General features: G+C 34.1%; 1 protein-coding gene across 1 annotated transcript; it reads right to left on the reverse strand.

Annotated features, from left to right (window-relative positions):
• Positions 1–988: 988 nt before the first annotated feature.
• LOC144420012 (uncharacterized) lies at positions 989–32,877 on the reverse strand. The gene is made up of 10 exons (XM_078110316.1): positions 32,725–32,877; positions 13,448–13,546; positions 12,508–12,622; positions 11,691–11,760; positions 10,907–10,989; positions 9,565–9,729; positions 7,076–7,861; positions 4,359–4,450; positions 4,062–4,155; positions 989–3,397 (listed from the first exon to the last, which is right to left on the reverse strand). Exons 1-9 carry the CDS (start codon positions 32,875–32,877, stop codon positions 4,111–4,113), a joined length of 1,608 nt encoding a protein of 535 aa, XP_077966442.1. The 3' UTR covers positions 989–3,397; positions 4,062–4,110.
• Between the last annotated feature and the right edge of the window lie 32,021 nt (positions 32,878–64,898).

The following is a 64,898-nucleotide window of genomic DNA, read 5'->3' on the forward strand; positions in this document are numbered from 1 at the left end:
TATAAGTTATTTCGTAAACATGAGTTTGAAAAGAAAACTGAAGAAGGCCTTTGCAGGTTTTAGTAAGTTTTTACATGTTTTAGCTTGATAAATGCCAAATAGTGATGAACGTGTTTGCACAATAAAATGTTTGATTTGTATTGCACTGTTTACCTATATTCTTGGCATTATTGTGGCCCGCGAACAATGCAAAAATAATTTTGTGGCCCCCGGAGCCGGCAACCTTGGACCACCCTGCTCTATACAGTACAAACAATGAGACTGATTTGAAAAGCAGATTTGTATGAAAATAACCACTCATAATGGGTGTTTTATCCACAATGTCATACTCAAAAATCCCAATCAAAAAACAAAAATTAGAAACAATAACGACTCGACTAGTCTGTATCTCGACTAGATTGCTTTCAATAATGAGCTGTAGCATCAGGTTTGAGACATTGCACATAAACTGCAAATTTAGCTTTATAAAATTATCCATCTAAGAAAGTTGTTCTCAAAGTTACTATGCCTACGGACCCCTTATACCTTTCTGGGGCAATTGCGGACCCCCATAATTTCCAACCTAAAACACAATACAGAACATAGCATATAGCTATTTGGAAAACATTCGCATCGGCTGCCACTCCTCAAATTGCAACACAAATTGTGTTACTGATTTATTGCAACTAAATGATGCCTATTAACCTTAGTGTGATCGCTGAAATGCGGTCATGAAACAAAGACATGATGCAAATATTTTATTTTAATGACGTCATCACACAGAAAAGATAAATACGAATTTCATAAAGACCACATAAATTTTTTAACAATCTTTAGCCGTAGAAAATTTTTTAGCAATTGATCCTGTAGTTAAATAAAGGCTATTTTTTCCCTACAAGAATAAGAAAAATACTAAGATATCCATAAGGCCCTTCCGTTTCGTGTCCAATAAGAACAGCGCCAAGAACAACGTTAGTCTATAACGCCAAAACTAACAGCTGTTCAGACACACCCTCCCTACCCAATTATAAACATAATATGACATTGGTTAATTATCGGAAACCCTTTGATTCAATATAGTTTAATAATGAAGTAATTCAATAAAATAAAAACAAGAATTATTTTTGTTCAGCAAAAGAATTGAAACAAAAGCTAATAGGCTACTCCATGAGCTCTGCCTGTGAGTACTTTAAGTCTCACACCAATCAGTATTCACTGGCATGTAATTTTACACTATAATGTCTTATGGTCTCAGTAGGTTTTGGGGCTTCAGTGGACCCTCATATATAATGTCTTATGGTCTCAGTAGGTTTTGGGGCTTCAGTGGACCCTCATATTTCCACTCATATATCAGCCTCCTTAATTTCTGAGCTTATTTCTGATTTTTTTTTTAGTTGTTTTTAATTTTTTTTCTATAATATAAAATTTAGGGAATACATGAATTTTTCTTATTTTTTATTACTGTTTTTTATTTTTTTTTTGCTATTTTTTATTTTTTTTAAACATGAAAATTTTTTTTTGCTATTTTATGACTCTTTTTAATTTTTTTTTACGTTTTAAAACATAGGAAAACACACAAGGTTATATAGAAAACCTATATACATTAGGGAGGATTGAGGATTGGATAAGTTGAAATATTTAACCAATTTTTATTTTCATTCCAATACAGCAAGATTAGGTACAGTGCTGTCAATCATGATAAACAAGAAATGTACAGTACATAAAAATTTAAAAAGCAGATGTATACAAAGGAAATGGAAATTTACAATAAGCTTTGCATGTCATTGGGATATTTTTGTGGCATTTTTTTACCAGTGAAAGTCCGTTTTGTGTCCAATAATAGAAGTGGAATTCAAAGAACCAACTGACATGATAGCACCAAGAACAACGTTAGCCTATACCGCCAAAACTAAAGGCTGTTGAAAACTTGGGATTTTTTTTTTGTTATTTTTCAATTTTCATTTTTTTATATTACAAAATTTAGGGAACACATCAATTTTTTTTATTTTTACTACTGTTTTTTATTTTTTTTTGATATTTTATATTTTTTAAACATAAAATTTTTTTTTTGGCTATTTTTTTTTTCACTTGGAGAAACACACGTAATTATAGAGAAAACCTAGGTACAGCAGTTGTCAATCATGATAAACAAAAAATGTACAGTGCATGAAAATTTAAAAAGCTGATGTTTACAAAACAAAAAATGGAAATTTACAATAAGCATTGTATGTCATTGTAACATGTATCACCGTTATAATATAACTAGAATTTATCATTGATATCTCTTGTTAATTTACATAGATTAGGAGCAAAGTTACACTGAGCTCCAGTAGAGTCCTCAGGTACAGATTTTTAGAAAATAATCGCAGTATCTAAAATTCATATGAATGTTCTAAAATATACACAGGAATAATAGATATCAGTAGTTCACAATAATTGAAAAACATAAGAGCAAAAGGTAATAATGCATTTCACAACAAAAATTAATAAAAATTTAACAATAGCTATTTAAAACGAGTTACGATTAGGTTAATAACATGAAAACTTTTTTTACTTATAGTTTTTATTGATTTTTTTGTTTTTTTATATTTTAAAAATATAATCAAATGTGAGGTTACAAAGAAAGTCTATAGACAACAAGAAGGACTAAGGGCGATTCAAATACAGCAAGATTATGTACAGTAGTTGTCATTCATGAAAAATTAAAAAGTCTCAAAATCTGAAGTAAATAATGAAAATGACATGCCATAAAAATTACAATTACATAAAAATTTCTGAATCTAGTCAATATAAAACCAATGTATGGAAAAGCTTAAAGTGAGTTTGTTGTGGCTCACTAAAAATAGTACATAAAATCTGAAGCATTAATGCAGCACTCAATCTAATTTTTAAATTCATCAGATAACAAGGACTCGTTTGAAACAAATGAAAATACATGCAAAAGGATTTAATGGAATTTTATAAAATGCTGTAATTATTAAATATTGGCCGCTCCAGAATTTTTCGTACCAATGTGGGGATTAAGTGAGGCAAAGTAAAGCAAAGGGAAAATGATCTGGTACAGAAACATCGGTTGCCCAAATGTTGTAATGGCTGCCAAAACACTCGTTCTACAAAGATTATCGTTGTGAGCTTATAGGGTCAAATCTACTCTCAACATTTCAGTCAACATTTCACATAAAAAAGGTTTGAATTTTAAATTCAAATATTACTGAAAAATTTGACCATTTAGGGAACAGTGTTTTTAAGAGTTAATTAATTATTCGGCATTCAGTCCAAAGTTGTTGGAGTAATCAAAAGTTGAACACGACTCTCTTTAGTTTATGCGACATCTGTCCCCTAGCAATATCGTTCGAATGTGTTCAGTCTAGAACACTTTTCATATTTTGAAGGAATTTTCAGCAAAGATCATCGGAATCTAAAAAAAATTGTTCATTTAGATGAAGCTGAAAACTTGATATCTTGATTGCATAAATGGTGCTCAGTAAAGAAATATTACAACAATTTTCTATGTGTTGTTTGCATAAGGCATTAGAAAAGCAAGTATCACAAATATTGTTTATCAAAAATGAAATTGAGGGAAAACCTGGCTAATTTCCTGCAAACACAATAAAATTTTAAGAGTCATTGATCGTCCACAAATATTGTGTTCCTTAAGCACACTAGTACAATATAGTTCAGGGGTTACGCAAGTTCCTATTCATTAGAGAACCCCCCTCCCCCTCCCCCCGACCACATCCTCATGACATTATAAACACCCACCCTAATTTTGGAGTATGACAGACTTTAATTCCTAACTTAAATATAATTGTACTTGAATATCCAGAAAATAGTTTTACAGCTAATACAAAATCTCTAAAAATGAAAACTCTGGGGGCGCACTTCTCACAATACAGTATACACAGCGAAAATAGAAATTAAGAAAATATGAATCATGCAAAAAAAAATGTGTCATTGTTTTATCTAAAATGACTCCAAGAATTATTTCAGGAATTATTTATATCAAATACCTTTAGTATGATTTGAGAAACAGTAATTTGGGAAGGCTGAAAAAATGCTTATAGCGGTGGCATTTCCCCTACCGTTATCAGTTTCATGTTGTAGTGGTTCATTCAATTGTTGTTATCTTCCTTAGTTTCCACCTACTGCACCAGGTTCTCCTTGTTCATTTTGACCCTTAAAATAATATGTCATATTTACTATGTGACATAGACTACTATCCTTATTGACAGTATTATAAAGTGCAGAATATTATCAATTAACTTTAAGGATATAATATTGCATATGGAATGGTGGTCCCAATATCTCATAGTTAATATGGGGTTTGCTACCAGCATAAAATATAACTGTTCAGCTGTCTGAAATAGTAAAAATCTCACCATTTGCTGATTGTTCTGATTTCCTCTCTCTGGTAGATGCAGATTCCCAATATTTGCTCCAGCAAAGTTGATAGGTGGAGGTCCTCTGCGTTCTATGAATATAGAAATAGGAAGTTGTTCAATATTTGGTCTGAGTATAATTAAACTGAAGATGGTCTTAAGCAGGGATGGCCAATTCGAATAAAGTATTCGAATGTATTCGAATATCTCGTCATTCGAATATCGGAATTCACGTTCATAAGAATATCGGATATTTGTGTGACGTCACACATTTTCGACGCCGCTTTCAAGACGTTTCCGTTGAATGAAAACATTCTCGATAGAAACTTGTGATTGTTTTCATCACTCATCAGCGTAACGTGTTATTTAGGCCCGCAAACGCCTTTACGATTGTGTTATTTTCTCTAAAACGAAAATTTTCCACAAATTTGTTCCACGATAACCATAACATTTATTACATTTTTGTACGCGCACGGAATTGTGAATCTGGTAAATACGTTCATCGGCGGCGAGTTTCTAAAGACAACGCAACTTTTTGATTGAAGAGCGGCAATTTAAAATACTGAAAATAAAACCGTAAGCAACATAAGTTTTATTGAGGCCCGCGAAAATTTAAAAAACGCTTTTCCAGGCAGTGAAAATCGCAAAATTTCGTGTGCACACATTATGTTTGGTCGGCGTTTAGAAACATATCGTCACTAATTGAGGGCGGGATTTGCCTGATTATCCATTACTTTAATATGCCGTCAAATATTTTCGGGTTAACACGATACAAGGTTTGAAACGCGACTTTTTCCCTGGTTGTGCGGATGTATATAATATAATTAATCTAAAGCATATTCAATCAATTTTATTGTGATGAAATAAATTTTACTCTTAGCATTTCGATCGAGCGGAGTCACTGTTAACAAGTACATCTAAATATTTGCCGAATTCGCAAAATTCGGATAAAAACAATATTTAATCGGACAGTTTACCTCACGTTTTTATTTTTATGGCCGCGGATTGCAATGGTATATAAGAGTGGTGAGGATTTTATTTTGTCGACGCAACCGCAGGTTAAATTGAAGACAATTAAATTAATAAGAGAAAGATATTTTAAATATGCCCGTGTTGGTCACGAATTCATCACTTTGCACAACAGAAAAATATATATTCGTTGTTATATTATTTGTTGTAAAAGTCGACTCTTTTAACAGGTGGCATAATCGCGGCGATGAATATGTTCTTTTAATTTACTGCTAAACTTTATATGTATATTCTTTGTATGAAATTAATTATTCTCTACACTTAACAGGATTTTATATAATTATTTGAGATTTTTCTAACGGCGATAACGAGTTGGCAAGATTGCAAAAATACATTTTAAAATTAAATACATCAAGCAGTTTTCTTGTAATTTTAGCTCACAGATTGCCGTGGACCGAATAGAAATGTTTTTTTTTGATTAAGAAGAAGCAACCGCGAAAGATATTTTAGAATCTTGTATTTGTCATGGATTGAATATTTTACGTAACAGAATGATAAGACGGCCCTTTCAACGAGCGCGGAATCGCGGTGGGTGTTACAGGCGGCAATGAGAATTTCCGATTTCGAAAATCCTGGCTGCGCGCTGGCAGTGGTGGTCATCTATTCTCTACTAATTTATTTCTAACTCCAAACACAACAATATGTTACACATAATAACAATATGGTTCACATAAATTTATATACAAATATACTGGTAGGTAGTAGAATACTCTAGGCTTAAATATTAGAATTTTTAAAGGCAATTATCTGAATACAAGTAGTATTTTTGTCAAGAGACTCGACTATTATCGTAATATCATGGTACCAATGATAGAAAGCGTCAGACAACTCCTTGGCTATCTTTTCGTATGGTCATTTGTACAAAGTGAATAAATTTAATAAACCGACTGTGTCACAAGTTGCTATTATTTTTTATTAATAGCTATAAACTATCAATAACTTTGTGTACATATACTGTTGGTCTGTGGCTTCATTCTGATATTTCTATTGAAGCCTAATTGATTTCCTAATTTACTGGGTTTTAATCAACTAAAACAAAAATGTGTTATTTTTGATTTTAGAATGTATTCGGAATTCCAGATTCGAAAACATTATTTTAGAATGTATTCGGAATAGTTTAGTATTCGGAAATGGCCATCCCTGGTCTTAAGGTGAATAGTTCTGAAGATAATGCTTGTGATTTTAAGAATATTAAACAAAAATTCGTAAAAATAAACTTCCACTTTACATCCTACAAGGGGTTACCTTTTACTCAGCTTAAAGTTAAACAACCATTTACTGTCAGGTCATGGCACTTCTGTGATCTAAACTATCGTATGTTATCACTTTAACACAAATAAACACCATCAATCTTTTAATTGTGTTTATACCCTATCTCTGTTAGTTGACTCTGATAACGATAGTATTTAACGATTAACTAATGTTGTTGATTTTTAATATTGTAAGACAAGTTCTAAATGTGGGCACATAATTTATTCTTCTAAATTGGATTGATATTTTGCGATACAAACAAAACTCGGCAACCACTGGCATATATCATTCGTTCATTTTTTTGAGAATGTTACTATTTCATTTTGTTTTTGTATTTTGTGTATGTTTTCTAAGAAAACTCATGTACCATCGTTTCATATTAGTACAATGTATGGTAAAACTATGTGAGGCGAGCGCAAGAGCCTTGAATTACTAACCTTCCAATGGGAAATCAAAATTACGATTGCAAATTTCCGGTTCGTTACCATCCTTATCCATCTCGTATCTGATGTTACGTTGGGGATATTCGTCGAGGACAGGGAAAAGATTAACCGTGTATACATTTCTTTGCTTTCTCAGAAATTTTTTGTCTACCAGGAAAGTATGGCCATCAGGAAAATCGAGATGTAAATTTTCTGGTCCGCGGTCAATTCGAAGTTTCATGTGAACTCTGTCTCCAATTTGTAACAGGATCTGAGGGAGATGAAAAGGAGCAAGTTGTGCACCCAGGTCTTTATAATAATGTCTGACAGTGTTCTGAACAGTCTCACCACATGTAAAAAATGCAAAATGAAATTGGTTTTTGTTTAAAATATAAAGACGATGTTCCATAAGAAGCTCCTGTGTTCCAAATAGCAACCACTTGATGAAGGCCATAACTGGGCTGAACTCTCTGCATCGAAATTCTATGCTGTTATCCTCTGCGATTCGATCAGGGTTAATTATGTCCCAGTCAGTTTTACTTGAGAAATGTAATATGTCAATTTTGTCTTTCTCTAGACCGACACACCATGACTGGATTTGCACGATCGCATCTTTGAGGAATTCCGAATCTGCACTGATATCGATAACTGGTGTGATACCAATGTATTCTTTGGGGCATAGTGAATTGTCAATTCCAACGGACATCCAGACTTTTGTTTGTTTGTTAAAAGTTCCACTAGGAAACGTGACTTTGCATTCGTTCAGTATCATGTAGCCGTCGGCAACTTCAACGTTTACCACTAAAAAAATAGAGTTGTTTTATAATACGACAAAAAGTAAATTTTAACAGGTGGTTCCAAAGTTATCTAAAGAACCCTTCCAATGTCATTAGGAGTTCCATATTTATCCCGGGGAAAGGGACAAGACGTTTCAATCGCATGGCAAACACGGCCCTTGTTCGATCACCAGTCCATGTCGGCTATGAGAATAGTTAGCCAGTAATTTGTTTTAGATGCATAAAGCCCATTAGGGAAAGAATGTCATTGCCTACAAAATGAGAGGATTGCTAATTACTGAAATTAAATGCAAAAAGTAGCTGAGCAGGAAATGAACCTTGACATAAATCACAGCAGGCTCAGCTCTAATTTCACTGTCATTTGAACATTTAGCGCAAAGAAGGCAAAATACAGAAAAGGCTTGCTAGCACTGGGAATGCGACATAATATTTGTTAACATAAGTTATGAGAGCAATTCCCTGTGTATTGAGTTAGAATTTTCAATTGTTTTTTTCCCAGGTCAATCAGGTATGGAACAACGTATCCACATTCATAAATAGAAATATGATTTGGTTCCATAAATTTGGACTGCTTGTATGACCAGAGCACAATATATTTTCATTAATTACATTCAAAGGAAGAGGATGGTGTTTCGGAGCCAGTAAAATAGTGGTTTCTGCATAAATTTTTTTTGAGTACTCTCGAAGCATGACCAAGATGGCGGACACCGTAATGTAGTATGTGTACCAGGTTAGGATTAGGCCATAATTTCAGGTACAAATACTGCAGGAGTCACTTGGTTAGTCGCCGAACTCAATATGTGTACCAGGTCAGGATTAGGCTATAATTCCAGGTACAAATACTACGGTAGTCACTTGGCTAGTCCCCGAACTCAATATGTGTACCATGTTAGGATTAGGTCATAATTCCAGGTACAAATACTGCAGGAGTCACTTGGCTAGAACCCGAACTCAATATGTGTACCAGGTTAAGATCAGGCCATAATTTCAGGTACAAATACTGTGGGAGTCACTTGGCTAGTCCCAGAACTCAGTATGTGTACCAGGTTAGGATTAGGCTATAATTCCAGGTACAAATACTGCAGGTGTCACTTGACTTGACCCCGAACTCAATATGTGTACCAGGTTAGGATTGGGCCATAATTCCAGGTACAAATACTGTGGGAGTCACTTGGCTAGTCCCCAGACTCATAATAGAAATAAAAAAAAGAAAATTGTCTAATAAAAATATGGCCTAACCCTAACCTGGTACACATACAACGTTCCGGTGTATCTTGGTTCACATACTTCGGGGGTGCCATTATTCCACATAACAGTTTGACATAGTGCAGTCGACCGTCAGTCAACAAATCTTGAACTACCACAAATGGTAGATTTTTTGCTATTCCAAATACTTGCCCAAAATTTTTTTTGAGTCCTAAGTAAAGTTGCTATGGCTGTTATTCGAGTTCGAATGAGTGAGTTACTCGAGTCCCCCTAACATTGCTACCAAGGCCCACAGAAGACCGATCAATATGTTATTGAAACAACATTGTCTAACCCAAATTGCACCAATAAGTGAATTTCAGAATGAAAATGCTTGATATTTTATAGCAATGATGATGGGCCGCCACCATGCAGATACACTCACCGACTATTTATTAAAACAACGAACAGGTTGAATTATGAGGCTGCTACTTCACTTAATAATAAATGACCATAACTTACATTTGATAACATTCTTTGATTGTGTTTTGATGCCAGAGTTTCCCAATTCATCTTTGGCCCAGACTTGGAAACGATATTTTTTACCAAGTTTAGGTGACTTCATTCTATACTGAGGAACTTCTGTAGTGTGAGTCTCTCCAAGTTTCACATCGTCACAGAAGATTTCTATGTTGTATAGAACGTTTCTGTCAGATACTTCATTCCAAGTCAAGAGAATGTCGGATCCACTTCTTTGAGACGAAACATTTTCAATTTGCGGCAAAGCTAAAAATAAATATTTCGACTTAGCATACTTCAATAAAAAACATTTTCAATATAAGCTGTGAACTTGAAATTATTTCTGCGCAATTCATACAAAATTAAAAACAAAATCGAATATAAAATAGTAGTGAGTAGCAATTCAGATATTTTTGAATCAATAAAGCAGGCTTACAAAAAACAACTGTGAATGACTTTTTCAAGCCAAAGCGAAATACAAAGATTCATATGCAACTAATAGGAAATCTAAGACTCAGTTAGCGATATATGCTAAAAGCAGGATAAAACGTTTTCATTGGAATTGGAGCTGAAGTGGTATTTTCAAATTCAAAGTCAGGAGTAGAAGTTGGAGTCTTTAATTATCTGGGTAATACGGTAATTTTAGACTTTTATGAATTTTTTACTGAAACTTAAAAACATGAGGTGGCCCAATCGTTCCTAACAGTGTATTAAAAAGGCATGCACACGGCAATCAATTATAATTAAAATTTGATTTCCTTGTAGTTTGGAGCTGGAGTTGATATCCTCTCAAACCTGGAGTGGGTTATATTTGTCCAGTTTGGCAGTCGATTTGCCAAACCTTACTATTTGTGTGAAAATTTGCAATTTGGATGAAGACAGATTCTATTATATCAGGTGTGTGCAACAGGTACCTCGTGGGCCATAAACAGTTCAATCAAGATATTCAGTGTGGCCCTTGTCAGCATTCAAATTCCCCTCCTCCCCCGACCCCCCCCCCCCCCCCCCCCCCAACAATATCCCAATCCGACTGTTTATGTTGACAGTTCTGACAAAGCTAATCTTAACAAACTATGCGAGAACTTGAAGTTTCCAATGTCCCACTAAACTGTTACATAAATGGGATTCTTTATTGTGGGAATTTTTCAATTCTTTATGTTTATGGAAAAGCTAAATTTTTTGTCTGGCCTAGCTAGATGTCTGAAGTTGGTTATATGGCCCACCGGAAAAAATGTTGCACACCCCCTGTATTATTCCAACATCTCAATGGTTCAGCACTTCCTCATAATCACAAGCATTTAACTCAGCCCAACGCCATCAGATTCTAATAAAACGGCTGACTTACTATGCTGAGTTGGCTTTGTAAGTTGTTCAGTTACTTCTTTATCTGATTGTTCTGCTTCTTCTTCAGACAGTGGAAGTTCACTTCTGAAGACAAAAATGGAGAATGCAAATGTAGTATTTTGATTCATTGGTTATAATAACAGCCCCTATTAAATTAACAGAATTGTGTTACACATAGCTGAAATATGATTGAATTTTTACATATTGTAATTATTATAAATGTTTTATTATTTCTCACTTTTAATGATGTGTATATGAAGATATATGCTTATCAACAAGCAAAGCTGAGCAATTTGTTAATTTGACATCAGATTTTAATGACTCATACGAATTTTGTTTGAAATGGCCACAAGTGCAATCTCCTATCTCTGCAAAGCTGGGTTTTCAGCAAATGTGTCAATCAAAACAAAATACCTGTTACGTTTGGACATAGAGAGAGAAATGCATGTGCATAACAAGTATAACATCGCACTTTGAAAAGATGTGTTCAGAGCAACTGCCGCACACCTCTCATTAGATAAATAAGTGTGAATGTTTTTTAATGGCATTCCCTTTTCTTGAGGCGCACATATTGACAACTTTAAAAAGCATAAAATGCACGATCACAAAATTCAGTTTTATCCAAAGGCAGCAAGTTCCATGTACGTGTACGGCGATTTTTTCCCTGATAATTTAGCGCCGTACGAACATAAAGTTTGGGAACCGCTGCACTAGGCCATCACTATCCTTGACAATTGAATTATAGGTCAGCATTATATATCATACAAAATACTGTTATATCTAACCTGGGGCTTCCTACTTCTTGTAAAGTCTCCACATTTTCTCCAGTATTCTCAAAACTGTCATCTGGTAATCCTGAGAAAAAATAAAAAATAATTATCAAAAAATTATAGTATTTAGGAATCTGTTTTGAGCTATTTAACATCGTATATCAGAAATTATGATAGAATTCCATATTTTACCCGGGAAAGAAAAATAAATCAATAATGCGGCTTATACAGTGAACCATGTCCTCTCATCCGGTTACCAATGCATGATTGGGTATAGGATTAATTAGTTACTTATTTGTTTCAGATGCATGAACTTGATGATGAAGGAAGCTCAATCAACCAGTGGGTACATGAACCACTATTTGACGACATGAAATTCAGCAAACCTCTCGCACTTAATTATCCCCAAGATCTGAAACTGCGAACCGAGCAAGATAATCAGATTGGTATGCCAAGCAACCATCCATAACGATGCTCCGCAACCAAATTCAACAACTTGGAAACAATTAATTTATATTTTTCCATGAAATTAATTTTAATATGCTAGATTTATATTCAATCTTAACACACTGAAAATTTTGTTCGATAATTCCATATTTATAATAAACGATAAAAATATAAAAATCTGTTTAAAGAATCACAATATATAACATATTGCAAGACAGTGTTGAATGATATGCCAGATTCAGCAGCAATGAAAGTATATTTATTTAACATTAAATCCTCAAAAAAATGAAAAATACTTGATGACCATAACTAAAATACTTGATGACCATTACGTACTCATTATACTATAGCACCACTCAATTTAAACAACATATTTATAACTTACCAAATTCAGCTTTTGAAGTTGTGGTCGGAAGTTGTTTAGAAAAAAAATTAGTTGTAGCATCTGCTGACTTCCTTTGACTTTTGAGTGTACTACTAAAAAACTGAATTTCTAGTTCCTGTAATAAATAAAACAAAGTTTTTATACAAGATCAGCACTAAGAATGCAGAACAATAATCAAACAGACAATGGTATCTGATAATTCCAGTGCTAAAATTTGATGCATTTTCCCATAAAACCATACTATATAAAAGTGCTGCTCATTTTATTAAGAATTCTTCCATTTATTGAGAAACTTTCAAAATTTGCATATTTTATCTTATCTTTGATAACTCACTAAACAGACAGTCTAGTGACTTGGTAGTTCATTGAAATAAGAATTATTGTGAAAAATTAGTAAATTCATTTCAAATTTAGACTTTTGTTTGGCGAAACAGAAACACAAATGAATCTTGATACAAAACCTTGATATTATAAAATTTTTTTTTTAGTTTCATTTGATAAAAAAATTAAAATAAATAATCAATGCAGTAGAGTAAGATAGATGAATGATAAATTTTGGGAAATAAAAAAATGTACTATGAAATTGTTCTTTTTATCAAAACACAAATAAACATGATTAAAAAATAGCAAATATTGAATATGTACAACACAATCACATTGACTGCGATGACATTATATTTTAACGACTCCTTTAAAGAATCGAAACGACACCAATGGAAATAACATACCGGTACACTTCGATGAAACTTTAAAGTGTTCAGTTCAGCGTGAACAATTTAGACTTGCAGTTTATTTCAGTTTTTACGCAAATCGTTGATTTTATGTCTGTCCCATATTTTATATTTAGAATATCTCAGAAAGAATTTCAAACCTCAGATCCAATTTCATTCAATTGATTCTGCAATATTTCTTTATCTTCATCTGCCATTTTCCATCCTACCAAATCCAACTTCTTTGTAACATTAGGAAGCAGATTTGCAACTGCAACAATATCTTCATGGTTTGCAGTTCGATTTTCATTCAGATACAACTGATCAATCTGTTAAAATAAACAAATACAAAGAACAATCAGACGAGGATAAAATATATAACAGTCATATTCATCATAGTTTTGCCAAACCCATATTATTCATATTACACAGAAATGCATTGTAACATTAAATACAGCCTGGTGCTAGAAGTTGGGAGTTTTCATCAAGGGAGAAACAATAGTTATCAAAATTCAATGTTTTCGTTGTGTAGCATTTTTTGTGGTGAAATCAATTGTAATTCATAAATCGCTAAAATTTGCAATCATCAAACAAAATTGTGAAATAATTGTTAACTCAGTGCAACAGAGTCAAAATTGAAATTTCAAAAACAGACAAGCTCTTGTGGCATTAAATACCTAGCCAGGTGCCAGAAGTCAAAGGTTGTTTTGGAAGGTAATTTATTGATTCTGTACTAAAGACTAAAAGTTTGTCACAAGGTTTGTTGGGAAAAGGCATGCTTAATTTATATCCCAAAGGCCTAATTGGTCTGTCTCATTGGAATTTACTAAAATACAATGGGACATACAAACATTCATGATATCAGAATTAATCCTTCCATTGTAAATGTCAAAAGATTTATAGCGTTAATAGTGCTTCAATCAGTGTGACGTACATATACAGCTTAGAATAAAATAGAATGGGAATCGCATGTCAGTGAGGAGAACGTTTAAGTACGGTCTAGTAAATCCAGAGGCACTAGACAATGTAAAAATAGAGACTACAAGCACCATTAAGCGTGGTAACCATGACAACTGCTCAACCGGGGCACTGGCAGCTGATTAGATTAGGTACGGGTTTGAGTTTTCAAGGATGCATAAGGTAGGATTTGCGAAGTGCAGGCGTGTATAAAGAGTTAACTCATTAATTTACCCATTTGATAAGAAGAGATTATGAAACATGAACCTCGTACTGTCATTGTGCTTGAGTAAAAGTTGAGCACCATAACTCTGTGTGAAATTATTAAGATTAATGATTTTAATCAGTGAATTGAATATTCAACGAAATGCGGGTAACTATAAAGACTATAATATGAAACAGATATTCAGGGGTTCCGCAACAAGCAGTCAATGAAATGTTTAACAACAATTGTTTCATGTTTAACAACATGAAATATGTCCATGCAATGGTACCAATTAGCAGAGAAATACACCATAAAAATAAATATAGAATGAGATTTAAAACATCACAAATCACATAGAACGACTATTCCAGGTACTAAAGACTCAATAGTTATGAATTTGGTCAATTGTTCAGCTGAAAATGGCAAAAAAATGGAATACCAACACGACATTAACTGGGAGATGTGGCAACAGCAGATTGGTAAGAGGAGAGCATGAGTTTTTTATATTTTGCTATTCGGAAATTCGGTTTTCTATTCGGAAATTTGCGTGGCATCATCTGGTAACTATCTAATTATAATAACACATATAAAAATTTCTAATAGTTCATTGATAATTATAATATTTATTTTTTTGCATCTTATAGGCCTACCGTTTTTTAATATTAAGTTTGACGACGGTGATACATCATAAAATGCTGACCTAACTCTGAATGGCCTTGGGGTTGTAGGTCAAAATAATTGCATTTAATGAAGTGGTAGCAATTGGCATTAATACACAACATAGTGAAATTCATATTCAAATTTGACAAACTTGGTAAAAATCCGCATTTAGAAAGTTGACCCACCCTTGTAACTTTAAATATAGCCTGGTGCCAGAAGTTGGAAGTTTTTATCAAGTGAGGATAAATAGATATCAAAATTCAATGTTTCAGTCAAGTGACAATTTTTTTGGTCAAACCGATTGTATTTCATATCATCAGAAAAGAAGGGCAATTTCGCGTATTTCACACAATCACAGAACAAGACTCAACAGAACCGAATTGGTCAGAAGAATTGGTTATTATGTTTTTCAACCAAACTTTGTATAAACAAGTAGGCCTGAAAACTAGTCTTAAAAATGATAAACTTAGAATTGTAGAGGTTTTTCATAAATTCCACCATGCAATCCAATTTTGGGTTATGAAAGTGTAAAACTATAACATATTGAAAAATCAAAATTTCCTCAACCCTTGTTAAAATGTTTATTATGTCATTATTATTGTGTTATACCTCTGTGTTTCCCAAGGATGATTTGAAAGCTTGTAGTTGATCTGATGACAGGTTACAATTGCGAAGGCCCAAGTATTCAACACAGGATTGATTGGAAAGTATTTGTCCAACTGATGATAAACCTTTAACTCCCATGTTTTTGTTTCCACTCAGCCACAACCTCTGGATCTATAAAGAGACAAGAATAATTTATAAACCATGAAATCTATAAATGATTCTCTACTGAGTGAGAAATAAAAAATTATGAACTTCTCAAACTGAAAGTAGTTTTCGATACAAAATATACCATTAATATTTCATAAAAAATACCGTTGAATTTAAAAACAAAATCTGAAATACAAAATTAGACATATCAGAATTAAAATCTGTAAATTCGGAATAGTTGAATCCCATGTTAACAACTGCATGAGAACGAATGATTGAGCAATTATGAAATCCTTAAAACTTATAGAACAGAACAAAAATATTGTTATGGTATTAAAACAGTCATACTTGCATGTATGAATTTCAAAAGTCATAAATGTTTTGACCTGCCTTTGCTCACTATGAGATAACAAAATTCCTGAAAAGTTTGGGATTTGCGAAATTTCTCGCAGTCTTTGCAAGGAAGTGCGCTTATAGTAAACAAAGAAAAATTTTAAGCTCATACTATAGCTTAAAATACAAAATATTTGAAAATCAAGTTTTGTTTTTTCACTTTAATACAAAAATCACCATTGGATGAAATAGCGATCGGGTCGTTGCTGCAAGCCATGTCAATTGGACAAAAACTAAGCTAATTCTGTGAAGTTTCATTGAAAATATTTCTAAAAACTTTTTAGTTCCTGATCAAGCATATTCATTGTGTACAGCGGTTTTCTATTCGGAAATTTGGGTGGCTCCATCTGGTAACCATCTGATTATTTTTACACATATAAAAATTTCTATAAATGGTTCTTTACTGAGTGAGAAATAAAAAAAAACAAGCCGGTAGGCACCCAGGATCTCAGCTGATAGTTGGGGCCCGCACTTAGCTACTTACTGCCATCCATAGAAACTTGAGGATCTTTAACTGTGGCGCGATTAACTAAGTGAGCGGGTTGGTTAAAAAGTCCAATTCATTTTGAACGCTGCGCGTTTTGTAGACATACTTACGTGACTGATATGCGGTGACTAAAAATTGGAGAAAATCATGTTCATTAAAATCCCTAAGGCTTCTCCAGTTTATGGAGTATCGAGACCAAAGACGACTTATTGGAAAGCGTATTTTACTGTGCAGAAGGTAGCGTTCTTGAAATTTCAAATTCCGACTTAGTTAACAATTGAACGGCGATAAGTTGGGAAAAAAATGGAAATTTCTCAACGATCGGCGCGTTATTCGTCGTTGTCATGGAAACGAAACCTCCATCCGGACTTTCTATGGAACACACAATACTAGGGTGACATGATAACCCACGTGAGAAATTTCATCCCGATTGGTCCAGACAGATACACAGACAGAACGAATGATAATAAGAGGGTCTCCTAGAGTGGAGATCCATTATGAACATTTACAAACTGAAAGTGGTTTTTCGTGGAATTTCTAGGTTTTGATTCACGATATTCTAGTAATATTCTAGACCAGGGTGGTCCAAACCCAGGCCCGCGGGCCAGATGGTAATCAAAAATCGCATTTGGTGTTGTTTCCTCATAGAACTAACCAGAAAAATCTTTTAGCATGCCACTGAATTGAACAGTGTTCTTGGGCGACTAGCAAAGTTGAATGATGTGCTTGGCAGTCTAAATTGTTATCTGGATTTCTATATTTTTGGTCACGAATATATGCTAACAATTTTGGTATCATAGAAAACTAAAAATCGAATTAGCTTGGTTGGCTATGTCTGATAACTAATATTAATGTCATGGCCTTACAATATAATTCATGCCGGGTGTTTTTTGCAGCCCGCCTGAACAGTATCACAAAAAATGCTGCCTATATGTCAGAACATTTAGTAGTTACCCTCCTGTACCTCACATTTGGTAATCAATCAATCTGCAGTTATTTATTTGTACGCTATTTTGCAAACTGACAATTCAAACATATTTTTAACTGAATGTGTTGGGGGGGGGGGGAGGGACCGGGGGGTACCACAATGCTTGCTTGATATATCGGCAAGTTTTGTCGGTGACAAAAGAATATTTTGAAACCACATTTTAGAATCTTGTGAGCAATGAGCTTTTCCAAAGTTAAGATTTTGCTTAAAAAATCCTTTGGCTGTTCAAAAGCACTTACATTTGCGGAAACACTTTTACTGTTATGGAGAGTTTGAAATCTTACACTAAACGTAGATATAGAAAGCCTTTTGCTGGTTTTAGTAAGTTTTTTGGTGGTTTTTGCATAATTTAGCTTAATAAATGACAAATACTGATCAACGTGGCTAATCAATTTTGTGGCCCCTGGAGCCGACAACCTTGGACCACTCTGTTCTAGACCTTACCATTGAATTTGAAAAAATAAATCAAACTACAAAAGTAGACATATCAGAATCGATATATATTGGGTGAGCCACTCAAACACTGAGGATTCTGACCCATGTTGTCAAATAGATCGAAAGCTTGAGCTTTATGAAATCCTTAATACTCACAAAGCAGAAAACTAACATTAAAATATTACTATGATATTAACACTACCTATTTCAAATTATTATTACAAGGAGCTAATGGAATGCTGCTTCAATAGAGTAAAGTATCATGGCCCCTGTTTCATGCAGGAGTGACCTTAGAGTTGTATCTGGCTCTTATTCTGTTAACCGGGAATATTAAACTTGGAAAATGTATTTTCTCTCGTCATGTACGATGTTAATGTCTTCATTTCTCACCATTCTTTTGTATATATGTAATATAATTTTGGCGCTAGTGGGAACATAGCAAATAGAAAGGCCTGCTGCCATTTGTATGAAATAGGCAGAACAGCCCTGGACAGGTATCTGGCAGATAGCAGTTACATCATCAAGAAAACATGGTAAAAAATATCTAGGACTTCTACATTGTGAGACGAGGCCAATCTTTAGCACATAAATTAGGGTTTAGAATTAGGATTGACATATTTATCCCAGGGGAGAGGAAAGCCAATAAGATTGCTTAATCATCATATGGCGAACCACGGTCTCTCGTTCGGTTATCATTTAGTTAGCCAGTTTTCAGATGCATGGACTTGATGGTGGAGAAAGCCGTAACCGACCAGTGTGTGCATGAACCACCTTATGGTGGCGAGGAGTCCAGTCATCCTCTCATACGTAATCAACCCTGCATGGGATTCGAAAGTGCGAACCCATGCATGGTAATCAGAGGTGCGGTGGCAAGCATATTCCTAACTCTTAGCAGAATTTGCCACACTGCCGAGCCATGCGCAACACCGCTGAGAGTTTCTCCATATTACCGCCCAACAAGTAGGGACAGAATAAGTAAAAGAAATTTCTGTTCTTTAGTTGAACACCAATGCTCGCCATAGTTTTATATGCTTAGAACCAGATCATGTTCGTTTCATTTCACTACACATACAAATTTGTAGGTAAGTGGTTGCCAAAGGGGCATATCTGCTGTAAATTTACAGGATATATATGCATACTTGCTATTTTGCAATTGATGATAATTTTCTGGTGTTACATATATATTTTCAAACAACTTCATTGATTGTAGGAATCATGTTAATCCAAGATTAAGTAAAATTACATATCACACAAGGGAAAAGAGTATGTTAACCAAGATGGCTGACACTGGAACGTAGAACGAGTAGCAGGTTAGGGTTAGGCCATAATTTCAGGTACAAATACTACAGCAGTCACTAGGCTAGTCCCCGAATTCTCAATAAAACTGAAATAAGTAAAATTGGAATAAATTTATGGCCTAACCCTAACCTGGTACACATGCTACGTTCCGATGCACATACTACAGGAGCGCTAAAATTCTGCTCTATGGTGTTTTCGGTTACCATTCCATGTCGGGTATGGGATTAGTTAGCCATTTTCAGGTGCATGGACTTGATGGTGGAGAAAGCTGTAACCGATCAGTGGGTACATGAACCACCCTATGGTGGCGAGGAGTCCAGTCATCCTCTCATACTTAATCAACCCCGCATGTGATTCGAAAGTGCGAACCCATGCATGGTTATCAGAGGTGCGGTGGAAAGCATATTCCTGACTCTTAGCAGAATTTGCCACACTGCCCAGCCATGCGCCACACCGCTGAGAGTTTCTCCATATTACCGCCCAACAAGTCGGGACAGAATAAGTAAAATAAATTTCTGTTCTTTAGTTGAACACCCATGCTCGCCATAATTTTATATGCTTAGAACAAGATCACGTTCGTTCCATTGGACTACACATACAAATTTTTATGTAAATGGTTGGCAAAGGGGCATATCTGCTGTAAATTTACAGAATATATATATATATATGCATACTGGCTATTTTGCAATTGATGATAATTTTCTGCTGTTACATATATATTTTTCAACAACTTCATTAATTGTAGGAATCATGTTAATTTAAGATAAAGTAAAATTATATATCACTCACGAACAAACAATGCCTCGTTTTACTTTAATCAAATCACGGTATTGCGGTCAAAACTATTTTATTCTGTGCACTATCACCTCAACGCAATTATCACCACAAGTTTTTATTTGTCTTTACAGCATCTTATGCTTTCATAGCGCTGATAAAAATGCTTATCTCCGTTATTATTGAGATATTTACCTTACTCATCATCAATCATATCGTAATTATTGATAAACAATTGCACAAGATTCAGAATCAAGAATATTAAAAATGCATGGTTTATTAATGAAGAATTGCCAACTGTGGCAGCATCAATAAAATAAACTTTTTCCCTAAGAAAACATCAAATTTATTCTTCGACTGATGAAAACCTCAGTACAATACAAATGTGTAATTGTGGTTTGTAATAAAGAAAGAGGGCATACATGTTTTGTTTTCTGGCTTGAAACATCCTTGAAACGAATTTATCCATCGCCTAAAGATGATTACATTACATTTGGCTGCTCAAAAGGAGAGAAGTGTTATATGTTTATTTAAGGAATCTAAGGAATACAAATATCGGTGCATTGAAAATAAAAATGAATTTTATTGAAGTTATTTGTGACAAGTAATAGTTTTATATTTTATACAAATTTATTCGATGCTACACGTGAGCTTGTCTTTGTGTATATAAACGATTATAATGTCTGATATCAGCGAGACGCAAATGGCTTTCAAAATTAATTTTCACGATTTCTATTGCTTCATTTCTAAACGTTGGCAAATAGAAACATTTTTCAGGATATGGGTAATATTTCGTGACTTATATCAAATTTATTTGGGAACCACTTTTATAATCAAATGCGGGCATATGAGAAATTGTTTATATACATAAAATAAAATACAAAACGGATTAATATTTTGCGTCACATCAAAAAATTGGGATATACATGCATATATAATTTGTTTATTGTCTATAATCATGTCATATTTCGTGACTGACATTTTACGGTAATTTTGTTCTCGCTATATCTCATGTACATTCCTGTTTGTGCCATATTTCATATTAAAATTATATGGTAGCGTTATGTAGGGCAATGCGAAAATGCAACATTAGAGAGATTGATGTTACCTCCGTCACTCTACAGCAATATTTTTTTGCGCGAACGACATTTTTGTGAAAAAATTCACTTCACAAAAACAATGCGTGGAACAGTTAGCTGAATTATCAAACATTCAGCGAGTAAAAGACTGGATATTTCATGCAAGAGACAAAAACAAAATACCTTGGCAAGTTAGGTGGCCCATACCTCTCTACTTTCCCTTAGCATATATAATCCATAAATAAAAAATTGTGATATCATTGTTAACTGGGAGCTACGGGGTCAAAATTAAAATTTCAAAAAGAGACAACTAGACAGGTTCTAGAGGTCAAAGGTTGCTTTGAATGGTAATTATAAATTCCGTACAAAAGACTAAAACTTAGAGTTTGTCAGAAGGTTTGTTATGAAAAGGCAAGCTTAATTTATGTAACATAGACCTCATCTGATTCATTGGGATTTACTAAATTACAAGTTTACGGCAGCAGAATTACTGTATATCATGTCATAAGATTTTTAGTTATAGTGCTTAGATGAATAAAATAAATGTAATAAGCTGTGACTCGAGTTTGAACAGGTGGACATTTCATATTTGATCAAGTCAAAATTAAATTTGGTTATGGAACACTTATCATTAATTGTCTAAGAAATATTATTTTCGATCGAAAGTTTGACATACGGTACCTTTTTTCCTCTTTACTATCGAACACTCAAACCAAACAGCAATTTTTGGAGATGATAAAATAACATGGGAACTATGAATTCACATGCATGAGCGTGATGACCAATGAGTAAGACCAATGAACTTGACTGCATTTGCACAAGTTCAAACCACTGAACACAAGGTGTAATAAAATGGTTGGCCAACGCCGAACTGCAATGAATTCAGTTTTTCAAAAAATAGTAACTCCTTCAGTGGACACTTGTACATGACTTGGTTTAGAGTAGAAGTCATGAATAAGAGAGATATAGAATATTTTTCTCAAAAACAATATTCGATAAGTACTCAAGAAAATGAATGCTGCTCCTCACACTGCCCATTTATTTCAAAATTTTATTAAAAATCAATTGAACTTGGAAGTTTATCGGAAAAAAATCTTTCTTTGGGTGCAATATAGGCCATTATGTATTTCAAACGAATATTCAAAAAAAATGAGTAGGCCTGAAAGGTGAAAAAGGTAAATTTAAAATTATAGAGGTTTTACATAAATTTCACCATGTAATCCAATTTGGGTTATGAAGGTGTAAAACTATAACATATTAAAAAATCAAACTCAAAATTACTTCCAACTCTTTCAAAAGCGATAAATATGTGAATATTATTGTGTTATACCTCTGTGCTGCCCAAGGATGATTCTAAAGCTTGTAGTTGATCTGATGACAGGTTGCAGTTTCCAAGGCCCAACTTTCCAACACAGGATTGATTGGAAAGTATTTGTCCAACTGTTGACAAACCTTCAACTCCCATGTTTCTGTTTTCATGCAGGTGAAACTCCATGATCTATAAAGAGGCAAGAACAATTTGAGGTCGTAATTGGACTGTTATAAATCTTGTTGAATTAAGCAACAAATTGAGCATGGACAGTGGTTTTCACCCTTTTTCATGGAGCGGAATTCTAATGAAATATTCTAGTTGATAGAAGCCCCGTGTGCAATAGTCCAATGCCATTTATTGGCTAAATTGTATAAAACATGAATACATATTAAGCAAATCTAACACTGACAAAACAAAATAAACTACTCATGTAGTATTTTAACCAAGACACTGGACACTGGAACATAGAACGGGTAGCAGGTTAAGGTTAGGCCATAATTTCAGGTACAAATACTACAGTAGTCACTAGGCTATTCCCCGAACTCTCAATAAAACTGAAATAAGTAAAATTGGAATACATTTATGGCCTAACCCTAACCTGGTACACATGCTACGATCCGGTGCACATACTACAAGAGCGCTGAAAAAATTCTGCTCTACGGTGTTTTCGGTTACCATTCCATGTCGGGTATGGGCAGGCGCGCAGCCTAGATTTTCAAAAGGGGAGGGTTTCATAATCATAAATTCCCATTGCTGTCTGTAACAGTCTTCGCATTACGAGCTCGTTAAATGGACGTCTATTCAGCGTATAATGATTATTCTTGTCGCGTGAAATATTCAATCTCTGACAACTACAAAATTCTAAAATGTCTTTATATATCAGTTTAATTGTGTCCAACGTAACTCGCGGTTGCTTCTTCTTACGTCAAAATTAAAACATTAGTTCTCTGAAATGCCACGGCGATGGGTGGACATAAAAATATGAGATAAAGAAAGAAAAAATCTCAATAACTGATATAAAATCCCGAAAAGTACAATTTTATTTCGTACAATGAAAATGCATATGAAGTATATCGTTAAAAGACATATTCATCGCCGCGATTACGCCACTTGTTAAGAGCCGACGCTTACAACGAAAAATTATTTTTCTGTTGTGCAAAGTAATCAATTCGTGACCGATGAGGGCATATTTAAAATATCTTGCTTTATTAATTTAATTCTCTTCATTTTAACCAGCGTTTGCGTCGACAAAACAAAAAATTTTTTACAATTCACAATTTTAAATAACTCGGCCATTTGCCGACATAAAAATAAAAATTTGTGGTAACTGCCCGTCGCCTATCATATATTGTTTTGATCTGTATTTTTTCTATTTTGCAAATTCGACAAATTTGAGATGTGCTTGTAACATTGACTCCCTTCAATCGCAATGCTGACACTCCGATTATTTTTAAAGATAAAACCTCCGGAAAAATCCGTAAATCTGCTGTAAATTCTCATGGTGTAAAATTTATTTCAGTACAATAAAAATTGATGAATATACTTCGGATTAATTATCTTATATATCATCACAAACCGGGAAAAAATCGTGTTTTCAACCTTGTTTAATGATAACACGAAAATTTTCTACGACAATTTCAAAGTAATGGATAAAAGGCAAATCCCACCCACAATTCACCGTGTTTCGATTTTAGTGACGGTATGTTCCTAAACGGCGACCAAACATAATGTGCGCCATAGGCACACGAAATTTTGCTATTTTGCGACTAGAAAAGCGTTTTTAGACTGTCGAGGGACTCTCAAAACTTATATTGTTTGCGGTTTTATTTTCAATATTTCATAATCCCGCTTTTCAATCAAAGTTAGATCGCGGTTTTACTCCTTCTTTTGTCTTTAGAACCTAGCCACCGATGAACGTATAATAACTCACGAATTCACAATTCCGTGCAAAGTACAAAAAAAAAATAATAATTACCATGTTTATCGTGGCACAAATTTATGATTTAGAAAGAATAAAAACCGACGTAAGGGCGTTTACGGCCTAAATAACACGCTGATGAAAACATGGGCGATTTTAGCAGAAGGCAATTGCACGCTTTTTCAGTTTTCACATTTCCGTGCGGGTACAAAAAAAAAATATTTATCATTGTTCCCGCGGCACAAATTTGTGATTTAAAGAGAATAAACACCAATGTAAAGGGCGTTCACGGCATAAATAACATGCCGCGTTGATGCAAACGAACGACAATTTTAGCAGAAGGCAATTGCACATGTTATCGGCAACATTTTTCACTTTTCAGAAAATTCAAAAGGGGGGTTCGGCCCCGAATCCCCACACCCCCCTGGCTGCGCCACTGGGTATGGGATTAGTTAGCCAGTTTTCAGATGCATGGACTTGATGGTGGAGAAAGCCTTAACCGACCAGTGGGTACATGAACCACCCTATGGTGGCGAGGAGTCCAGTCATCCTCTCATACGTAATCAACCCTGCATGGGATTCGAAAGAGCGAACCCATGCATGGTAATCAGAGGTGCGGTGGCAAGCATATGCCTAACATTCAGCAGAATTTGACACACTGCCGAGCCATGCGCCACACAACTGAGAGTTTCTCCATATTAAAGCCCAACAAGTCGGGACAGAATAAGTAAAAGAAATTCCTGTTCTTTAGTTGAACACCAATGCTCGCCATAATTTTATATGCTTAGAACCAGTTCATGTTCGTTTCATTGGACTACACATACAAAGCATTAGGTAAATGGTTGGCAAAGTGGCATATTTGCTGTAAATTTACAGGACATATATATATGCATACTGGCAATTTTGCAATTGATGATAATTTTCTGCTGTTACATATCTATTTTCTAACAACTTCATTGATTGTAGGAATCATGTTAATTTATGTGGATGAAGATTGAGTAAAGTTATATATCACTCAAGGGAAAAGCCAGTGGGGGAGATTACATGTGTAATAACCCTCATTTTTTAATTCTTCACGATTCAAAATTTCTGCCTTCTACTTAGAACAAACAATGGCCTCGTTTTACTTTCAGCAAATCACGGTATTGCGGTCAAAACTATTTTATTCTGTGCACTATCACCTCAACGCAAATATCACCACAAGTTTTTATTTGTTTTTACAGCATCTTATGCTTTCATAGCGCTGATAAAAATGCTTATCTCCGTTATTATTGAGATATTTACCTTACTCATCATCAATCATATCTTGATTATTGATAAACAATTGCACAAAGTTCAGAATCAAGATTATTAAAAATGCATGGTTCAATAACGAAGAATTGACAACTGTGGCGGCATTAAAAAAATGAACTTTATCCCTAAAAAACATCAAATTTATTCTTCGACTGATGAAAACCTCAGTACAATTGTCGAATCCGCGAAAAATACAAATGTGTAATTTTGGTTTGTAATCAAGAGAGAGGGCATACATGTTTTTATTTTCTGGCTCGAAACATACATGATACGAATTTACCCATCGCCTAAAGTTGATTACATTACATTTGGCTGCTCAAAAGGAGAGAAGTGTTATATGTTTATTCAAGGAATTTAAGGAATACAAATATTGGTGCATTGAAAATAAAAATGGATTTTATTGAAGTTAATTGTGACAAGTAATAGTTTTATATTTCATACACATTTAATCGATGCTACATGTGAGCTTGTCTTTGTGTATATAAATCAGAGGTGTGCAACATACGGGTACAGCACGGCACGCGGTACCTATTTACGTGGCCCGCTACAGACTCATACTTCGTAGCCTATTAATTTAAGAACTTTTTCGAATTGTAACAGCGTCATTGGCATTTTTGACTGCAGTATAGGTCCATGGACTTTTCCCCGAGCATCGACTGCCTCATTTACTTCGTGACATTGGCTAATCAGCAAGATGCAAAAAGTGACGTGACAATGCCCCCTTTTCGTATCCACTCTGACACTGTGCCTACTCAGATTTTCAGGCGTGGTCGTGAACCTTACCTCGTATTCGGGTTTTTGAACTATATTCATTAGTTTTCAGTTGTGTTTCGGAAATTTAAATATAAATCAGATAATTTAATGATCACGTTGTCTTCTTAGAAGATTTAATTTAATTGCAACAATAAAAAATTAGTGTAGAAATAGCTGTAATAGACTAGGCTAAAATTGTTTACCAGTACGTTTAAAAAACAGATTATTGTATGCCAGGGTGGTCAAAGGTTGTCGGCCTCCCGGGCCACACAATTATCTTTGTATTGTTCGCGGGCCACAATAGTACCAAGAATAAGTAAATAGTGCCATACAAATCAAATACTTTTTGTCCGAACACATTGACCAATATTTGTCATTCATCAAGCTAAAACAACAACAAAACTCACTAAGACGTGCAAAATCTTTTACTATATCCACATTTAGTGTAAGATTTCAAATTTTCCACAACGGATAAAATGACATAAAGAACAAATTACTTTTTTAGATTGTCACCGGCATAACGTACAGATATTAGGCAAGCATTGTGGTATTTTCTTTTCCATATCCAGTCAAAAGTCATCTGAATTGGTCCGTTTTCTTTTCATACTAATGTTTAAAAACTTACAAATAACAAAAAATAAAAATCCAGTTAATAATTCAGTCTAGCCAATCACAATATTCAACTTCGCTAGTTGCCTCAGCTAGCCATAACACTAGTCAATTCAGTGAAATTAGTAATGTAACAATATATCAAAATATTTTTCTGGTTATTTTTATGTCGAAACAACACTGATTGCGATTTTTTGTTTACTCTCGCGCAAATGCGACGCGGGCCACAGATGATGAAACGGTGGGCCACTTGTGGCCCGCGGGCCTGGGTCTAGACCACCCTGTTGTATGCAATGAATGAATGAATCATAATGATGGTTTGAAACATATAACCCACTTTACAGGCGTCAACTCGCGAAACCACTCCTAAAATAAACCCAAAAATTTTGCAGTGGTTAAGTATAGGAAGAATTTTCCGGGGGTCAAAGGTCGGGAAAATCTCCATAAGATTACATCACACTGCGATTCAATTCCGTCTACAGCAGGGTCGTCCAACCTTTTCGATCGAAGGGCCACATGTAGTTTACTAATAATTGCGCCGGCCACTTAACATGATAGTTATGCGCTAGTTTTTCTACACTGACTACAGGTTAATGAAAAAACAATACCCTCATACCAAACTTTTACTATTATGAGAGCAATAAAACTGTTGTTTCCCAACCATTGATGGGCGCCATCCGTGGTGATTCCCGAAAGTTTCGCCAAAGACAAGCCAAGCCGCTTGATCATTTTCATCACAGCTTCCAACATATCAACGCCTCTATGCGTACCGGTACCATTAATAGGGATAATCGCTGTGAGCTATTCGGTAATTTCAAAATCATCACCCACTTTTGTATCATAGAAGATCGCCGACTGATCAGTAACCTTGATGTCAGTGCTTTCGTCAAGTGCCAAGGAATACGATGAAAATTTCCCCGCTTTTGCAATTGAAGATTTCGCTATAGTGTTCTCAAGCTCTCAACTCAACAAGTTATGGTCTGTTTTGACAGGCTTTTTTTGCAAACTCCTCTTTTATTTCCGGACGTAAAACATTAGAAACCCGAATTCAATAAATAATATACATTCCTTAACAAATTCTCAATTTGAGAATGGCTTCGATAGTTTTGCGATAAGCCGATAACGTCATATATTAATAGACCAAGTGTGTAAGCGACTATGGCACCTTTATGTATCGATATCTCCTCCTAATTGGTTGATTCAAGATGGGACTCATGCCTCGTTTAAAATGGCTGACAGAGCGCAGTTAGGGAAACAAACAAATCGTCTTTGTATACTACATCACGTCTTTGTATACTACATCATTCAAAATAATAATTTTGCTCAATTTTTTATATTCGATTCTGGAAAACACAGCGTGGGCCACTGGCCACTCGAAATGCACCTGCGGGTTGCACGACCCTGGTCTACAGTATTGTGACGACCCCCATTGTTGCAGCATAATGTGCCTTGTTCTGGCAGTGGTACGCGCTCTTACTTTATGTTTGTAGGTTATTATACGGAAAAATTTAACCAAGTTCAAATGTCTACCAGTAAGAAAAGGAAAGTTGATTATCCCATTAATTACCTACCTAATAAATATACTGATTGTACGTGCTCCTCCATTAAATAAATTATTCATAAGAAATCATGAGTTGTTCGATGGCCTGGCTCCCGGTATCACTATTCTTGTAGTTTGTGGCCCATTGCGCTAAACAGTTGCACGCCCCCGATATAAACAATTATAATGTCTGATATTAGCAAGTCGCAAATGACTTTCAAAATTAATTTTTACCATTTCTATCGCTTCATTTCTAAACGTTGGAGCATAGAAACAATATTTAGAATATGGGTTAACCCTTTCCATGCGATTTTTATTTTTTATTAAATAATCGTATTTGCTACGCCGATTTTATGCATTTGTACCCCCCCAACTAATCGATCGACTAACGAAAAACTAATGATCGTCTGCTGCCCACTGACGGCTTGTTGGAAAGCTTATTTGAAGAGCTTGCAATTGGCGATTAAAAAAAAAAGTTTTTTTTAAAAGTGGTGGTCTGAGGCACAAACCGGATAGAAAAAAGGCATTTTTTTTTCTTGGGAGTTGAAACTTCAAACCGTGATAAAAACTAGAAATATTCGCTAAATCCTTTACTGTTACCGCTTCGTGGTTGGCAAACAATAGCATAATATTGCTGTAGCAATTTCGTGATCCAACTCAAAATACTTTGGTAGATGGAAGGGATAATATGTCTTCTATTACCACCCAAAAAACACCGAAATTTGCATAAATTTCAAAAACACTCCCTCGTTCCGCCGCAAATAAAATTCCCGTCGTAAACAAAAGCGAGATTTCCCGTCGCTTATGTTAATCTCGAAGAAGACTTCTTATCAATAAACTAAAACCCGGAAAAACTAGACCAACAGTTTGCGACCAATTGCTAAATAAAACAGTGGAGTACATAGGATAGGATTTACATATTTATCCCGGGGGAGAGGAAAGCCGATAAGACGGCTTATCCATATGGCGAACCACGGCCTCTCGTCCGGTTACCATTTCAGGTCGGGTATGGGATTAGTTTTACTGTATTGTTTGTTTTCGAAAGCATGGACTTGGTGGTGGAGGAAGCCGTAACCGACCAGCGGTTACGTGAACCACCCAACGGCGGCGAGGAGTCCAGCAATCCTCTCGCACATAACCATCCCTGCATGGGATTCGAACCTGCGAACCCACGCAGAGTAGTTAGAGGTGCGGTGGCGAGCGTATTCCTAACGTTTAGCCCGTTGAGCCACACCACACCAACATACCTGCCGCAATCTAGCGACTTTTGTCGTGGGTACGTATACGTGTCCACCGCACGGAAAGGGTTAATATTTCGCGACTTATATCAAATTAATTTGGGAACCACTTTTATAATCAAATGCGGGCATATGAGAAATTGTTTATATACATAAAATAAAATACAAAATGAATTAATATTTTGCGTCATATCATAAAATTGGGATATACATGCATATATAATTTGTTTATTGTCTATAATCATGTCATATTTCGTGACTGACATTTCACGGTAATTTGGTTCTTGCTATATTTCATGTACATTCGTGTTTGTGCCATATTTCATATTTGAATTATATGGTAGCGCAAGGAGGGCATCGAGAATGCAAGATTAGAGAGATTGATGTTACCTCTGATAAAAAAAAAAGTTGTGATATCATTGTTAACTCGAAGTAACCTAGTCAAAATTGAAATTTAAAAAACAGACAAGGTCTTGAGACAACTGGCCAGGTTCGAGAAGTCAAAGGTTGCTTTAAATGGTGATTTATGAATTCCGTACAAAAGACCAAAATTAGAGAGTTTGTCATAAGGTTTGTTATGAAAAGACAAGCTTAATTTATGTAACATAGACCTCATCTGATTCATTGGGATTTTCTAAATTACAAGTTTACGGCAGCAGAATTACTGTGTATTATGTCAAAAGATTTATCGTGTAAATAATGCTTTGGTGACTGAAATAAATGTAATAAGCTGTGACTCAAGTTTATACAAGTGAACATTTCAAGTCAAAATTAAATTTGGTTATGGAACACTTAATTAATTGTTTAAGAAATATTATTTTCGGTTGAAAGTTCGATTTCCTTTTTTTTTTTACTATCGAACACTCAAACCAAACAGCAACTTTTGAAGATGATAGGATACATGAGAACAATGAATTCACATGCATGGGCGTAATGACCAATGAGTAAGACCAATGTACTTGACTGCGTTTGCACAAGATCAAACCACTGAACACAAGCTGTAATAAAATTGGAGGCAAATGCCGAACTGAAATGATTTTTAAATTTTTCAGACAATATTACCGTAACTCCTTTAGTGGACACTTGTACAGGGCTTGGTTTAAAGTGAAAGACATGAATAAGAGTCATATAAAATATTTTTCTCAAAAACATTTATTCTAAAATTTTAATAAAAATCAATTGAACTTGGAAGCTTAACAGAGAAAAAATCTTTCTTTGGGTGCAATATAGGGCAATTTTGGGTATTTCACACAATCACAGGACAAGACTCAACAGAACTAATCTGCTCATAGGAATTGGTTATTATGTATTTCAAACAAATATTAAAAAAATGAGTAGGCCTGAAAGCTATTATTCAAAAAGGTAAATTTAAAATTATAGAGGTTTTACATAAATTTCACCATGTAATCCAATTCTGGGTTATGAAGGTGTAAAACTATAACATATTAAAAAATCAAACTCAAAATTTCTTCCAACTATTTCAAAAGCGATAATTATGTGAATATTATTGTTGTTTTATACCTCTGTGTTGCCCAAGGATGATTTTAAAGCTTGTAGTTGATCTGATGACAGGTTGCAGTTGCCAAGGCCCAAGTATTTAACACAGGATTGATTGGAAAGTATTTGTCCAACTGATGATAAATCTTCAACTCCCATGTTTGTGTTTCCATACAGCCCCAACATGAAGATCTTTAAAGAAACAAGAACAATTTGAGGTCGTAATTGGACTGTTATAAATCTTGTTGAATTAAGCAACTAATTTAGCATAGACAGTGGTTTTCACCCTTTTTCATGAAGCGGAATTCTAATGAAACATTCCAGTTGATAGGGGACCGTGTGCAATAGTTCATTGCCATTTATTAGCTAAATTGTATAAAACATGAATACATATTAAGCAAATCTAATACTGACAAAACAAAATGAACTACTCATGTAGTATGTTAACCAAGATGGCGGACACTGGAACGTAGAACGGGTAGCAGATTAGGGTTAGGCCATAATTTCAGGTACAAAAACTACGGCAGGCACTAGGCTAGTTCCGGAACTCATAATAGAACTGAAATAAGTAAAATTGAAATAAATTTATGGCGTAACCCTAACCTGGTACACATGCTACGTTTCGGTGAACATACTACAGAAGCGCTAAAAATTCTGATCTATGGTGTTTTGCACATACTGTATAGTCAGTTAGTATTTGTAAAATAGGAAATTTAACCAATTTAATTACATTTGCGCCACGAACCGCAGAATTCAGGTTTAAAACCAGGTCCACCACAACACTCCGTGTGACAATTCAGTAAATATTTTCAAACCAAAAAGATTTTGATATATAATTTAACATATAAGGCACGGCGGTGTGGCTCAACGGGTTAAGCGTTAGGAATACGCTCGCCACCGCACCTCTAATTACTCTGCGTGGGTTCGCAGGTTCGATTCCCATGCAGGGATGGTTATGTGCGAGAGGATTGCTGGACTCCTCGCCGTCGTTGGGTGCTTCACGTAACCGCTGGTCGGTTACGGCTTCCTCCACCACCAAGTCCATGCTTCCAAAAACAAACAATACAGTATAACTAACTAATCCCATACCCGACTTGGAATGGTAACCGGACGAGAGGCCGTGGTTCACCATATGGATAAGCCGTCTTGTCGGCTTTCCTCTCCCCCGGGATAAATATGTAAATCTAATCCTAATCCTAATATAATTCTACTATATAGTAGTACCGGTAACTCCGAATATGAGCTGCTTGCCTACAGCCTTATTTATAGTAAAAACATGAAAACAAATTCTAAAGAGTTCAATATCAGAAATTCTACCTTCACATTTGATCCTTTCAATTCAGATGCCAGAGTTTGAAGTGAGGATGACTTGAGATCACATCTAAAGAAATCCATTGATAGTGATGTGCAGTAGGAAGCTACTGACCCAATGACATGAACGTCACTGACGGAAAGAGGATGACCAGACATGTCAATTTTGTTAAGAGATGATTTGGCAATGTCGCTCATTCCATTCTTGGCTTCGTTCAATGCAGTGAAAAGTTCCAAAAGATCTGATTTGTCTGATATTTCTTTGAGTTGTAATTGCAGACTTTTCTTGAGAATATCTCGTTTTTCTTTAAGATCCTGAATTTCTGTGAAAATATAAGAATATATGTATACTGATGATACTTGTGTCTGAATGATAAGTTACCATTCAGTAAGGATTGACTTGCAAACAACATTAGCGCTTATCCCTTTTAAATTAGTTATTGGAAAATTAAATCTAGTCAGCCATAGCCAATCAATGTATTGGGCACCTCATTGTACTAATATGTCTGTTACATTGTTTAGACTAGTGTTTGTTATTGCACTTCAGATTTCCCCATGCTTAAAACTTTAGTTCAAAACCAGTGTAAAATGTGTAATAATAATGCTTGATGTGTACTAATGATGCTCGGCTACTTTTTGCTTTGCAATAAAACACCCTAGTACAGAAATGGGCAAAGTATGACCCGTGGGCCAAACCCGCCCCGTTGAGTAATTCAATCTGGCCTGCATGATGGTGCCACAACCTAACTAAAACTAAATTTTAATGTTTTAGTTAAAATTAGCTCAAGAAATTTGTTGAAATTGCGATTAAAATTAGTCTTGGCACGAGGCTTATTGTTTTCCATTTTTGCTTTTGTTACACTGTAAATAATTTTCATAAAATGTAACTTTTTACATCACACTTACAAAGCCCGCAAGTCTAAGTGGGCACAATTTTTGGCCCCTGGTCGGAAAATCTTGCCCATCCTTGCCCTAGTAGCATCTCAACCTTTGCCCCTATCACCAAGAATTACAGCATTGATGAATTAATTTTTTATATGAACTTATTCATGGATTTGGCTCCGAACAATGCCCTGTAACAGTGTGCACTGATAAGCTAGGCATAGAGTTATTGTTTCTTAAAATTACAGGAATATTCCTAGGTCAGCATTGTCTACCAAATTTATTACACCCTAGGGCCTAGGTGAAGAGACAAGTATGCGATGTGAACCCGAGATGAGTAACCTACAATGCCAATACAGTTATTAAGTTGAACACTTTAACTGCTAGGCCATTGCACTGATTAATTGATAATGCGAGAAACAAATTTCAGATTCGAATCAAGAAAAAAAAATGGCTCTAGCTTGAATTTGAATCAACAATAAACAACACATTACCTTCAAGTAAAATTCCCGCTGCTTCATAAACTGTCGGATTCAATAAAAATCCACAGATCATTTTTCTGACGAAAACAAAGTGACCGGTATGAAGATGTTTATCCACGAACTCCTTAAAAGATTTTAAATCCAGTCCAAGAATATAGAAAGATGTGAGCACTTCTTGAATACTTTGATGTTGAAAGTAAAGAAGGTGGATTCCTTGAAAGAGTTTACGATATATTCCTCCAGGAGCCAGAATTGCTAGATCGGTTGCTTTTTCCGGTTTTAGATGAACTTGACGAAAATCATCTTCTGTAAATAGAACTCGACGTTCTACTGTCCCAACGTATGATAGTTTTTTTAATTTGTCCAAAACTTCCATAGTAATCTCTTGGTGAGTGTGGGGTGATCGTAAGATACTTTGCATGACCACAATCATAATACCACTCATGGTGTTTGGTTTGAAGTCAGATTTGAATTTTAATGCTATCAGCGTGTAAACCAGCATCACAGGGGTAGTGCACAGTAACAAGAGTGGTGGAGCTTTGATTTTGAGAAATTCTATTATTTTCTCGGCTTCTTCATTTCCTTCATATCCAGAAATTATTTTTTTGATGGAGTCCATTGTTAATCCAGCAAGTGCAATGACCTTGTCTGGTCGAACTTCTCCCCAATAATTTCTGATGGAATGTTCACGACTGGACGAAATAATGCGACAGCCAGGAAATAATTTTTCCGAGAGAAAATTCCACATTATTACCTCAGGATATGCAGGCTCATCTAGACTGATGAGTTCATAAACTCCATCAACTGTATATTGAAGAGTATCCAAGGAGTCGAGCATAAACAAAACTTCCTCTGGGTGAGTTTTTGCAATGTCTATTGCTTGACCTCTTTCTTCTTTAGTGAGATTGTTGAAAATTAGTTCTTTTGCTGTTACTTTACTGTCGTTCATAAATTGTTTACATTCTACATATGGAACCATCTTGATATTTCCCTGGAAATATTTTCCCTGTATGACATCTCTTGAGGTTGCTTTCATGAGTGTGGTCTTTCCTGAACCAGGCGGACCCACGAAACAGACATGACCATGTTTAAAGTTGTTAAACAATTCATCAAGTTGAGTCTCTTTTCTGATCCCTATTTTTCTTTCCCGTTCTAAATACTTTTGTTGATTAGATGACTCTGGCACATAATCGTATTCAGGAATTCTTCCACCTTCATAAAAATCAATTTCTTCTAATAGAGGAGTGACGTCCACATTTAGCTTACTCTCAAAAACTTCAAGAGGTTCAGCAAAGTCATAGAAGTCAGTGCACCTTTCAGTGTTGCCATTGATTTTTGCTATTACTGTTTGATAAGACATCATGTTTGCTTTACAATGTCATTGAATTTTACCATGCAGCGTGTCGGCCCTCTGGTAAAGCTTTATAAGAATAGATGTGATATTCACTAATGCTCTTCGACAATTTCTTCAAAGTTCTGGAATGCAAACTTTAACCACAGCTTCTACAAATCTGAGCAGAGAATATTTGTAAACCGGGTGTGATGAAACCTAACATAGATGCCAGCAAATCTGTTAAGAGCGAGACAGAATAAACACTTTTGTAAACAGTTACAACTCAATTTACAGGACTGTTTTTAAATTAACATTATTGTGTTCTCTCTGATTTCAAGCAATTCATATTATGATGTTTTTCATGCAATACCCATTTTAAGCCTTGTGTTTTGTACAAGACCCTCTATACAAGCAGATATCTAACAATGGGCAAGGGACAACTATTTTTTGACAAGACAGGAATTTTTCCAGACTTACGAAAACCACCTTATATGAAGCTTTCAAAACAGGAAAGCAGAAAGGAGTATATATCCAGTCATAAACACATTGGGCTGATAAATAATCATGAAATGTTTGTTCGCATGAGGATAGGATAACTCATTCAAAAGTGAAAGACGGCTATTTCGAAGCGAGTACCCAATGACGGCGGTCTGGAGTTATGAAAAACTTCTCAAACACTCGTCATGGTATATATCAGCTGCTTTACTTAGGTAACAAATGCAAGTTTATACTAACCGACATGAGACATCAAGTGTTCAAAAATAAAACGTGCATCACCGTTTATAACTAGCAATCGTGAATGCGGTCGAGCATTATCTAATGCTATTGCAGGGTAATAATAAAATTCCATATGTTTCCGAGCGAGTCCACACTGAGAGTTTTAATTTTATGTAAGATCAGTTATGCAGAGTCTCTATATAATCCTACCTTCTCTACCACATGGAATATTAATTGATTATATACTATTATACTAAACACACAAGGACATTTAAAAAAAAATTACATAAAAAATAGTTTCAGATTTGTCACAGGTGCCTGCTTTTGTCAATTAGTAGTATATGGCCGGGAATATCCAAAACCCTACCAAGCGAAAACCACGAACAGTGACACAATCAAAAAAAACTTGGGAAGTAGAATTCCATTGTGCTTGAAGTGTTACTGTGATGAAATGTTATGAATTCGTGCTTATCGCTACAAACAAGGCTAGGTTCCAGCAGTCACTTATATCTTTGAGAAGCTCCTTACAGACTCACTTTGCTGTTGAGGTTATCCAAGAAATACATGCACTGAATTTCATATATCTCAGTCAATTTGTTGGAGTAAGGATTGATAGTAAGTGACAAAAGTTATTAGTAAATCATTCACAAATAGTGTTGAAAACTCACAAAAGTTTATGTTTTACTGCAAAATCGCTTCTCGAAAAATATTTTGGAGAAGTCGCAGGCTATGACTATGACACTGAGTATCAGTGTTCGCTCAAAGGAAATCATGAGCAAGAAGGTGCCTCAAAGTTTAAAAACAGTGCATAAGTGCTCAAAAACAGGGGTGTCAAACTCGCGGCCCGCGGGCCACATGCTTCCCCAGAGAACTTCAAATGCGGCCCCGAGCGCTTAACAATAATTGTAATATTTTGCAAGTTTTTTTTTATCTAAATGTAACACATATTTCAAATTTCAATATTTCAAATGATTATTTTCACAGAAAACGAAAATTTACTGAAAGTAGTTTTGGAAAATTGATTTTTTTTGTTCACATTTTGACCCAATTATGAATAAACCTCAAGGAATACTTGAAAAAACACTTCAGTGATTAAATGAAACGCAAAGTACATGAAGAAGGTGGCATTTTGGAAGAAAAATGGGAGTTGCAATATTTCTGCACTTCTCAAAATTCTGAAGCACATTGTTTAATTTGTCACCTTTCCACCAATACAATGAAATGATACAATATAAGTAGACAATATCAGAATAAGCTCAGCAGTCAATTTAGACAAATTTAGAAATCAACGCCGAACAGAGAATTTTTATGTGTTTGTATAATATTATAATTATACAACTGCCTACCGTAGTTACTAAAACAATATCAATCATAACTCAAGCGGTCCTATGCCACGTATAATATAATGGTAGAAAATGTCGCGAAATGTGGCGGGAAATGTCTGGTCCGAAAAGTCATTTGTTTGATCACTGATCTATACATGCAATGATAAACGTAATATTGTTGCATTACTGAAATTAATCGAACTTTCCCAACGACTCAGTATAACCGATGATCATGTGACCTCGTTAATTAGAGTTGGTACTGTAAAATCATTTCAGTCTGACATTAGTAAGCTGGTGGCACGAAAGAGATGCCATTCGTGAGGACATATGTAATAAGGAAACATAGAGTTTATTCTGTAGTATTTTTGTAAATGTTAGGTCTATATATAGATTAAGTCATTTTTAGTGTATGTATTATTCTTTCCTTATCAAAAGTTCGTTCAAAAATGTTTTTGATAGTTCATGATTTTTTGTAATAAATACAGTAAATTTCAATAATAGTGAAATGCAAATATTAATCAGTGCTCTTCAACCTTTTTGTTATTGTGGAACCCCTGATATAATTTTTCAATTTTTATGGAACCCCAATCAACAAAATTAACACGAAATATTTATAATTCAAATATTTCTACTTCAACAACGAAACAGGAAGAAGTTAACAAGCGTGGAATTCAATGACTAGGTTGTTCTTGCATTTCCTTTGCAATCTTCTTGAATTCTCATACTCATGTCTACACTCTTCAAACAACTTCGCAATGACACATCAACATGATGAAGCAAGAAATGCTAAACCCCCAAGGAACCCTATAAACTGACGACACCCCACTGCATGTATTGCGGAACCCTAGGATTCTGCGGAACCCCTGTTGAAGAGCACTGATGTAAATGGTATTTGAAATTCACGAAAACAAATAAAACTTCATTTGGCTATTTAATTGCATCACAATATATGTTACAAACTACACCTATCTAAAAATATGATTTAAGTATACATTATCAAAATATATCAAAAACTGTTTGCGGCCCTTTGCACAATTTCAAAAAATGCAATGTGGCCCTCGAAAGTCTACAAGTTTGACACCTCTGCTCTAGAAGGTTTTACTAAGTTTGGTGCCCCAACTTTTAAATGCCATGTTTAGATGCTTGGAAAATATGAGAAGAAATTACTTGAAAGGTGAATTGTATATAAATTTTACAGCCCCCAAAATACCTTAGTAGAAGCTAACTTTTATATGCCATAAGTACTCGAAAGCGCTCAACTCGTAAAAAAAAACTACCCTGGACTGGTCTCCCTCGGGATAAATATGTAAATCATATCCTATCCTAACTAAGGCTGTAACCAGAGCTGTCTATTAGAATCGTTAAAGTCCCAAAATATTTAAATCGTTTTGCGACTAGTTTGCAAAAATCGAATTATATGGTAATGTGAAGAGTTGGTCCCAACTTTATTTAAGCAACCCAATTTGGAACTTTTAATTTGAGAAATATAAATGAATGAGCAAAAACCATTTTAGGGTCAAAATACATATTCTTTGATTGCTATTTAGTGCAAATTGCACTAAGCATACTTGAATGTGGCAGGGGTGTTTTTCTGAAATCTCACATTTTTGCATTGGGCGGGGCTTTGTACAAAAGATCCTAATACATAATATCTAATATCATTTTCTGAGTGTTAGAACAGTTGGAAATTCCTAAGGATATGCGATCACGACCGTCATTTGAACGGCCCTCCCTCTCGTCGAAATGTATTTCTCAAGTTAGGAAAAATACGGTAGTAACCAAAACAAGGAAATATAAAAAATATTCCACTTCATCAATTGGTTCATAGAATTAGTCACATAGGCAGTAAAAGGAAGTTTAAACTATTTCAACAGATCAAGTTCTAAACAAACTCAAGTATTAACACCTTTTTTCATTGTTTACAGAATTAGAAGAAAAATACCCAGGATTCTTCCTTTTTTTGCACATTCTGGCGTTAATTTAAAAGGAATTAAACAATAAAAAATTTGAGAATTATTGAATTTAACTGTTGATTTGTTGATGTCTATCCGCGGACAATCTCAGTTTTAGAAAGCATTTTCCAATCATTTTAATCGTTTTTATACCATATTTTGTCGAACTAATTATACAGGGTGTCCATAAAATTCCTTTACAATTTCAAGTTTGTCAGGAAGTTAGTTCTCAATATATCCTAACCAGGTTTGTTGTTTTTTAACCAGTGTTTATTAAGTTCTCAGTTCATTTAATATATCTGTAGTGGCAACAGACTATGTATCGAGAAATTTTCTTCACAATTTAAAATTTTTAAGACTTCATGGACACCCTGTATAACTAGTTTGACTAATACCAAATATCAAACTCGATAAAACTAACCAGGAAGGTCATGTCGTTGTTTGCCCAAATTACATCTGCCCATCGCTTCGCTTGCTGTGTATGGGAAAATGAGGACAATGTCATTTTGTCTGGAATCAAATGATAACAGATTACAGCAGCTTGTTTGAACTATTTACGCTCACTTGACCTAATTAAACCACTAAACACTTTTATCCGAATTGAATTTTGTCTGATGGCCTTAATTACGTAATTACGGATTTGTTGTAAATCCACTAGCTTAATTAAAAAACATCTGTACCCACAGAACATACACTTCATTCAGACATATAAATCAGATATATTTTCCGCCAGAAAACATAAAATAAGGAAAGTATAATACATGGATCCTTGGTACAAAGACCCGCCCAAAACACTCCCACCAATGCTCAAAATGATAAAATTAATAAATAATCAGTTTGAGTTATGGATGCAGATTGCGCTGAAAATTTAAATTTTCAAATCATTCATAGTCCTAACCCCAACTGGATTATTAGTAAGTTGTTATTACAAAATGTGGCAAGGGGTGTTTCTCTGAAATCTTACATTTTTGCACTAGTGGCAAGGGCTTTGTACAAAAGATCCAAATACATAACAGTCTAATATCATTTTCCGAGTTTTATAACAGTTGGAAATGTATAAGAATATGCGACCACGATCATCATTTGAATGGCTCCGGATGAATTTCAAAGATAAAAAATATCAAGGAATAATAAATCTTCAAAATTTAATAAAAAATATTGCCATGTAGCCTAGATATCCAACATATCCACATGTAAAGCTGTTGTTAGTGAGATGGCGATTACAACCAGCAACACTGCACGATACCACAACCACAGTATTCATAGATAATTCAATAATTTGAGACTGAAATTGGTTTGATATTGATAAACGCCTTACAAACAATGCTTTAATACCTGAAACAGTCGAATAATTCAAAAATTTTTATCTTAAAATTTCAAAGACATATTTGAATTAATTTGAATTGGTTTCTAAAATTTAGTATAAAGCAGACCACTCTATTCAACGTTAACACCAAATTATTTTTGAATTCTGAGAGATACATGTTTATGTGGTTGTCATGGCATGGAACAGATACTTTACAAAAACCTTTTCATTATCCCTTGTAACATGATATGCAGTCATGTGGGAATTATTTGCTTTAGAAACAATACAAATAAGTACAGAACATGAGGGTATAACACTGTCACACAGATTTTTACATTTTTTGAAGCAAATCATAGATGTGCCAAATATAATCTCTGTTTAAATTAAATTACTAACAAATAGCTCCTTGAATTCAATTGTTATAATCTTGTAACACAAAAGAACAAAAAATGTAAAAGTCATCTACATATGAAGTATTGATCAAATAAAATCCACTACTAATAATGAAATGCAATATTATTTTACCACTCCATCATATTAGTATGTAAGACGCTGTATGGTTGAATTTGGTTTTAAACAATTACAGCACCGGTATGTATAGCAGTGGTTCCCGACCTTTATACACAGGCCGAACAGTACAATCAAATAAATTGACCTCGTGGACCGGCAAGAAAATATTTAATGGACTGACGCAAGGCAAGGAATTAAAAAAATGGATGATCTCTCATTTTATTGAGTGTCTCTTTGCATGAAACACTTCTAAATTATAAAATTGCGCCAAAAATAGTAATTTCAAAACTCTAAATGTTTCAAACCAGAAATGTTGATTGGTTTATGTGTGATTTTAAAATAGAGAGAGCAGACAATTCTACTTAAAATAAAATATTATATAATATATAAAAATAAACCTTCAGAACCATTTTTACATACATTTTGTTTTAGTTACACTCTCCAATTATTAAGACCTACATGACCATAATTTCCTGTGTGCCATTTTCATGCTTGTTAAAATAGTATTGCCCGCTTATCATTGTAATATTTTCTGTCGACAATTTGAAACACAACATCTGCACATGTATTATAGGCTCAGCCAAGATTTTGTTCAATTGCGGAAGGGGGTACCAAGGACTAAAAAACGTGCCAGAACACAAACAGAACACAAAGGTATAAATAACGCTGTCACACAGATTTTCACATCTTTTGAAGTAAATCATGAATGTGCCAAATGTAATCTCTGTTCAAATCGAATTACTCAAAAATAAATCCATGAATTCAATTGTTATAATCTTACAACGCAAAAGAACAAAAAAATGTGCCAAATCATCTACAAGCGAAGTATTGATCAAATAAAATCCATTAGGTACAGTGTAATGCAATATTATTTTACCACTCAATCATATTAGTATGTGAGATGCCGTATGGTTAATCTGGTTTTAAATAATTGTGTATAGCAGTGGTTCCCGACCTTTATACATAGATGGAAAGGTACAATCAAATAAAATGATCTCGTGGACCGGCAATAAAATATTGAAAAGACCGACTTAAAGCAAGGAACTAAAATAGAAAATAAATGAATGAGCTCTCATTTTATTGAGTGCCTTTTTGCTTGTAATGTTTCTAAATTATAAAATTACGGGAAAAATAGTAATTTCAAAACTCTAATTGTTTCAAACCAGAAATGTTAATTAGTTTGTGCGATTTGGAAATGGACAAAGCAGACAAATCTACTTTAAAAATAAAATATTCAAAAATAAAATTCTGTCGACAATTTAAAAAAAAAAAAAAAAAAAAACATCTGCACATTATAGACACAGCCAAGATTTTGTTCAACTGGGAGAGGGGATACCAAGAGCTAAAGAAATTCACCAAGTTTGGTTTGCCTCCTTTTTCTACACGTCAAGCCGAGTCTATTTTGAATGTCTTATTTTAAGCATCCGAATACCGTTTCCATTTCCCCCACATTGAACTCTTACCCTATGGCGCTGTTAGTATTGTCTCATGAACGAGCAAGCTATTACGTATAGTCAAAATAAAACAAATGCAATAGCACTCTAGGGAATGCTGCGGGCCCAGTACAAAATATATGTATACCCGATGAGTAGCTTTTCTACAACGCACAGCTATACTCTATATTACACTATGATTCAAGTGATGGCACTAACCTACTGACTATAGAAGTCAGTGTACTTCTCAGTGTTCACTTTCATTTTTGCTATTAGTTCCTGATAAAACATCATGTTTCATTTATAATCTCTTTAGTTTCCTCACTTCGCTTTTACTGACCATATGGTTTTAAAAGAAAAATACCCTATTGATAGGATAAAAACAAAAAATATCAAGGTATAATAAATATAATAAAAAAATTTACCATGTAACCTAGATATCCAACATAAACACAAGTAAAGCTGATGTTAGTGAGATGGTGATCACAACCAGCACAACTGCACGATAACACAGGATAATTCAATAATTTGAGACTGAAATTGGTATGAGAATGATAAATGCCTTACAGACAATGCTTTAATACTCAAAACAGGCAAGTAATTTCAACTTTTTTCTCAAATTTCAACAACATATTTTAATTGATTTGAATTGGTTTCAAATTTAGTATATTGGGTAAATGTATAAAACAGACCACACTATCCAACGATAACACCAAATTATTTTTGAATTCTGACAGATACATGTTTAAGTGGTTGTCATGGCATCGAACAGATACATTACAAAAAACCTTTCACTAACCCTTTCACTAATAAGGTATAACGCTGTCGCACAGGTTTTTATTTTTTTTTAAGCAAATCATGGATGTGCCAAATATAAGCTGTTTAAATCAAATTTCTAACAAATAACTCCTTGAATTCAATCATTATATTCTTGCACCGAAAAAGAAAAAAAAAAGTGCCAAGTCATCTACATATGGAGTATTGATCAAATAAATACCACTACGTACAGTAAAATGCAATATTGTTTTACCACTCAATCATATTAGTATGTAAGATGCCGTATGGTTGAATCTGGTTTTGAATAATTGTGTATAGCAGTGGTTCCCAACCTTCATACATAGACGGAACGGTATGATCAAATAAAATGACCTCATGGACCGGCAACAAAATATTGAAAAGACTGACACAAAGCATGGAATTTAAGTAGAAAATACATAGATGAACTCTCATTTTATTACGTGCCTCTTTGCTTGAAACGCTTCTAAATTATAAAATTGCGCCAAAAATAGTAAAATCCAAAACTCTAAATGTTTCAAACCCGAAAAGTTGACTCGTTTTTGTGGGATTTTGAAATGGAGAAAACAGACAAATCTACTTGAAATAAAATATCTAGAAACAAACCTTCAGAGACATTTTCAAACACATTTTGGTTCAGTTACACTCTCCAATTATTAAGAACATGGCCTTAATTTCCTGTAAGCCGTTTTGAAGCTTATCATTGTAATATTTTCTGTCGACAATTTGAAAAAAATCAGAAGAAAACAGGTCACAAAAGCTTGTTTGAATTGTCGCGCATGACGAAATATTTTTGTACTCTCTTGCCCTAATTAAACCAAACCAAATGTCACCAAACATTTTTATCTGAATGAGTACTGCACTTCCAGAATCAATTCTGTCCAATGGCGTTATTTGTGGACTATTTGGACTAGCTTATTAAAACAGAACATACGCTTCATTCAGACAAATGAATCTGACGTAATTCCGCCAGCAAACATAAAAAAGGGAAAGTATAATACACGGATCCTTTGTACAAAGCCCCCACCCAAAACACTCCCCCCAATGGTCAAAATAAGAAAATTAGTAATTATTTAGGGATGCAGATAGTGCTGGAAATTCAAACTATTCCTAACCCCAACTGGATGAATAGTAAGTTGCTATTTCTAAACATGGCAGGGGTGTTTTTTCTGAAATCTCACATTTTCGCATTAGTGGAGGGAGCTTTGTACAAAAGATCCAAATACATAACAGTCTAATATTGAACGGCCCCTCCCTCTTGTCGTAATGTATTTCTCGAGTTTGGAAAATTACGGTAGTAACGAAAACAAGGAAATATAAAATATATTCCATTTCACCAATTGGTTCATAGAATTAGTTACATAGGCAGAAAAAGAAAGTTTAATCTATTTCAACAGATCAAGTTTTAAACAAACTCCCGTATTGTGTCTTTTTTCATTATTTACAGAATCAGAAGAAAAATACCCACGTTTCTTCCTTTTTTTGCACATTCTGGCGTTAATTTAAAGGGAATTTGACAAATAAAATTTTGAGAATTATTATATTGAAGTATTGATATGTTGATGTCTATCCGCGGAAAATCTCAGTTTTAGAAAGCATTTTCCTATCCTATCCTTTATACCATGTTTTTTCAAACTTATTATACAGGCCACAGGGTGTCCATAAAATCCCTTTACATTTTCAAGTTTGTCAGGAAGTTAGTTCTCAATATATCCTAACCAGGTTTGTTGTTTTTTAATCAGTGTTTATTAAGTTCTCATGTCATTTAATAAATCTGTAGTGGCAACAGACTATATATGGTATCGATAAATTCCCTTTGCAATTTAAAAAATTTTAAGACTTCATTGACACCCTGAATAACTAGTTTGACTAAAAACTAAAATCAAACTCGGCAGAACTAACCAGGAAGGTCATGTCGTTGTTTGCCCAAATCACAACAACTGAAAATACGCTTCAACATCCCTTTTCTTAATTCAAACTGATAAAAACCACAATTTGTTGAAAAAATCATACTGCCAAGTATGGGATACTGGTGGATCGCACATAGATAGTGTGTCCCGCATATGATTCATGCTTAAACTCTCTTCATGGATGGTTGACAAAGTGGGACAAAGTATCTGATTGTCTGCGCTTCGCTTGCTGTGTATGGGACGATGAGGACAATGTTATTTTGTCTGGAATCAAAAGATAACAGATTACAGCAGCTTGTTTGAACTGTGGCACACGACAAATTTATGCTCACTTGACCTAATTAAACCACTAAACACTTTTATCCAATTTTTTCTGATGGCCTTAATTACGGATTTGTTGTAAATCCGCTAGCTGTAACCACAAAGCATACACTCCATTCAGACATATGAGTCCGACATATTTTCCGCCAATAAACATAAAAAAAGGAAAGTATAATACACGAATCTTGTGTACAAAGCCCCCGCCCAAATCACTCCCACCAATGCTCAGAATATTAAAAATAGGAATTATTCAGTTAGAGTTATGTATGCAGATTGTGCTGGAAATTCAAATCGTTCCTAATTAATTAGTAAGTTGTTATTTCAAAATGTGGCAAAGGTTGTTTTTCTAAAATCTCACATTTTTGCATTAGTGGCAAGGGCTTTGTACAAAAGATCCAAATACATAACAGTCTAATATCAATTTCCCAATTTTATACCAGTTGAAAATGTATAAGAATATGCGACCACGATGATCATTTGAACGGCCTCGGATGAATTTCAAACACAAAAAATATCAAGGAATATTAAAACTTTGAAATTTAATAAAAATTTTGCCATGTAGCCTAGATATCCAACATATCCACATGTAAAGCTGTTGTGAGATGTCGATCACAACCAGCAACACTGCACGATTCCACAGATAGTTCAATAATTTGAGACTGAAATTGGTATGAAAATGGTAAACGCCTTACAAACAATGCTTTAATACTCAAAACGGTCGAATAATTCCAAATTTTTTATCTTAAAATTTCAAACACATATTTCAATTAATTCGAATTAGAAAGCAGATTCTATCCAATGATAACACCAAATTATTTTTGATATCTGAGATATACATGTTTATGTGGTTGTCATGGCAACAAACAGATACTTTACAAAAATCTTTTCATTAACGCTTGTAACATGATATGCAGTCACACCTCAGAGTGTATTATGTGGGAAGTAATTGCTTTAGAAACAATACAAAGAAGAACAGAACATGAGGGTATAATGCTGCCACACAGATTTTTACATTTTTTGAAACAAATCATAGATGTGCCAAATATAATATTAGTTTAAATCGAATTACTAACAAATAGCTCCTTGAATTCAATTGTTATAATCTTACAACGCAAAAGAACAAAAAAAATGTGCCAAGGCGTCTACATGTGAAGTATTGATACAATAAAATCCATTAGGTACAGTGAAATGCAATATTATTTTACCACTCAATCTTATTAGTATATAAGATGCCTTATGGTTGAATCTGGTTTTAAATAATTCTGTATAGCAGTGGTTCCAGACCTTTATACATAGGCGGAAAGGTATGATCAAGTAAAATGACCTTGTGGACCGGCAACAAAATAATGAAAAGACTGACTTACAACAAGGAATTTAAATATAAACTATATGGACAAACTCTCATTTCATTGAGTGGCTCTTTGCATAAAAATAGTAATTTCAAAACTCTAAATGTTTCGAACCAGAAATTTTAGCTAGTTTGTGCGATTTTGAAATGGACAAAGCAGAAAAATCTACCTAAAATAAAATATTTATAGGTAACCCTTCAGAAACATTTCACATACATTTTGTTTTAGCTACGATCTCCAATTATTAAGACCTCCATGGCCATAATTTCCTGTGTGCCATTTTCAAGCTTGTCAAGATAATATTGCCCACTCATTATTGTAATATTTTCTGTCGACAATTCAAAAAACAACCACGAAAAACAACATCTGCACATTATAGACACAGCCAAGATTTTGTTCAACTGGGAGAGGGGATACCAAGTACTAAAGAAATTCGCCAAGGTCCTGTTTGCCTCCTTTTTCTACACGTCAAGCGGAGTCTATTTTGAATGTCTTATTTTAAGCATCCGCATACCGTTTCCATTTCTCTCATATTTATCTGTAACCCTATGGCGCTGTTAGCATTGTCTCATGAATGAGCCAGCTATTACTTATTGTCAAAATAAAACAAATGCAATAGCACTCTAGTGAATGTTGCAGGCCCAGTACAAAATGTATACCAGATGAGCAGCTTTTCTACAACCCACAGCTATACCATATATTACACTATGATTCAAGTGATGGCACTAACCTACTGACTATAGAAGTCAGTGTACTTCTCAGTGTTCACTTTCATTTTTGCTATTGGTTCCTGATAAAACATCATGTTTCATTTATATTCTCTTTAGGTTCTTCACTTCGCTTTTACTGACCATATGGTTTTAAAAGAAAAATACCCAATTGATGAGAAAAAAATATCAAGATATAATAAATCTTCAAAATTTAATAAAAAACTTTACCATGTAACCTAGATATCCAACATAAACACAAGTAAAGCTGATGTTAGTGAGATGGTGATCACAACCAGCAAAACTGCACGATAACACAGAATAATTCAATAATTTGAGACTGAAATTGGTATGAGAATGATAAATGCCTTTCAAACAATCCTTCAATACTTGAAACAGGCAAGTAATTTCAACTTTTTTCTCAAATTTCAATGACATATTTTAATTAATTTGAATTGGTTTCTAAAATTTAGTATATTGGGTAAATGTATAAAACAGACCACACTATCCAATGATAACAACAAATTATTTTTGAATTCTGACAGATACATGTTTAAGTGATTGTCATGGCATCGAACAGATACATTACAAAAAACCTTTCACTAACCCTTGTAACATGATATGCACTCACACGTCAGAGTGTACTATGTGGGAATTAATTGCTACAAAGAAGAACAGAACACAAAGATATAACGCTGTCGCACAGGTTTTTATTTTTTTTTAAGCAAATCCTGGATGTGCCAAATATAATCTGTTTAAAATTAAATTTTTAACAAATAGCTCCTTGAATTCAATCATTATACTCTTGCACCGAAAGAGAACAAAAAAAAATGTGCCAAGTCATCTACATATGGAGTATTGATCAGATAAATACCACTACATACAGTGAAATGCAATATTATTTTACCACTCAATCATATTAGTATGTAAGATGCCGTATGGTTGAATCTGGTTTGAATAATTGTGTATAGCAGTGGTTCCCAACCTTCATACATAGACGGAACGGTATGATCAAATAAAATGACCTCATGGACCGGCAACAAAATATTGAAAAGACTGACACAAAGCATGGAATTTAAGTAGAAAATACATAGATGAACTCTCATTTTATTACGTGCCTCTTTGCTTGAAACACTTCTAAATTATAAAATTGCGCTAAAAATAGTAAAATCCAAAACTCTAAATGTTTCAAACCCGAAAAGTTGACTCGTTTTTGTGGGATTTTGAAATGGAGAAAACAGACAAATCTACTTGAAATAAAATATCTAAAAACAAACTTTCAGAAACATTTTCAAATACATTTTGATTTAGTTACACTCTCCAATTATTAAGAACATGGCCTTAATTTCCTGTAAGCCGTTTTGAAGCTTGTCCAAATAATATTGTCCACTTATCATTGTAATATTTTCTGTCGACAATTTAAAAAAATCAGAAGAAAACAGGTCACAAAAACTTGTTTGAATTGTCGCGCACGACGAAATATTCTTGAACTTTCTTGCCCTAATTAAACCAAACCAAATGTCACCAAACATTTTTATATGAATGAGTACTGCAATTCCAGAATCAATTCTGTCCAATGGCGTTATTTGTGGCCTATTTGGACTAGCTTATTAACACAGAACATACGCTTCATTCAGACAAATGAATCTGACGTAATTCCGCCAGCAAACATAAAAAAGGGAAAGTATAATACACGGATCCTTTGTACAAAGCCCCCACCCAAAACACTCCCCCCAATGGTCAAAATAAGAAAATTAGTAATTATTTAGGGATGCAGATAGTGCTGGAAATTCAAACCATTCCTAACCCCAACTGGATGAATAGTAAGTTGCTATTTCTAAACATGGCAGGGGTATTTTTTCTGAAATCTCACATTTTCGCATTAGTGGAGGGAGCTTTGTACAAAAGATCCAAATACATAACAGTCTAATATTGAACGGCCCCTCCCTCTTGTCGTAATGTATTTCTGGAGTTTGGAAAATTACGGTAGTAACGAAAACAAGGAAAGATAAAATATATTCCATTTCACCAATTGGTTCATGGAATTAGTCACATAGGCAGAAAAGAAAGTTTAATCTATTTCAACAGATCAAGTTTTAAACAAACTCCCGTATTTTGCCTTTTTTCATTATTTACAGAATTAGAAGAAAAATACCCAGGTTTCTTCCTTTTTTTGCACATTCTGGCCTTAATTTGAAAGGAATTTGACAAATAAAATTTTGAGAATTATTGAATTGAACTGTTGATATGTTGATGTCTATCCGCGGAAAATCTCAGTTTTAGAAAGCATTTTCCTATCCTATCCTTTATACCATGTTTTTTCAAACTAATTATACAGGGTGTCTATAAAATCCCTTTACATTTTCTAGTTTGTCAGGGAGTTAGTTCTCAATATATCCTAACCAGGTTTGTTGATTTTTTAACCAGTGTTTATTAAGTTCTCATGTCATTTAATAAATCTGTAGTGGCAACAGACTATGTATCGATAAATTTCCTTTGCAATTTAAAAATTTTTAAGACGTCATGGACACCCTGAATAACTAGTTTGACTAAAAACTAAAATCAAACTCGGCAAAACTAACCAGGAAGGTCATGTCGTTGTTTGCCCAAATCACAACAACTGAAAATACGCTTCAACATCCCTTTTCTTAATTCAAACTGATAAAAACCACAATTTGTTGAAAAAATCATACTGCCAAGTATGGGATACTGGTGGATCGCACATAGATAGTGTGTCCCGCATATGATTCATGCTTAAACTCTCTTCATGGATGATTGACAAAGTGGGACAAAGTATCTGATTGTCTGCGCTTCGCTTGCTGTGTATGGGACGATGAGGACAATATTATTTTGTCTGGAATCAAAAGATAACAGATTACAGCAGCTTGTTTGAACTGTCGCACACGAGGATTTATGCTCACTTGACCTAATTAAACCACTAAACACTTTTCTGAGAATTAAATTTTGTGTGATGGCCTTAATTACGGATTTGTTGTAAATCTGATAGCTTAATAAAAAACCATCTGTAACCACAGAACATACGCTTCATTCATACAAACACTTTATTCAGACATTAAAAAAGACATATTTTCCGCCAGAAAACATAAAATAAGGAAAGTATAATACATGGACCTTTTGTACAAAGCCCCCGCCCAAAACACTCCCAATCAATGCTCAAAAGGATAAAGTTAGTAATTATTAAGTTAGAGTTAGGGATGCAGAATGCGCTGGAAATTCAAATTTTCAATTCCTTCATAATCCTAACCCCAACTGGATAATTAGTAAGTTGTTATTTCAAAATGTGGGCAGGGGTGTTATTCTGAAATATCACATTTTTGCATTAGTGGCAAGGGCTTTGTACAAAAGATCAAAATGCATAACAGTCTAATATCATTTTCCGAGTTTTATACCAGTTGGAAATGTATAAGGATATGTGATCACAATCATCATTTGAACGGCCCCGGATGAATTTCAAACACAAAAAATATCAAGGAATAATAAATCTTCAAAATTTAATAATAATTTTTTCATGTAGCCTAGATATCCAACATAAACACAAGTAAAGCTGTTGTTAGTGAGATGGCGATCACAACCAGCAACACTGCATGATACCACAGATAATTCAATAATTTGAGACTGAAATTGGTATGAAAATGGTGCTTCAATATTCTATCCAAGGATAACAACAAATTATTTTTGATATCTGAGATATACATGTTTATGTGATTGTCATGGCAACAAACAGATACTTTACAAAAACCTTTTCATTAACGCTTGTAACATGATATGCACTCACACCTCAGGTGTATTATGTGGGAATTAATTGCTTTAGAAACAATACAAAGAAGAACAGAACATGAGGGTATAACGCTGCCACACAGATTTTTACATTTTTTGAAACAAATCCTAGATGTGCCAAATATAATATTTGTTTAAATCGAATTACTAACAAATAGCTCCTTGAATTCAATTGTTATAATCTTCCAATGCAAAAGAACAAAAAAAATGTGCCAAGGCGTCTACATGTGAAGTATTGATACAATAAAATCCAGGTACAGTGAAATGCAATATTATTTTACAATCCAATCTTATTAGTAGGTGAGATGCCTTATGGTTGAATCTGGTTTTAAATAATTATGTATAGCAGTGGTTCCAGACCTTTATACATAGGCGGAAAAGTATGATCAAATAAAATGACCTCATGGACCGGCAACAAAATAATGAAAAGACTGACTTATAACAAGGAATTAAAATAAAAACTATATGGACAAACTCTCATTTTATTGAGTGGCTCTTTGCATGAAACATTTCCCAAATTATAACATTGCGCCAAAAATAGTAATTTCAAAACTCTAAATGTTTCAAACCAGAAATGTTAGCTAGTTTGTGCGATTTCCAAATTGACAAAGCAGAAAAATCTACCTTAAATAAAATATTTATAGGTAACCTTCAGAAACATTTCACATACATTTTGTTTTAGCTACGATCTCCAATTATTAAGACCTCCATGGCCTTAATTTCCTGTGTGCCATTTTCAAGCTTGTAAAATAATATTGCCGACTCATCATTGTAATATTTTCAGTCGACAATTTAAAAAACAACAACGAAAAACAACATCTGCACATTATAGACACAGCCAAGATTTTGTTCAACTGGGAGAGGGGATACCAAGTACTAAAGAAATTCACCAAGGTCCGGTTTGCCTCCTTTTTCTACACGTCAAGCGGAGTCTATTTTGAATGTCTTATTTTAAGCATCCGCATACCGTTTCCATTTCCCCCACATTGAACTCTTACCCTATGGCGCAGTTAGCATTGTCTCATGAATGAGCTAGCTATTACGTATTGTCAAAATAAAACAAATGCAATAATACTCCAGCGAATGATGCGGCCCAGTACAAAATATAAGTATACCCGATGTCCAGCTTTTCTACAGCACACAACTATACCATATATTACACTATGATTCGAGTGATGGCACTAACCTACTAAATATAGAAGTCAGTGTACTTCTTAGTGTTCTAATTCATTTTTGCTATTAGTTCCTGATAAAATATCATGTTTCATTTATAATCTCTTTAGGTCCCTCACTTCGCTTTTACTGGCCATATGGTTTTAAAAGAAATATATCCAATTCATGAGATAATAGCAAAAACAAAAAATATCAAGACATAATAAATCTTTAAAATTTAATAAAAAAGCTTTACCATGTAGCCTAGATATCCAACATAAACACAAGTGAAGCTGTTGTTATTGAGATGGCAATCACAACCAGCACTGCTGCACTATAGCACAGTGTTGATAGACATATCTTAATTAATTTGAATTGGTTTCTAAAATTTAGTATATCAGTCAAATGTGTAAAGCAGATCATTCTACTTAATGATAACACCAAATTATTTTTGATATCTGAGAGATACATGTTTATGCGGTCGTCATGGCATCGAACAGATACATTACAAAAACCTTTTCATTAACCCTTGTAACATGATATGCACTCACACGTCAGAGTGTACTATTTGGGAATTAATTGCTTTTGAAACACTACGCTGCAACACAGATTTTTACTTTTTTTAAAGCAAATCATGGATGTGCCAAATATAGTCTTCGTCTAAATTGAATGACTCACAATAGCTGCTTGAATTCAATTGTTATAATCTTACAACGCAAAAGAACAAAAAAAATTTGCCACCGCATCTACATGTGAAGTATTGATACAATAAAATCCATTAGGTACAGAGAAATGCAATATTATTTTATCACTCAATCTTATTAGTATGTAAGATGCCGTATGGTTGAATCTGGTTTTAAATAATTGTGTATAGCAGTGGTTCCAGACCTTTATACATAGGCGGAAAGGTACGATCAAATAAAATGACCTCGTGGACCGGCAACAAAATATTGAAAAGACTGACTTAAAGCAAGGAATTAAAATAGAAAATACATGAATGAGCTCTCATTGTAGCGAGTGCCTTTTTGCTTGAAACGTTTCTAAATTATAAAATTATGGAAAAAATGGTAATTTCAAAACTCTAAATGTTTCGAACCAGAAATGCCAATTAGTTTGTGCAATTTTGAAAAGGAGAAAGAAGAGAAATCTACTTAAAATAAAATAACTAAAAATAAATCTTCAGAAACATTTTCACAGACATTTTGGTTTAGTTACACTCTCCAACTATTAAGACCTCCATGGCCTCAATTTCCTGTGTGCCATTTTCAAGTTTGTCAAAATAATGTTGTCCACTTGTCATTGTAATATTTTGTGTCAACAATTTAAAAAACAACAACGAAAAGCAACATCTGCACATGTATTATTGACCCAGCCAAAATTTTGTTCAATCAGGAGAGGGGTACTAAGGTACAAATTTGTGATACCGAATTATTTTTGATATCTGAGAGATACATGTTTATTTGGTTGTCATGGCAACAAACAGATACATTACAGAAACCTTTTTATTAATGCTTGTAACATGATATGCACTCACACGTCAGAGTGTATTATGTGGGAATTAATTGCTTTTGAAACAATACAAACAAGAACAAAACACAAAGGTATATAATTTACAACACAAATAACGCTGTCACACAAATTTTTACTTTTTTTGAAGCAAATCATGAATGTGCCAAATATAATCTTCGTTTAAATCGAATTACTAACAAATAGCTCCTTGAATTCAATTATTATAATCCTACAACGCAAAAGAACAAAAAAATGTGCCAAGGCGTCTACATGTGAAGTATTGATACAATGAAATCCATTAGGTACAGTGAAATGCAATATTATTTTACTATCCAATCTTATTAGTATGTGAGATGCCTTATGGTTGAATCTGGTTTCAAATTATTGTGTATAGCAGTGGTACCCGACCTTTATACATAGATGGAAAGGTACGATCAAATAAAATGACCTCGTGGACCAGCAATAAAATATTGAAAAGACCGACTTGTAACAAGGAATTAAAATAGAAACAATATGGACAAACTCTCATTTTATTGAGTGGCTCTTTGCATGAAACACTTCCCAAATTATAAAATTGCGCCGAAAATAGTAATTTCAAAACTCTAATTGTTTCAAACCAGAAATGTTAGCTAGTTTGTGCGATTTTGAAATGGACAAAGCAGAAAAATCTACCTAAAATAAAATATTTATAGATAACCCTTCAGAAACATTTCACATACATTTTGTTTTAGCTACGATCTCCAATTATTAAGACCTCCATGGCCTTAACTTCCTCAGTGCCATTTTCAAGCTTGTAAAATAATATTGCCCGCTTATCATTGTAATATTTTCTGTCGACAAATTGAAACACAACATCTGCACATGTATTATAGACACAGCCAAGATTTTGTTTAATTGTGTGAGGGGGTACCGAGGACTAAAAAATGTGCCAAAGACCGGTTTGCCTCCCTTTTCCATACGCCAAGCGGAGGTAATTTGAATTGGTTTTTAAAATTTAGTATATTAGGCAAATGTGTAAAGCAGATCACTATACCTAATGATAACACCAAATATTATTGATATTTGAAAGATAAGCTACATGTTTATGTGGTTGTCATGGCATCGAACAGATACATTACAAAAACCTTTTCATTAATGCTTGTAACATGATATGCACTCACACGTCAGAGTGTATTATGTGGGAATTAATTGCTTTTAAAAAAATACAAATAAGAACAGAACACAAAGGTATAACACTGTCACACAGATTTTTACATTTTCTGAAGCAAATCATGGATGTGCCAAATATATTCTTCGTTTAAATCAAATTACAAACAAACAGCTCCTTGAAATCAATTGTTATAATCTTGTAACGCAAAAGAACAAAAAATGTAAAGTCATCTACTAAATTGTAATATTACGGAAAAAATAGTAATTTCAAAACTCTAATTGTTTCAAACCAGAAATGTTAATTAGTTTGTGCGATTTTCAAATTGACAAAGCAGAAAAATCTACTTTGAATATATAATATTGAAAAATAAACCTTCAGAAACATTTCACATACATTTTGTTTTAGTCACGATCTCCAATTATTAATACCTACATGACCTTAATTTCCTGTGTGCCATTTCCAAGCTTGTCAAGATAATATTGCCCACTTATCATTGTAATATTTTCTGTCGACAATTTATAAAACAACAACGAAAAACAACATCTGCACATTATAGATACAGCCAAGATTTTGTTCAACTGGGAGAGGGGATACCAAGAACTAAAGAAATTCGCCAAGGTCCGGATTGCCTCCTTTTTCTACACGTCAAGCGGAGTCTATTTTGAATGTCTTATTTTAAGCATCCGAATACCGTTTCCATTTCCCCCATACTGAACTCTAACCCTATGGCTCTGTTAGCATTGTCTCATGAATGAGCCAGTTATTACATATTGTCTATTGTCAAGATGAAACAAATGCAGTAGCACACTCGCGAATGCTGCGGGCCCAGTACAAAATCAATGTATACCCGATGTCCAGCTTTTCTACAGCACACAGCTATACCATATATTACACTATGATTCAAGTGATGGCACTAACCTACTGACTATAGAAGTCAGTGTACTTCTCAGTGTTCACTTTCATTTTTGCTATTAGTTTCTGATAAAATATCATGTTTGATTTATAATCTCTTTAGGTTCCTCACTTCGCTTTTACTGACCATATGTTTTTAAAAGAAAAATATCCAATTGATGAGATAATAGCAAAAATGAAAAATATCAAGGTATAATAAACCTTCAGAATTTAATAAAAAATTTTGCCATGTAGCCTAGATATCCAACATAAACACAAGTAAAGCTGTTGTTAGTGAGATGGCGATCACAACCAGCAACACTGCGCGAAGCACATCATTGATAATTCAATAATTTGAGACTGAAATTGGTATGAGAATGATAAACACCTCACAAACAATGCTTTAATACTTAAAACAGTCAAATAATTTCAAATTTTTTATCCTAAAATTTCAAAGACATATTTTTTTAATTAATTTTAACTGGTTTCTAAAATTTAGTATATTAGGCTAATGTATAAAGCAGACCACTCTATTCAATGATAACACCTGAATTCTGAGAGATACATGTTTATGTGGTTGTCATGGCATCGAACAGATACTTTACAAAAACCTTTCACTAACCATTGTAACATGATATGCACTCACACGTCAGAGTGTATTATGTGGGAAATAATTGCTATTGAAACACTACAAAGAAGAACAGAACACAAAGGTATAACGCTGTCTGTTGCACAGTTTTTTCTTCAAGCAAATCATGGATGTGCCAAATATAATTTTTGTTCAAACCGAATTACTAACAATAGCTCCTTGAATTCAATTATTATAATCTTACAACACAAAAGAACAACAAATGTACAAGTCACCTACATGTGAAGTATTGATACAATAAAATCCATTAGGCACATTGAAATGCAATATTATTTTACCACTCAATCATATTAGTTTGTGAGATGCTGTATGGTTAAATCTGTTTTCAAATTATTGTGTATAGCAGTGGTTCTTGACCTTTATACATAGACGAAAGATACGAAGACCAAATAAAATGACCTCGTGAACCGGCAACGAATTATTGAAAAGACTGACTTATAGCGAGGAATTGAAATAGAAACTATATGGATGAACTCTCATTTTATTGAGTGCCTTTCTGCTTGAGAAACTTTTCTAAATTATAAAAATACGGAAAAAAAATTGAAAGTTTAAAACTCTAATTGTTTCAAACCAGAAATGTTGATTAGTTTGTGCGATTTAGAAATGGACAAAGCAAACAAATCTACTTTAAATATAAAATATTTAAAAATAAACCTTTAGAAACTTTTTTGCATATATTTTGTTTTAGTTATGATTTCCAATTATTAAGACCTCCATGGCCTTAATTTCCTGTGTGCCATTTTCAAGCTTGTCAAGATAATATTGCCCACTTATTATTATAATATTTTCAGTCGACAATTTCAAAAACAACAACAAAAAACAACATCTGCACATTATAGATACAGCCAAGATTTTGTTCAACTGGGAGAGGGGATACCAAGTACTAAAGAAATTCGCCAAGGTCCGGTTTGCCTCCTTTTTCTACACCTCAAGCGGAGTCTATTTTGAATGTCTTATTTTAAGCATCCGCATTCCAATTCCATTTCTCTCATATTTATCTGTAACCCTATGGCGCTGTTAGCATTGTCTCATGAATGAGCCAGCTATTACTTATTGTCAAAATAAAACAAATGCAATAGCACTCTAGCGAATGCTGCGGGCCCAGTACAAAATATATGTATACCCGATGTCCAGCTTTTCCACAGCGCACAGCTATACAATATATTTCACTATGATTCGAGTGATGGCACTAACCTACTGACTATAGAAGTCAGTGTACTTCTTAGTGTTCTAATTCATTTTTGCTATTAGTTCCTGATAAAATATCATGATTCATTTATAATCTCTTTAGGTCCCTCACTTCGCTTTTACTGACCATATGGTTTTAAAAGAAATATATCCAATTCATGAGATAATAGCAAAAACAAAAAATATCAAGATATAATAAATCTTTAAAATTTAATAAAAAAGCTTTACCATGTAGCCTAGATATCCAACATAAACACAAGTAAAGCTGTTGTTATTGAGATGGCAATCACAACCAGCACTGCTGCACTATAGCACACTGTTGATAGACATATCTTAATTAATTTGAATTGGTTTCTAAAATTTAGTATATCAGGCAAATGTGTAAAGCAGATCACTCCACTTAATGATAACACCAAATCATTTTTGATATCTGAGAGATACATGTTTATGCGGTCGTCATGGCATCGAACAGACACATTACAAAAACCTTTTCACATTAACCCTTGTAACATGATATGCACTCACACGTCAAAGTGTACTATTTGGGAATTAATTGCTTTTGAAACACTACGCTGCCACACAGATTTTTACTTTTTTTGAAGCAAATCAAGGATTTGATAAATATAATCTTCGTCTAAATTGAATGACTCACAATAGCTGCTTGAATTCAATTGTTATAATCTTACAACGCGAAAGAACAAAAAAAATTTGCCACGGCATCTACATGTGAAGTATTGATACAATAAAATCCATTAGGTACAGTGAAATGCAATATTATTTTACCACTCAATCTTATTAGTATGTAAGATGCCGTATGGTTGAATCTGGTTTTAAATAATTGTGTATAGCAGTGGCTCCAGATCTTTATACATAGGCGGAAAGGTACGATCAAATAAAATGACCTCACGGACCGACAACAAAATATTGAAAAGACTGACTTAAAGCAAGGAATTAAAATAGAAACTATATGAAAGAGCTCTCATTGTATCGAGTGCCTTTTTGCTTAAAACGTTTCTAAATCATAAAATTATGGAAAAAATGGTAATTTCAAAACTCTAAATGTTTCAAACCAGAAATGTCAATTAGTTTGTGCAATTTTGAAATGGAAAAAGAAGACAAATCTACTTAAAATAAAATAATTAAAAATAAATCTTCAGAAACATTTCCACATACATTTTGGTTTAGTTACACTCTCCAATTATTAAGACCTCCAAGGCCCCAATTTCCTGTGTGCCATTTTCAAGTTTGTCAAAATAATATTGCCCACTTGTCATTGTAATATTTTGTGTCAACAATTTAAAAAACAACAACGAAAAGCAACATCTGCACATGTATTATTGACCCAGCCAAAATTTTGTTCAATCAGGAGAGGGGTACTAAGGTACAAATTTGTGATACCGAAATGTTTTTGATATCTGAGAGATACATGTTTATTTGGTTGTCATGGCAACAAACAGATACATTACAAAAACCTTTTTATTAATGCTTGTAACATGATATGCACTCACACGTTAGAATAAATTATGTGGGAATTAATTGCTTTTGAAACAATACGAATAAGAACAGAACAAAAAACGCTGCCGCACAGATTTGCGGAAACGCTGCCACTGCATCTACATGTGAAGTATTGATACAATAAAATCCATTAGGTACAGTGAAATGCAATATTATTTTACCACTCAATCATATTAGTATGTAAGAAACTGTAAGGTTAAATCTGGTTTTAAATAATTATTTATAGCAGTGGTTCCCGACCTTTATGCATAGGCGTAATGGTACGATCAAATAAAATGACCTACAACGAATATTGAAAACACTCCCACAAGGCAGGGAATCAATGAACTTGACTTGGGCAATAGTAGATAGCAAATTGTTACATACAGAATTTGGTACTCCCGAAGTATGTGAACAAAGATGGCGGACACCGGAACGTAGTATGCGTACCAGGTTACGAGTAAGGCCATAATTTCAGGTACAAATACTACGGGAGTCACTTGGCTAGCCCTCGAACATGTCAGAGAACTAAAATAAAGAAAGTTGAAATAAAATTATGGCCTAACCCTAACCTGGTACACATACTATGTTCCGGTGTCTGCCATCTTGGTTCACATACTTTGGGAGTACCCAGAATTTGAAAATGTTGGGTCGAAAATGTCGACCAAAATGAAATCGACTCATTATTTTTGTAAATAAATGTATCCTCTAAAATGATGAACGCATTTTTGATAATAATTTACTGTAATATGGAATATTCCCTGAAACAGTCTTACGTTTTCGTTAATAAATCATTTATTCTGAAGCTAGGTCGTAAAATCATATGACAATCAAATATCAAGGTTTTGAAAAAAAACTCATGAATAGCATTGCAATGTACCGGTGCTCAAAATATCCTTTCTAATGAAAATGGGAATCTACTCACTACCAAACACAAATATGGGTCGGACATTCAAAGTTTAATATCTTGACAATATTCCTATTCGTGCTATTCGTCCAATTCGTACTGATACTTGACTAACAAACAGCGCAGATAAAATCAGAAATGGTCTGTAACACGCAAAATATATTTGTTGAAAGAATCGGAAATATTGTTGTCCAAGTAAAATAATACTCAAGTAACTTTAGCAACTTTTATTTAGAGTGATGTAGAAAGAAACCCAGTGTAGAGTTTTAAACACTTTAACAGTATTTTACAAAAACCTTTCGCGGCAGATTGAAACATTACTCAAATGCAAAAAGTGTAATTACTCGGCGGCAAGACAAGCAGTACAAATGTAATTCCACGCTTACAAAACATCCAATGTAACGAGGAAAGAGTATTCAATTGTTAAAACAATGCAACTTTGCCAATTGTTAAAACAATGCAACTTTGCCTGTTCGGTAACCAATGCCTTCTGTAACGTTATTTCGCTTTGCTTGATTTTGCTCCACGACACCACTAAAGTGTTGCATTGTCTCACTATATTTAACAAATAATCAGTTCCAGTTTGAATACTGAACATTAATGAAATGAAACATCTAGGCCATTCAGGTATTCAGCATCTTAGTAATATTCGTTCATGATAAAAATGTTTGAAGAAATCAAAACTCAAAAATATCGAACATCCTAACAACACTATAACACACAGGTCCAAACATCTCTACTGCCTCAGGTTTCTTTGTACAAAGCCCCCAGCCAACACTCAAAATTTGAAAATTAGTAATTATCCCGTTAGGCTGAGGGAAAAGAATGCAAATTTCACTGGAAATTCAAATTATTTCAAACTCGTTATTTTTAAATATGGCGAGGGTGTTTTTTTTCCCCATTTTTACTCTGTATAAAAGATCAGAGCCTTAATTGGACTAGTGACTAATTGAACAAAGAAATGCGGCGCGTGGCGCTCTTTTTACTTATTGGTAAATTTTGCGTTTAATTAGTGTGTCACAAATTTTAAATGCGGAGTGATAGCCTATATTGACTATAAAAACTTAATTTTTGTGTACAGTGGTTCTTGTTTTTTTGGTTGCTAAACCATTTAAGGATTCACCAAAAATAAACAATGAGTGAAATATACAATTGTCGATATTGGACATACCGTGTTTCCCCAAAAATAAGACCTAGCCTGAATTTTTAAATTATTTTAATATAAGCCTTGTCCTTGAAATAAGAGCATGAACATTTTTTTTGACCTAGTCAATAGGCTAGGCTACCTGGATAGGAAATTCTCATTCAAGACAAACCTTCATTGCTCGACAAGATAGTGTAGGCTCAAAAATTCGCCATAAAATTCAGTTAAATAAAAACTCCAATGAAATTTTTGAATCTAGTGACATACAAGACATACCAGAGGGTGATGATATGGTCATTTTTGAATAATCTAGGTTTAGCAGTTATTTTTTTAAATAAAAATGCGTTATTTAAAGGTAGATAGATATTTGTTTTTTATTTTGTATATTCGAAAATCTCGTAAGTCTCTACTTTAAATTTATACTGAAGTTACAAAAAATCCCAAAGTATAACAAGTTGACATTATGCATTCATACACACATATCATTGAAAAACTAATTTGATCACAAGTAGCTATTCATTCCATGCAAGATCACAAAATGTTACTATTCTACTTTCTGTTTTATGCATATTTAATACTAAAATTATCCTTTATCAAAAAAAAAACTTATCAATTCGATTAAAAACTGCGAGACCACTGATACAAATAACTCAATCTGTAATCTGGAAAGATAAAAATTCTGACATGACATTTGTTTAACTATTATCTTCTAAGCACTTATTTTATATCATACTCGAATATCCTAATTGAGAAAAATGGTATAATAAGAAATACAATCCTTTAACCCAGTGGTTCTTAAACTGCGGGCACACCCCCATTGAGGGGCGTGAAAATCTCTCGAGGGGGGCGTGAGTGGTAACAAAATGTCTATTTCGAAATTCCATGCAACTCTCATTCTTGTTGCTTTATAATGATGTAATTTATTTATAAGCATGCGCAATGACTTTTTTTTAACAATGTCATATTTAACGCATTATTTGTAAATTAGTTACCTCAATGGTCTTTTTGTCTTTCAAAAACCTTCAGTTTAGTTGCAACAATAAAAATTGATACTGCAAACGCTTCGATAGACTAGGCAAAAATTAGCTATCTGTAAGCGGCACATGGTTTAATGTTTTGAATAAAAATGATGATTTTGATGAAGTGAGCTAGTTTGTAAGCGATATCTCTCCAAAACACTCCCAAATTGAGCGTCTGAAATTTTGCAATGAGAAAGTCTAGGGTAAATTTTTCATAGGTCAAGGGTCGGGGAAACGTCCCCATGCATAACGTCTGTTACAAAATGAACTGCATTTCTTTATGCTGAAAATGTACTTAAATTCAATTGCACTTCTCCATTCTGTGATTTCATTTTCAACCTGGTGGTTGTCAGGGTTATTTGTAGTGAATTTTGAAGACATTAGGAAAGCAATTGCGCTATGAGACAAAATCTTCAAACAAAGCAATCTGCCCATCACAAAAACATTTGCCATTCTTTTCAAAGCAGATGTTTCAAGCAAATGCTAACTAAAGCTTTTCAGCTCTGACCGTGGACGACGCAAATTCGCCCGTCATTTTGCACACAATTACGGTAATACATTGGTATTGCATATAACTAACCCATTGAAACTTGTTTAAAGGCTCTAAGAATGAATGTAGTACAATTTATAAAATACTCCTATAGCATGTTTCTTCTGCCATTGTTCTTCATTCCCAAAACAGAGGCGGTTGGAGTAAAAAACAATACGTATGCAGTCAGTGAAAGTTTGAGAACCATTGCTCTATTATGTCTAAATGATTTTGTGGAAACTATTCAAATAACCAATAATCTCAATTTGAAAGAGATTTTACCCTGCAATGCCAACACTAGGCCATCACACCGAACTTGGTAACACTGTTGCAACAAACCCCAACATTTTATCAATTTCATGCAATTGAGTTTTGTGATTATTATTGCATTGAATTTTGAATTTTTTTTTTTAAAAACATGTAAATGTAAATGTAGCAAAATGTCATCAAATGTATAACCCAGTATAATATAAACCTGTATTTAAAAACACACGAAGTATTACCATACTTTGCTTTTACTGCTTGAACCAACCAGCCATAACATATCAATACAAAACAGTAAACCGCGCCTTGAATGACTATAGCAAAAGGGAAACCAAATCACCGGGGATACTGGAGATGGCGAGAATTCTTTATGAATCTAAAGTATATTATTTGACACCAATAAATTGTTCACGTGTTTCTCTCGCTTCAATTTGCAAGCCACCACACTCACAAACTTGCTCACAATGCCGTGCCCCATGTCTGATTTGGATAAGAGAGACATTGTCAAAAGCCGCTTTTTGATAAGAGAGAGATAGAAGTAATGAAGGAAAAGAGTATTAGCCAGAACCACTCTCAATTATACAAGCAATTTACCGCATTATTTAGAAATTACCGTATATTTTCGCACATACGCCGAGTTTAAAACACAAAAAAAAAGTTGCCAAACTAAGGGGGCGGCTTATACTCGCATAACTCAGATTGCATAAAAAAATCGACTCATTCGTGCATGACTTTGATCACGCAACGAGATTGACATTTAGCTAACTTGCCGGTAATTCCAAAAGCTTCAAACCGCACTAAGTTCTCACGATAAAGAACGCACACACACAATCGCTTGTGCCGGTGTGATTGTCTCATCATACAGCTGATGGCTCGTACAGTCTGTGATTGGTTGTTAAACACGTGACGCTTGTACAGTCTGATTGGCGTCTATTTACGGCCAGCGTTTCGTGGTGAAACGTTATCATTTAGTGCACTATCGCGGTACAACGCAAGTAACGGCTTCCTCATTTTGATCACCTTTACGATATGTTATCCTTTTCAGTTGCGCTGATAAAGACTCTTATCTCCGTTATAATTGAAATATTTACCGTTACATATGCATGACATCGCTTACGCTGTTGAGGTGATGACACAATATTTAAAATTAAATGATAAATAAAATTATTCAAATCGCCTTACGGAGCAACATCGAAATAATGGAGCTTGTAAATATGTCACAAAATGACATTCATTCTACGACGTTTGAAAATCCTTTTAATAGCAACTTCCGAATCAGCGATTTATAAGAATGTGTTAATACAACATTCGATCTAAAAGAAATTGTTTTATGCTGATCCCTTCTGTTTTATTCCTTCATTAATACAAATCACCGCGCATTGAAAAGCAAATGCAATATAGACGTTATTAAAATAAATTTACAAGTAAGAATCAGGTAGAATAATACTCACAGTCACAGCATTA

Source organism: Styela clava, chromosome 2, assembly GCF_964204865.1.
Source record: "Styela clava chromosome 2, kaStyClav1.hap1.2, whole genome shotgun sequence".
NCBI lineage: Eukaryota > Metazoa > Chordata > Ascidiacea > Stolidobranchia > Styelidae > Styela > Styela clava.

What these genes read in the sequence shown, in the direction of transcription:
- LOC144420012 (XM_078110316.1), bottom strand. Translation starts at nt 32,877, where the DNA reads ATGTCTGGTCATCCTCTTTCCGTCAGTGACGTTCATGTCATTGGGTCA. An exon ending in TTACAAAGAAGTTGGATTTG is followed by an intron (nt 12,623 to 13,447) that starts GTAGGATGGAAA and finishes TATTTATTACAG; the next exon opens with GAACTAGAAATTCAGTTTTT. An exon ending in CAAGAAGTAGGAAGCCCCAG is followed by an intron (nt 10,990 to 11,690) that starts GTTAGATATAAC and finishes TTTTGTCTTCAG; the next exon opens with AAGTGAACTTCCACTGTCTG.